Source organism: Cariama cristata, unplaced genomic scaffold (genome assembly GCF_000690535.1).
Source record: "Cariama cristata isolate BGI_N322 unplaced genomic scaffold, ASM69053v1 scaffold2922, whole genome shotgun sequence".
In the NCBI taxonomy this organism is placed as follows: domain Eukaryota; kingdom Metazoa; phylum Chordata; class Aves; order Cariamiformes; family Cariamidae; genus Cariama; species Cariama cristata.
In genome coordinates, this window is record NW_009603084.1 from 1 (window position 1) to 61,930 (window position 61,930).

The window sequence follows — 61,930 nt, forward strand, 5'->3', positions numbered from 1 at the left end:
ATGTAAATATAATATTATGTATTTATGTATTAGTATATAAATATTATCTATCTCAATATATATAATTTAGTTTATAATATCCTTTAAATCTTAAATACGTAATCCTAAAAGAAAAAAATACACTTCAGTTATTCCAAAGAGGGGTTTAAAAATTTCAGAACTCAGAAAACTCAAGGTAGGATGGACAACATCAGTTTAATTCTTTGATTTTGGGTGGTTTGTTAACCAAAGAATATGATTTTATGTTTTAAGCAGCAATGTTCAACAATTGCTTTAGTTGGATATGTTGTTAAGAATCTTTCCACTGCTTTAGGGAATATGCAACTTCATTTTCAAGGACATTCTAAACTCATTGTAATCTTAAATGTCCAAATCTGTTCATTTTCTAAGTTCTGAGTACGTTTTTGAATGCTTGGAAAATGTAATCATGGTCATTTAGGCTAATCTTGAGATTTGCTGAAAATTGGAAATGGAAAGCTGGAAGAAAAGAATTAAATCTTCATGACTTATTTTCTTTTTGAGATGCATTTAAACAACCCTTCCATCTTGAAAATGCTCTACCAGTTCAGAACAATGTTTCTGACCAGCTTCTGTAAGTACACACTGGCAATTTAGTCTAGATGGATGGCTACTTTTAACTACCCTCATGCTCAGCTCAACTCCTAGAAGAGAATATACGGTCTAAACACAGTAACTGTTGTGATTCCAACAGTGAAGGGCCTAAATTGTTCTTCCACTGTTTCTGTTATTGATAGCGCTCAGTTAGTGGGAAAAAAACCACTACAGAATGTGATAGTAGCCAGCTGACATGGCCCAGATACCAGTGTAGCCAGCATTGTGTTCCCCAAGGCTTCTTTAGCATTAAGTGTAAAAAAAGTATAAACTCAAAATGCTCCATGAAAGTCACACTTGGAGTTAAAACATATAAAAACAACTTTCATATTAATGATTTGAGGCTACATAGTTATTAGCATCTGCATTGAGTATTTTAAAGCTTCTGTAGGTATGCCTGTGCAAGATGTGGTGAACCATTGAGACATGGCTGTGGACACTCATGCAGTGTGGATCCTTCTATCAGTCTTTTATGATGCTAATAGTAGGAAGACAAGATAGAAGTGCAGGTGTGTTTACATTGTGCAAAGAAATAGGATGATGTGTAGGCAACCTTCGGTCACGTTATGAGTTTTTCTTTGGATACCCCTAAAAATCTCAACTTTCACTGACTTTTTAGGAGGTTTTGGCTTCTTATTGTATGAGACATAGCAGAAAAGCTCACCTGCTGTCTGGTGATTCCTAACTCTGTATTTCTGCTGTCATTTCAAATAGATGAAAGTTGTTGGTATTTCAATGTGAGCTGATTAGGAATCTCTTAATTCAGTTTCAAAGCAGTCCAGATACTGTCTTTAATTTCACGGAGCACATCTCAGCCATATTAGAAATCTGTACACAACAGCATCACATTTCTGTATAAAAACTAGAAAGTGGAACATGAAATGGCTCTTCATGTCCATAAAAATGTTATGCTCAGATTAAATGCATCATCAGCCATTCAACCATATGATTGCTTGTTAGATGTGCCATTTTATACAAGTCTTGATACTTAAGAGAAATGTCATCTTAGTCCATGGCCATCATTGTGCGTAACTGGTGTCTTTTAAGAAACTAACTACCTGATTGGCACTCTCATTTCAGTCGTTAGATGTCTAAATGCCATCATTGTTCCTATGGGAACTTTTTGGACCAAAAATGAATGCCATTTTTCAAATTTCTTGGCTGTGTGTTCTTACAGAGGTCTTATAATTTCAGATTTTACTCTAATAATTCTAATATGATTCTGCATGGCTTTTCATTAAAATTCAAGTATACAGAAATATACAAAGTATGTTTCTATAATATTTCTTTTGAAACTGTTTTTTTTTTTAACTAAAGGTAGCAACATGGTCATTTATACTGATAGCTCTAAAATCCAATTTAACACCTACATCTTCTGGTGACAGTCCCTTGCATTACAGATTCTAGTTCCCAGACAATAGACTCCATCATATTCTATGGCACTCTCTAACTCATAAAACAGAACTAGTTTCGTTAGTCTATTTTTCAGTTGTTGCATTTTACAACAGCAGTAGCTATTGCAGAACTACTATTAGAAGCTTTGTATGCAGTCTAATGCCAGGATACGAAGCCATTACCAGTCCTGATGCAATTCAGATAAGTGTATCATACATTTCCAATTGCAGCATGTTCTAAGATGAATCTGTACTATTTCAGTGTCGTTGATCAAAGCTCTGGTCCCACAGAACTTAACCAACTTGAAAGACCTTACTTCCATTTCAGTCTCATTGAAGATTACTTGTTAAGGTTTTCAGTCTTGCCCTAGATTATTAAAATCAGGCCTCAATACCAAGCTTTCATTTTCTTTCAGTATGAAATTAGCCATCCTTCTCTCTCTGTTTTAGTCGCTTTTACACGAGTGAGTAATGCTGTTTCATTCATGTGTCTGTGATATTATAGTCATGGCTATGCCACTTGTGGGACCCTTAGCAGGAATTTGGAATTATCTCTATCCCAAATGGCTCTAAAGGCACCTAAAGGTTTAAAGCGTTCAGCCTCAGGAGGAATGGCCAATTCAGTTCAGTGGCAAGAAGGGGAGCAGAGCTCTTTTGAAAAGGTGCTCCCAAGGGTTGTTGGGCAGAGCCCTTTATGTCTTGGTTTACACATTAATTCTGCTTTCAACTGCAAGGTTTTACAATACAAATTAAGAGAAGTTTTATTTCAGAATTAAAATATGCTGTGGAAATCTTTCATTTCAAAACCAAAGCTGTCTGGAGATGATGGGATTTTTGAATTATTTCAAAGGCATAATACTGACAAATTTATGAAAGTCATACATTCCCAATGGATATGTTGTGACCATTTTTCCTTGATTCACTTTTTGTTGTATTTTTTTATGACATGCGTGTTAACAAGCTTCAGTTTATGACCTTGACATTTGCTTTTTTTTCTTTTGGAGGTCTTCATAAATCACCAAAAGAATTGGTTTAAATCATTATAAATAAACCAACCAGAGAATAAGTCATTGAAATGGACAGAAGCAATTTCCTTTCTCTCTATTTGTGCGTAATAGTTGACTGGCCCATAAGCCATACAAAGAGAGTGAAACATTTGCATTGCAGAGAAAATGCAGCTGTATCTACGTTTGACGAAATAACAGTACATTCATAATGCTGTTGGCTTCTTAATTTCAAAAGGCAGATTTTAATACTACTGACTTCAGAGAAAGATAAGAAGGGCAGTGCATAAGACATTATCAGTCCAGTGTGGAAATAATGCATTCAAAATTAAAGACAGCAGTTTAATTAAGTGCATGAAAGGCTGGCTTTTATGATCGTATTTCAAATACTCGAATGTCTTTTCATCCATTGTGCCATATGACTTTACTTAATAATATATCAAGAACAAAAAAAATGTATTGCAGTCTTTCTGCAAATTCAATTACTCCAATAAAAAGTGAAAAATAATTTCTTTTTCATTAAAAAGAACTCAACCCTAACCCTTCTGTGACAAAGTGCAAGATGAGGCAGGGGGGAAGCTAAAGAACTATGAAAACTCTGCCTTTGTTATGCATTTATGTGTGCATGAAACAGATGAAGTGTCACCATTAGTAACATTTGTTATTGAAAGGACTAATTGCATTCTGCTACAGTCAGTAGTTTATCAGATCCAGACCACAGGGTATTTATTTCTCCCTTAGGATTCACTCACAGTGCAGCAATAATTCCATGGTTTATTGGGCTGCTATAGGCAGGGTGATTATGCTAAAGTGTACCTCTTTCAGTGCTAAAGTTAAAACTACCATGACACATCACACTAGTGCTTTACAGGTTAAGTGCAACCTCTTGAATCCTTTTTACCTGCTAAGGGTTTATAGCTAAGGGAAGTGCAGAGATCATAGATCTTGTGTACTAAACCAGAAAAACGAGTAACACAAGCAACCCAGAAGTGCAGCATTTCAAATGAGAAATTATTAAGCATGGTACACAATGAAGGAGGTAACATGCATTTAGAAAACTTTGAGATCAGTTAAAATGGGATGGCAAAGGGACCTGTAATAAGATACTGAGCTTTAGACTGAAAGCAGCAGTAGGTTACTGGCTCAACCATGGCACACGTCTGTAGTGATTGAAAGTTATTACCACTTGTCAGCTCCTCTCTGACCTCTGTGAAATGAGGTGCTGGTCTCAGTCCAGCTCCCGGTGGGCAGACGTCTCCGTTACAAACACTTCCAGCCACGGCTGGTTTGTCAGTCACAGCCTTGGCACAAAGGCTTGTAGCAGTACCATGGTGAATAAACAACATCCTCACCTCTGAAGCTGGTTCTTTCAGGTCAGGGCTGAGGCAGGCTGGCAAATAATTTGAGAAAGCTTGAAACTCCATTGCTAACACAGGGTGGCTCTGGGTAAATAAAAGATCTCATTTTCCAGTGTTGCATGTTGACAGGTTTCACTTCTGCTGATATAACTACATGTGGCCCTAAGGGTTGCTGGGGAATGATCTGGTCCTGTTCTGTTTATGGGCACCCACCATACAACTTGATTCCTCTCTGCTGTCATTTTTCCTCTTACTTGTCTTGTTCTTGTTTCTTTTAATACTCTGCTGTCTATCTAGGGGATGTTTCCTGCTATGTTTCTCTCGGTATGTGTTTATGGACAGATTCTTTTCCAGATACCTATTCATGTCCTAATCTCATTTTAACTTCAAAATATTCCTCTCCCAGAGGTTTCCTGGTTTCCTTAGAATTAACTGTTCATACTGTAGAGAATCAGACAGGCTGCATTCTGAAAATACAGCAAATTTACAATAGTGACTCATCAGGTTTTTTTAAGCAATAATTTTCATATAACAGAGGTAAGAACTATAAAAATTATTTCCCTTTGCAAGCACACAGGTACAAATAAGAGCAAGTGTTTATGGAAGTATGATTTAATAAACATATATATTTGTTTTTTCGTATAGGTAACCCTCCCGCTACAGGTACAGGAACTTTACACATCACCTTGGAGGATGTCAATGACAACGTCCCATCCCTTTATCCAACACTGGCAAAAGTTTGTGATGATGCAAAAGATCTCAGGGTAGTGGTACTAGGAGCATCAGACAAAGACCTTCATCCCAACACAGATCCATTCAAATTTGAACTGAGTAAGCAATCTGGCCCAGAAAAACTGTGGAGAATCAACAAGATTAACAGTAAGTCTATTGCTTTCTTTTCTTATGCATTTAGTCCTCTCACCTTTACATCTCAGTATACTCACCCTGAGGCTGCCCATTATGTGAATTCAGGAGCAGTTGTGCATGGAAGCCTTGCAGGATGGACCCACTGCTGCTGCTTTACACTGTGCTGGTTTTGCTTCAACCAGCTGCCTGGTGGGACATACTAATTGTCTGTCTGCATTTTCTCTGAAATCCAAACTTTTTCCTCTTACTACATGGAACAAACTTTTCTTTTAGCCTTGCATTACAGAAAGACTACTAATGACTTACAGTTTTGTAAAGATTACCATATTTCATGGCATGGAATTTGTTTGCATGAGATGCACAAGGCTTACTATAGGACAGCATGAAACTTTTGCATGGGCTTTAGCAAAAAACTTGAAAAACTTCCTGATTTTAAGTATTTGAACTCTTCACAAATAAAATACCCAAATGCACTGGGACTGTACGCTTTTGGTAAGAGGAACAAAGCACATGCTATGCAATTGCAGAAGGTTTGTATGGCAAATTGTGGGCACAAAATACTATATTTCTTTTTAATGTAGATTATTTCTATTTGTTTTCTAGCATATATTATTTATCTCTGTCACTATCAAATCTTATAGCAGTTCATTTCATATTCTTCTTAGAAAAAAAAAAACTATAGATGTGACATCTGTACCTACCTGCAGGACAAAGTAGAAGAGTCATTTTCGTTGCTGTTCTCCAAACATCAAAGCACCAGTCTGTTAAACCCCCTAAAAGAGTTAGCCCACTCACCTGGGTACCAGTAGCTGTTATGACCCACTGTTGCTCAGGTGGAGAAGATCTGCGGATTTGGAGGGGCATTACTTCCCTTCACTGCCTTCTCAGTCAAACTGGGGAAGCAGTTAAGCAGCTTTGCCTGTTCTTCCTTGAAAGAAGGGGGTTTTTCCTTTGGCAAGTAGATAAGTTCTTCCGTCTTGTGTTGCTTTGGGTATGATGTGCCTTAGAAAGTTAGTTTCCACAGGTGAATTCTGCGAATTATTTGCAGACCAAATAATATATTTAAACAAAAGGGGCTCTTAAAGTCTTTCTTTTAGTGGGGTTTGGAATAAGTTTGCAATTAGCTCTTAGCCCATGAAAGAATTTCTGTACTGCCTCTTCTTATCTCCAGTTCAATTATTTAATCTTTTCTTTAGAGTGTTCTCATTTTCTTCTTCATTTCCACGAGTAACTGTGGCATGTCTGATATTGTTTGCAGATTTCTCTTCCCTTCCAGACAACCGCTATTTGGCTAATTCTCACCTTATCCTTTGCAGATACTCATGCCCAGGTCATCCTGCTTCAAAACCTGAAAAAGGCCAATTACAACATCCCAATCTCAGTGACAGATTCTGGAAAACCACCTCTGACTAACAACACAGAACTGAAACTGCAAGTGTGCTCCTGCAAGAAGTCCAAAATGGACTGCAGTGCAACTGATGCCCTTCATATCAGCATGACCCTGATCCTTCTTTCACTCTTCAGTTTATTTTGTAAGTCTTTTCCTGAACTATAAGTAATGAAGTATTATTTAGCTGCTTATTTGTACGCTGCATAAGACAACCTACTAAGGCAGAAGTTAAATTCATACGTTGATATCATAATGCAGTAAGTTTGGGGTTATTTTTCCTGTGGAAGTAGCTATAAGAAAGAGGGAGGGGAGGGTTTTTTCATAGTCAAAAAATAGCAACGAATGCCTGGTTGTCAAATTGAGAAGTAGAAGCAATAATTTTAAGAAGAATCAAAGAGAATTAGAGCTAGCATATGATAAACTAAGAAGTACCAGCTGTAGTAGCAGATTTGTGAGACGCTTTCTTTCATCTCTCTCCACTTGAATTCAATTCAAAAGCAGAAACAGGAGATTAAAGGTGTTCTTGTAACAATAGTTGTTCTGGGTCACCATGAAAATGAGTACTGTCTGCTTCAATCTATTCCTCTGTATAAAGCATGCAAGCAACTGGAACATGAGGAACTTGTTCAAGATTCTGGGCTTAGAGCCACCCAGAATTGATAATCAAATTACAAGTCTGGCTTGGAGGGCAGAGAGAGCCAATAAGTAAAGGAAGCTTCTGCTGCTTCTGAGAAAGCTTTCTAAAAGAGACTTACAACACTCCTAATTTTAATTGGAAGAAGCAAAAAAAAAATCCCAGAATGACTGAATAGTAGGAATTCAAAGCCATGGAATCCCAACATCTAACCTAGATGTGTCCCTGACTTATCCTGTGACAGCTTCCAGCAATTTTTTTTGGTGCAGTATTACTTTGAACTCCTTATCTGTTGTCCTGGTTTCACCTGGGATAGAGTTAATTTTCTTCCTAGTAGCTGGTACAGTGCTGTGGTTTGGATTTAGTATGAGAATAATGTTGATAACACACCGATGTTTTAGTTGTTGCTAAGTAGTGTTTATAGGAAGTCAAAGACTTTTCAGCTCCTCATGCCCTGCCAGCGAGAAGGCTGAAGGGGCACAAGAGGTTGGAAGGGGACACAGCCGGGACAGCTGACCCCAACTGACCACAGGGGTATCCCATACCATATGACGTCATGCTCAGCATATAAACTGGGGGGAAAGCTGGCCGGGGGCCGCTGTTCGGGAACTGGCTGGGCATTGGTTGGTGAGTGGGGAGAAATTGCATTGTGCATCACTTGTTTTGTGTATTCTAATTCTTTTAGCGGTAGTATTATTGTTACCATTATTATTATTATTATTATTTTTCTTACTTTTCTGGCCTATTAATCTGTCTTTATGTCAGCTCACAAGTTTTGTCACTTTTACTCTTACGATTCCCTCCCCCATACCACAGAGGGGCGGGGAGTGAGCAAGTGGCTGTGTGGGGGTTAGTTGCCAGCTGGGGTTAAACCATGATATCTGTTAAAAAAGAAAAGCTGCATCCTGTAACTGTGATAGTAAATACATTATTCAAGGATTATTATCATCATCTTATGTTAATAAAATACATTGTATGGTGAACTAATACCTGAGCCATGGTGAAAGGCCTTATATTCTTGATGAGATAAAATCTGCCATGAGGCAGACACAGAGGTCAAGGCAGAGATAGTTTACACATCCGAGGCTTGGTGTATGCTTGATTATATATCTTGTCAGGTTTTTTCTTATATTAGATTAGTTTTATCCCAAAGGGTTAGCGTGAAGGTCATTGTGAGAGAATTAGCACTAGCTAATGTTTGTGATGCTCTCTGAAGATGGAAAGGACTATATAAACACTAAGTGCAAGTTCACGTTCTTTGTTCCAATCAGTTATGTCTGAAGTATCTCCATTGGCTTTGGTTCAGTTATTCTGGGTTTAGTCTGCTGGAACCAAAGGCAGACTTCAGCTGTTAGGAGTAATATCTTAAAAAGTATTTGACAGTACGTGACACTATCTCATCAGTGTTATAAATATGCAGCCCATTGATTCAAATATATTCTTGTTACCACTTCATAAATGTTGCTGGTGCTATACTGGGCGTGATTTTCACCACTGGAATTACTTTCTTATCTGACATGATTTGCACTTGAACTTTATTTACATTAAGGCATCTGCTCAGAAAACAATGAGGTAGAGAAAAACTTTTTGCTTTTGAAAGTAATCATGTTGCTTTTTTCTAGCCCCCAAAGAAGTCTGATCATTTTTCTTATGTTGAATTATAAAAAGCAGTTCTAGGTATTGGAAAGCTCTTTTTGAGTTGCTGTCCTTGACTACAGATCTTCTCCAGCTCAGCTGTGGGCAGAATATAGGCCCTGGCATCTGAATGGTGCATGGTGCTCTGAAGGAGAGAGGGATTCCCTCTCCTACCATAAAAGAATAAATAGCACTGAATAGTCTTTACACTACGAAACAATACAGACATGTCTAGACCCTTTCTGCAACCTTACATGCATTCAGACTACTGTAATAAGTATGGAGAGATCTCTAATTTTAAACAAAGAGTGGAGTAAGATTATGCGCATAATCTTCCAGCAGTATGGTGTTCCAGTCTGTTGTCTGAGCAATAAAACCAAAACAAAGGGAAACATTGGGTGAGTTGAAAGGAAGGGGAAGGAAAGATCTCCCTCTTGGGACAAAGGCTGTTTTATACACAGTTGTTGTGCATGAGAGCACGAATTCCACAAATAGACTTCAGCATAGAGAGACCTAATCTTCAATGCAAGACCATGGGTTTTTGCTAAAATTTGCTACTGTTCAGTTGTGTGGTTTGGGTTCGCCCAGTCATACAGAGCAAGGCTGGTGTTCCATGTCTGGTACAGTTACCTGTTCATGCTTCTGCAAAGCCAGCAAGCATAACAACTTTCACAACTGTTTTCCTCAGGTGTAAATGACTACATGGAGACATAAAAGAGTGAGGCTGGGAGCCAGTTAAAATAATGTGGTTCTGTGTTTGAACTTCTCTAAAATGTGCTGGTATCATTGCATTCCCAATTCATTTTCAGACATAGTTTTTTTATAACTGCGATTAGTTCCATTGCGATGTTTTGTATAGTCCAAATATTTATCAGAGTAATCAAAGATTACGATGCCATAAAAACAAAGAGAACTTTTAGTGCTTATTGAACAGATGAAATATCCCATTTCTAGTGGCAAGTTATGGGTTTAATTTTTGCAAAAGCCCTTACGTGGCTCACTTTGCTCCCAATGTTTACGTTTTATGAGCCTCTTGTTCCTAGGAGGTAAATCCTTCAGTCAAATGAACTTTGTTATTCATGCCAAAGTATTTCTTTTTGTATTTGACATCTGGTGTGAGGATAGATAGCCCTATGAAAGAGCTGTTCATGGTAAAAATGCCCTGCATGAATGTCCTCCCCATACAAAACATCTTGGTATTATCATTTAAATGGTGCATTACTATCTATACTTAGAATATGTGCCTCCTTTGTAAATCATGGAAGAATTCATATGTGGTAGATTTCTGAAGCATCTGAGCATAGAACTGAAGAGCCTGATTAAAACTGTAATGCATGCAAAAAGCAGCAGTTTCTTCTATTCTGTAGCTGCCCTACTGTGTTCAGTATATTGAGGGATAATGGGATACAGACTGCAGAGTTGCCCAGAAGCCCTTGGAAAGGTAGATATACTTGGAACAAGAAAAATTTATGAGTTCTTGTCAGCCAGAAATAGAAAATATAAGATGCCAAAGTATATGGGCAGATTGCTGGTTTTGCACAACAAAACAGTAAGGAGTTTGGTGGAATTAAAACACGGTGAATACAGAGTTGATTGAAAAAGAGAGCATCTTTGCATATTTTGTACTTAACCTAACTTATTACCACTGGGCATTGCTGAAGTCAAGCTGGAAAGATGCATAGCGGACAGGTAAAGGACTTCCCAAAGTTGTAACAGTTAATGCTAACAAGTATTGGAAAGCATATTAAGTCTTATCCGTCATTAATGCAGACACCGTGATTAAGATGAGACCTAGTGTAGTGGCATCTTGTCCTCTGGCATCTTTTCCTAGCCAGTACTGGAGACAAGAAAGGACCAAAATGTTCAGATAAAATTTAGACTTTAGTAATTCAGATTGAGGAAAAAGATCAAAAAGTAGATCTGGGTTCCTAGTCAGGGAGAAGGACTACAGAAATCATTTACTCGAGGAAGAGAAAAAGTGGGAGAAAGAGAAAGTGTGTTATGCAGCATGTCTGGTGCTGGGTCTGAGACAGTCCGTGTTGTCCTTTACTGCTGCGTTGTCTCCGTCATCTCATGTGTTCAACTGACACAGCCAAAATAACTCTGTTCAGACCGAATGTAACCTAAGGGTGTGCTCAGCAACACTAGAATTATAAACAAGTTCCCTCTGGAAGGATCCTGAACGTTTTTAGTAAGAGAGTATCTACAGTGGTCCATAAGGATGAGGGATGGAGAGACAGGGGAAAAATGTGCCCCTCATTGCAACCTACAAATTGGTAGCTGATATTTCGTTTAGGTATTGGTTGAACAATACCTAAAAGGGATAATAGATGTCCTTGAAAATTTTGCTTAAGTGTCATCAATTTCACAACAAATCATTGTAAATATATGTTCAACAAACATTTAATAGCAATCTCTTCTCAAGATATATTGAGGTCAGTAAAGCTATTCTTTTTGTCCACTGGCAATGACATGGCAGAGGAAGTTTCCATAAGGAACTTGGTCAGAACAAGCCATATCAAAGGCATACATCAAAGAACTTCTAGGAATTAAGTTACATACAGGTGACTGAGAAAACAAAACAAGCTAAAAAAATAAAAGATCAAAATAAAAACATATTTGTGTATATTGTCATAATGAAGTCAGCAAGAAAAACTGACCCAGGCCTTATGGGAAGTAGAAAGAACTACTCTAGCCGGTAGAACTAGGCTTTATATCAATTACAAATTATTTTTATTATTATTATTTAAAGGAGCATTTGAATTCTGGACTTTTGATTTGACAATAATTATTTCACTTATTTGCATAATCATAGAATGATAATTGCATTTCATATTTCCTTTTATATTCTACCAACAAAAAAGACCAAGTTATATTCAAATGTGTTGAATCAAGAAACTAAAAAAAGAACCAAAGGCACAATAGCTATGTTCTGAACAAGCAGAATTCAGAGCAATTCCATTAGTAGTTCAGTCACACTAGCAATAATATTTTACTTAAATTTCCTTGTTAGAAAAATACTGGACTTTAAACACTTGATGCTGAAAAAAAAACCCTGATATCTTACTTGACTGTCAAACATTGATAAGAAACTTTGTGGTCCACTGGCCAGGTTAACAAAAAAAAAGTTGTAAGTTGACTTGAGCTTAAATAAGTAAAGTAATCCATTATTATGAACAGAAAGTAAGGTGAGAGTCTGGGGGGAAAATACTGCTATGAAGAAACTAAATAAGCTGGAGGTCTCTACATTGAAATTAATTTGTTAAACTGAAGGTGAAAGACCTCAGGTGTGTTGAAAAACAGAGACTTGCACAGATGTCTGTACTGCGATTGCAAAGAAGCCTTAGAGCTACCCTTGAATTTAACTTCCTATTAATTTCCACTAACTTTTCCTGTTTTAATGCATGCTGTCCCCCACCATAATGTTTTTCTGATTTGAGGACTGCAGTTACAGGGTCAATAGACAAAATGTCTTTTTTTTTTCCCCTTGAAAATTATATATTTGGTATTAAACTATTACAAAAATTCAAATTATATCGAATTTGTGGATTTGCATTTACCTGAACATAAACAGCCAGAGTTAAAACTGCAGTGTTATCTTTCACCTAGTTCATTTTTCAAAACAACAGAAGCATCTGTGTCTCTTGTATGTCCTATATTATTTGTGCAGGAACATCAAATGTCTGAAGACTGAAGCAATGCGTTCTCGAATGGCATAAGACTAAGATGAATCATAGCAGGTTTCAAATGGAAGAGACCTTTAAGGTCATTGCTCTTTCCATTACAAGTGCAGATTTGTTAACTGCAGAGTCAGTTTTCAGCCTTTATTATGAGTTACTTGGCTTAGTTTTAGACAATTGGGTAGTATATTTTTTTTCCAGGGGTCAACTACTATTTAGTTTTTACAGTAGGATTTTTCTTTTTCCCAATAAAAAAAGGAAAGGTTCATCCCTCTTCCATATAGTTTCAAAGAGGAAGCTTCAGAGGAACCATTCCCAATTGGTGAATTTGCTAAAAACAATACTTTTTTTTTTTTTTTTTAATAACATTTTAGGTTCTCTTAGAATCTTTTAATCTTCTATAGCAATTTCCTACTTTTCAGAGAGGTGGCATTTAACTAAAAAAAAGATCAGTTTAATTAGCAAGACTAGGAAATTTTGCAGGATAAATTTTCCCATTTCTGAAAAATAAAATATCAGCTAGAATTTCAAAAGCTACCAAGATGGGGAAAGTTTTGCTCTGAAAAGTGGTTTGCTGGTTTGTGGGGGGTTTTTTTGCATTATTCTAATTTAAGTTACATTCTTACATTCGAGCACATACATGTGGGTACTTCAAGTAGCAGCTAAATGATGCTACCCAAGTAATTGGAAATTACTGACATTTAGTGAGTTCCAGTGATATAAATCTTGCTTCCTAAAACAAGTAATAACAGCAGCAATAGCCACTATTACTCTAATACTTGTTACCTTTGTTACAGATGCTTTTATCCATATTAACATTATTATTGTTACTGCTAAATTATCACTGAATATACATGCCTTCTCAAATGTGTGTATGAGAAAAATACCATTGCTACTTGTCTCCTTAAAGATTTTGGTTGATTCAACTTCAGTAAAGAAAGGATGGTTTGGGGATTAAGAGATTGCCTTTAAATTGAGGCAGTCTTGATTTGAATCTCACTTTTAACACAGACCTCTGTGTCCAGTTTTTTAATTTCTCTGCAGGTGTACTCAGTCGTGCAATTTGTTGTGCAGCTGGCTTTGGGAGCCCACCTAAAGTTAATGGGGCTTGAAATGGCGCAGAAGTCCATATGTATGTACATAATTGGAGACAGGATGTTTATATACCTAGTCATATAGACATGACAAATAGAAATACCCTCAAATTGTACATAAGCATATTTAAAATGTATTTAATGACATTACATTTTATTGAGTCAATTAGGTGGGAAATGGCACTTTATGCACGTTTTAAACCATCCGAACATGTTCCAGAAGCATAGACATGAAAAAATACGACAGTTTAGAAGATGCGTGTTTGGAATGCAAAAGAGAAAAATGTTACTAGCAAATACAGCTCCTTCCCTAAGCACTGTAATATTGTTCCTGACGGTCATTCTGTAAACATGAAGTGAACATTTAAAGAGATTGGTTTGATAGACTACTCAATGTTATGAATTCAAATGAACATTTTATGTTTTCATTTTCTCAACAGTTCTCAACAGTAACTGTTGATATATAATATTTTGTATTTCTTTTCTGAACAACCTCTTCAAGTCACATAAACATATGATTTCAGATAGTTATCATCTGAATTGTTCTGGAGTGGACTGTGACTAAAAACTAGGACTGAATAAATGACCAGTTGAAATATTTTTTCCATCTTTAATGGCTGCTATACACCATGGGATTTTTGTTTCTTTTAACTGTATCTGTCCGTGGATACTTCCCTGCTCTGTAACATCCAAACACCTCAAAATGTGCTCTCCATGCAGACAGCTTGCTTTTTCAGCTTTAGATGTGATATGTGATATTAAAGATGAATGGGGGAGATTTGCTGTGCCTAAAGGTTAGATGAAGTTGCTTTTGCTTCTCTGCTAGACAGCTGATACTTAGAGTTTTTTAAAATGCCATTGACGTTTTGGAGTATTTCAGACTTAAGCCTTACTTTACCCATACACTTTAATTTGTATATGTCACTGGTCAGTACTTAAGTAAGCTGTCATGCTTATGAGTTCCTCTTGAAAAATTTTGAAATAGTCGGGTTGATATCAACATAGCCAAACCTGGCAGTTTTCTAGTTTGATTTGTCCTTTTCCATGGCTTCTAAGCATAATACTTTCCTCTCATTTTTATTCTTGCTTAATAAGAGGTTTTTCAGATGGTTCTTTTAGAATATCAAGCTGGGACTAGTGTATACCTACAGCTTTGAATGTGTCTGGACTACTTACATTCCCATTCTACTTCTTAAAAACTGATAGTAAACTAAGCTGTACTGCTGTGGAAGATGAGATCTGACTGCTTAAGCAGTTATACATTGCTTTAAAAGGTTGGCTAGCCATTACATTTGATGCATTTCATTTTCAGCACAAATATGAAAAATTAGGAGACTTGTTCAATGCCACTATTTCAAAACTGTACTTATTTGTTTCACTTGCCGAATATTTTCAACTGTTCAGCTAAATTTATCAGATTAGAGCATGAGGAAAATACACTTTCAGACTGCAGGCAGCCACCTCTGCAATTGTTTTGTTTTGAAAGAACTGGAAAAGTAAGGAAGCATTTATAACCTATTGGTCACATGAAAGTGACAGTGCATTGGCAAAGTATCCGGCTAAAATGCATATCAATTAAAAAAAAAAAAATCTAGGACATTTTAGCTGCTTTACCCTAGAAACTACCCCCACCCCCAGTAAGATATGTCATATCCCCAGTGAACAGGAATTTTATTAGAAGAGGTTTTATTAGAGAAATGAAGCACTGCACTGGACTATGTAGTACATGTTTCTGAATTTCTAAGCAAGGATAGCCAGTCTTTTAGTTGATCTGAGGAACTTTTCTCTCGGATGGTGCTTCTTATATGCACGTACGTTTTGCCCTTCATAAGAACAGGCCGTTACATAGTGAGTGTAGGTGGGTACCTGGCAAGGAAGAGGTGAAGCAGAAACAAGGATTCAACAGTGAGCAAGGCTCTTGCCAGAAGTCAGAAGAGTAAGAGCACTTTGGTGTAAATCAGCACTGTTTCAGATCTGCCAGTATAGTCTTATAATAAATAAGTTAGCAGTGTGAGAGACACTCTTGGAAATGTCATTGGCTGGTGTCAAACAGATACCCTTTGAAAATGACTTCAGCCCAAGCAACTGATTCCCCTGTGCAAGCTGATTAGTTTAGACTGGCATCTTTCTCCACTGCCTTGCCAATTTTGGCCAATTGCATAGCACATGCTGGCATTTTAGCTCCTGAAGTTAAATATTAACATTGGTATGTGACAGCGTACTGCAGCTTTGAGTAGAATTACAAGACACTCATTTCACAAACACAGTACTAATGCATACTGTGTTTTTCCTATCATTAAGAACATTGAAATAATTTCTTCACATAAATGGGAAACATATTATGTATGATGTTACAAGCTGCACATTTTCAGTATAAACTCATTTACTTCTCTCTTTCTTATAAACTTTTCCACAATGTATTAATGTTCAGTGAGGTCACTAATTTGCTCTAGTCACAAGCATAACTACTGCTATTCCTGGTACTAAACCTAAATTTCTTAACTGCAGGAATAAAGACACACAGTGTGTGTCTGGGGAGCACTGTCTCAGTCTTTCAAATTCAATGAGAATTGGGGTGAAAAGATGCCTTTCTTTTTTTGAGAAGACAATACCAGCGTAGTCAAAAACCAGTGAGCACTAGATTTTGGCACTTGTAGCAAAGCCTGGATGGTGCTTTGGGCCACTGGAGAGGTCACAGAAGACCATAGCTATTAAAAGGTTATTTTACACAAAAGTGCAAAAATTATAGGCACATGGTGCAAATACCATGACGTTTTTGGTGTTGAAAACTATCCATGAGAACTCAACCAGTGACATACACGAAAACCATTTATGTTTTTCTAAGTTCTATGTGAAGGCTAAAATAATAACTGTGTATCTAATTAATGTCCTTTTATAAATGGCAAATCCAGGAAACTATCTGGATGTTGATTAGCTGCCTAATCAGAAACATGGTTCTGATCTCTTCTACCTTTTTCGCATTACCTCTTTAACATTACAGAGGTTTCGATAAAGTCCATGATGTAATGTAGACTTTTAATTATGCAAAGATTAATGTAATATTTCTGATGAGAGGGTAATTGAGAGAAATGTGAAAGAAATGGAGCATGCGTGAGTTGAACTCCAAACTCCAGCAGTGTTAACTCTCTTCTCTATGTTAAATGGGAATTAGAAGATGAATGCATCTTGGGTAAAGTTCATTCCTGTTCAGAGGGTCAGTATGAAACTTAAATGTCTTTAATTTTTATGAGGTTTTTAGCTGCAATGCAGGCAGCATTGTCTGTGTAATGGGGGGTTAGTTTGGTCTCATAAGGAACACACCTTTCAAAGGCTTTAAACTACTCAATTTAGACACGTTTCTTTAAACTAAGCAGGGAATTGAGTCACTAATGTGTAAGTATGTTCAGAGAAGGCAAAGGCTGCAACAGAAAGCTAGAGTGCCTGGGAAATACCAAAGCATTTTCTGAGATCAGAAGAAGTTGTTTTGTAAACAACTGATTAGAAGGGTTCTGTTGGAATAGGAGCTCTTGGAAACCTGAACCGTAGTGAATGAGCTTACATGCTACCGATTGTCTTTTTTCTAGGATGGGGCATTACGAAGTCTCTGTTGTAAAGAGTTATGTGCAATTTTTTCTCCGTTTTCTACTATCACATGAATCAGCATGAGGAATAAACCTTAAATTAGCCCACTGTGAAACAGGTAGCGATAGTCATTGAGTAAGTCAATATTATAGGCACTTAGTCAGTATTAGGTGCCCTGCTCCTTTTCTGAACCAATTCAGCATCCAAAACCCCATGATTAGATGACAACTCAGATCTGTCCTGTGCAGTTTGCCATCATCAACAACTCTTGACCCAAAGCCAGTCAATATCTATAGACTTTAATGGGAACAGAAAGAGGGTTTTGTTCCATTTAAGTTTCTACATCGTGAATGTCCTTACCCTAAACTGCATACTTAGACCTATATTCCTATAACATTATTACTGTATTCCTATAGCATTATTACACTCCATACTATTAGTAACATTAGGTCCAGATAAACGTGTACAATATTTGTCTGTTTTCTTGACCTGCAGAAACGAACATCATTTTCCCGTGCCAAAGTACTAATGCCAACAGACACCATCTGTTTATGATAACGAGCTGTGCTTTCTTATCTGAGACCCATTAACCATAATAGTAATAATTCAGACAGCAAGCACATAAAAATAACCCTGCCTATTTCACTGTTATCTCACTATTTGACTGTTATCTTAAAAGGAATGTGGCTGAATGTATCTCTCAAGTGTCGAAGAGGTAGAGCAGAGGAGAGCTGTGAGATAAAAATGGTGAAGATCACATTAGAGACTTCAGTGAGGGTGATCTCTGGAGAAAGAAGTTATATATAGCTATGCTAGCTGTACGTTGCTTGTGCATTCCCTGGATACCTTAAGGGAAAGGTGGGGGGCGACCACATAAGAACAGTGATGCACACACCGCCTTTGTGGCTTTCATGCCTGCAGCTGTATGCGGCAAATTACTTGTTGTAGGCAGACAGAAATCACGTTTAAAAAAACACACGGTGTGTAATAATTCTTGAGTGCTGAGACCAGCTATAGAGACAGCCAATACAAATAAAATAAAATAATTACTAGGCATAATGATCATTAGTGTACAGACCTAAACCTGCCAGGCACAGGCTTACCAGGGCATTAAGTTCCTAAAAGAGATAGCATTGATCAGCAAATGTGCTCCCTGCACACATTATTTGCACATTTTATGCTCACAGTATTCCTTAAATACTAATATCTTTTATGTGCTCTTGCCAGCTGCAAACTTTAAATCATGCGTGATATAAAATACCTAAGAATGGGTCCAAACGCAACCCCATTGAAGTCAGTGGATAAACACTAGAAGCCAGTACTCTTTAGTCAGTAGCTGTTTAGAGATGGGACTCAAACAAGAAGTAGATGCTAATAATTTGGCAGTGTGTGCATATTTCTGGAACTTTCATTTGGTTCTCCTTTATGGGGAGAATAAAGAAAAAAAACAAAACACAAACGAGGAAAACTACACTTCCTGTACCAAAACCAATAATGAACACTGGATATCCAGCTGGGAGAACTGAGAGATTTTAAATATGGACCAGATGCTTATCAGATCCCAGAAGAATTTAATAGAGCAGTTCTGTTGATTTCAGCAGACCTGCATACATTCATCATTGAGTTTTCTGCACAATACTTTGGTTGTTCTTGCTTTCTGTAGATTTTGTATTAAAGGAGTCACTGGCCAGAATGCTTGTCCAATAACACCTTATATGACTATACCAGAATATTTTTAGAAAGTAAATTTGTAACTGATAAACTTTAATATTAACAACAGAGACTAAAAGTTAGCCTAACTATTGGACATAACCAATTTTGTATCAACTTTGTGTGTAATAGAGAGAACGAAGACAGATTTGATCTCGAATATTCTTACTGGAACTATCAAAGATGATTTTACAGCACATAATTTTGAATGTTGAATCTGATTTTAAAAGCAAAAAGCTACTCCTTTAGCAATCCACCCTTACAAAAAGCTCAGGTCATCATTAATGAGCAGAGGGGTATATATACTGTCCCTCCAAACAATGTTTGGAATGAGGTAATTCTTTTAACACAGCCTCTGTTAAGGCTGGTGAAAGGGCTGAGCTGAATTCATAGTAGTCTTGGCACCCTTTGCCAATGCCCAGATTTTTGTAGACGCGTCAGCAAAAGCAGATGTTAAAGAGACAGCATTTTACGGATGCTTGCAAGGAGCTCCTCCTATTACATGGGAAAGCCTGGGAAAAGGCCCAAACAGGTTTCTTTGAAAACATACCAGTGAAAGCTGCCATCATGGGCTATGAAGGAAAGTTAAAAACAGGTCATGTAGGGATAATCCAGGAAAATATATGCAGTGGGGAAGAGGCCATGAAGGAGTCAGAGTAACAGAGATTTTTGTCAGTGGCAGACTAGGAAAATGCTTGGTACAGCAAAAGATTGGCAGAATATGAGCACAGTAGCTTGAATTTGTCAAGGGCTGTGAAAAGATGTTGCAAAACTGCTAACTGAGGAGAGCCTGGGTAGGCGATTTAGCTGTTTGAATGGCTAGAAAAGCTCTTTGGGATCATGTGTGAAGAATGAATCTTCTAGATTAAGACATAACCTAAATACACAGACCTAGAAAGGAGATTCCATGACAAAAACCTTCTCCAGTTTTTTTCTGTTTTTAGGCTTGAATAAGAGGCAGGATAATAGTGTTGTCCTGAGCAATCAAAGGAAGAACTAGAAGGGAGCGCTTTAGGGGAAAGATTTAAGAGCTCAGTTTTAGCTGTGCAGCGCTGGCAGCTAAACATTGGAAAGGTATCGGAGCTAGAGGTTGACGTTTCAGTCTAAATGGAAAAGCAGGTAAAGAGAGTAAGATCTCTGAACTGTCAGTGCTGATGTGATTGCTGAACGTGTATGAATGGTGTCAAAGAGAAAGGGAAGAAAATAAAGTGGGGGAAAAAAGAGTTTCCCCAGAAACCTGGGATGGAGGGAATGAGACAGAAGGACATGCTGGAAAAGTGATTAGAGAATTCGTAGTAAAATGACAGGAGGAGATAGTCACTGGAGCCAAGGGAACATCAGATTTCCAGGCATGTGATTAAATGCATCAAAGGCAGCTAATAGGTCAGAAAGGATGAAGTTGAGAAGTAATTTCAGCAGAAAGAAAGTCTAGGCAGGGATTGTAGGGCTTTGAGAAGAAAGGGAGAAGAGCTGGGTGGTGCTTGAAGAGGCAGGTGGGGTAACAGGAGAATTAAAACCATACTTATATTATGTGAGAGAGAAGCTAGCCCTCAACACATACAACAAACTAGCCTAGGAAAAAGCATATTCATAATTAAAGCTGAACTAACTACTTTTAATATATATAGTTTACTCAGGAAACGTAAGGTGTATGATAAGGTAGCAACATTCATTATATCTGTCAATATGGTGTAAAATACACAAGCTTTTCTTCAAGTCTCCACATGAATCAACATATATTGCCCTTTATTTACAAGCTGTTGGTGAAGCAGTCACTAGCTGCTTGAATTTGTGTGGTATTTATAAGTTTTGTGCTGACAGATTCCTCAGGTGAAGTTTCAGCCTATGGATTGTACAGAAATTCAGTGCTACAGCTGCTGTTTATTCATCATATACAAGTGCCTGTCCTTAACAGGAAGACCTCCAGGGATCTCCTAAAGATTCAGAGTAGCATTGCCAATTCCAAAGCTAGTGTTATTTCCTTTGAGTCAGGATTGAACAAATGCCCTTCAATGATACAAAGCTTCATTGCAATCTGGAAATGCTATTTTTCAGATGGTCTGTGAGATCAGAGTCCTGAACTCTTGTTTTTCACTACCCTAGGAGATCAAGTTGTTCATGACAAGTTAGTCCTAGCAGGAATCCCTAATCCAAATATATCCAAACTTTGGCAGTCATGATCATAAATTTCCTATATGTAAGTCTGGATCCTAATTTTGTGGCCAGACCTTTTCTTTAAACAGCGTGCTAAAAATCCGCGTGCCAAGCAATTCCAGATTTTATCTTATTTGGAAATCTCAGTGATACTTCTCACTTCAGTGACCTCCCATCCATCAGTCCCTCTATGGATTCGTACACTTGCTTAATTTGCTTTACTTACCTTTGTTTAACAGAACTGAGGTTGTGCTGCAGGGGAAAGGACAGGCAGTTGTGTGCTATCCAGGTGCCTGCCTTGCTGCATAGCCCATCTGGATAGGCCTCCAGCTGGAAGAATTTAATATTGAAGTAAATTCAAATAATACCAAGATAATAACAAGAAAGAAAAAGACAAAGTAAAATAACCTTATCAATAATTATATTAAACTTGATTTGCTCAAAAAGAAAAGCAGATAATTAAAAATGAGTAAAGAGCACAAGCCAGCACCTAATAATGACCGTTAGGTTACTGTTTATGCTGCATGTATCTGTGGTGGTGACAAAGCTATCGATATTGCATCATTTATGTGGACAAATGCAATATATATTAGACAAACATTTCCTGAGCATCTGTGAGTTTTGGTGTGGATGTTTGACTTGCGTTTTTGTGTTTTGATACAGCAGTTGTCTCCTCCCAGGGTCAAGAGCGTGAATCCTTCAATGCATTGTTGTAGCTTAACCCCAGTAGGCAGCTGAGCACTACACAGCTGCTCACTCTCCCAGCGGGATGGGGAGGAGAATCAGAAGGGAAAAAGTGAAAAAAACAGTGGGTTGAGATAAAGACAGTTTAATAGGCAAAGCAAAAGCTGCACGCACAGGAAAAGTGAAATAAAGAATTTATTCGCTGCTTCCCGTGGGCAGGCAGGTGTTCAGCCATCTCCAGGAAAGCAGGGCTCCCTCAGGCCTAACGGTTACTTGGGAAGACAAACGCCTTCGCTCCAAATTTCCTCCCGCTTCCTCCTCCTTTCCCCCAGCTCTGTAAGCTGAGCATGATGTCATACGGTATGGGACATCCCTTGGGTCACTGGAGTCAGCTGTCCTGGCTGTGTCCTCTCCCAGCTCCTCGTGCCCCCCCAGCCTCCTCACGGGTGGGGTGGGGTGAGATGCAGAAAAGGCCTTGACTCTGTGTAAGCCCTGCTCAACAGTAATGAAAACATTCCTGGGTTATCCACACCGTTTTGGTGACAAACCCAAAACATAGCACCATATCAGCTGCTATGAAGAAAATTAACTCCATCCCAGCCAAAACCAGTACAACCAGTAAACCGGCACTGTAAGGTGAGAAGTTGTATTTGTTTGAGAAGACCCAGATCAAATTTAGCTATGTGTTTTGCTAATGTTATTCTTCTGTGTTTTTACTGCAAAGCCAAATATTTGCAATTTACTAGTGTCCAAGCAAAACAGGAGGAAAGTGACCCATTAACTACAACTAATGTCACCTTTGCTCCTAATCTCCGTTTTGCTGATTTTCTTTACTACCTTTGTATTATCAGAGTACGCATCTAAAATATGTAGTATCATTCAAGTTCTGCCACCTTCAGTTTATATAAAAAAGAAAAGTTAGACAGTCCACATAAGATTGATATTTCTGTAGCAACATTAATATGATATGCCAGCTCTTTTATTCCTGTGTATATTCACAAACTATAAGGCACTAGAAACACGTTATTTTTTTAAAAAATATTGCTTGTTTGCTCTTTGCTTGTCAGCATGTGTGCACACAAGGGAGCGACTCACTGGCATTTTGCTTGCACTTTTGCACTAACATAAATGATCAAGGTGTCAAATGGGGAGAATCATGTCCGGGCTTGAGATTTATGCTCAGACCTCCTCACTACATCTTCCTGAATCACACTACAAAGGTCTCTGAATGCCCCGGGTGACATTTTGGGGTTTCCTCTTGGAGATTTCTGTCTTCACAAATAATTGCTTCTGAACCTGGGTAATTTATATTTAATTGCTGACAAATGTGCATGCACTCAATCAGTAATTTGATTGGGGAAAAAAACCAAGAAGTTAAAAGATACTGTGATCTGCATAGTAATAATCACACATGTTTCCCATCATTTAGGTCTGTAAGAACTCCTGACATTTGAAGCTGTCCTACCGAGTTGCCATGGCAACGAGAAAAAAGAAAACGTCAGATCTGAAGATTGCAGTTTACAGTTACTGTTCTTCACTACTAGGCCTCAGTTGCTCCAGAGTCAGTTTAATTTGCAACCTCACTTAATCTGTCTGACTATACATTGGTGTTTGACAGCCTCTGCCCTAACTTCTGTTTATTAATGGATTCCTCTTGCAAGACGCAAGGTTTCTGCGAATTTTCTCTGAATGTTAAAAGACCATGACATCTAAACTGGACGTTGGGGGAGCAGAAAACAGATTGACTCCATTTTTTTCTATCTGTTGACTTGTTGCTATTCAACTGTTCAGAAAATATTTTGTCTGTGGGTTAGTATTTGTATATGTATGAGTGTATGTATATATATATATTTATATAGAGAGAAGAGTTATACGACAGGTTTAGCTTTTATAAAATATTCATCTGGAGTGTGCAAGGGACAAAGCAGAATAATACAGCCACAGATGAATTGTAGCTATTCTACCATGGCTAAACCTACTGTATTTGCTGTTTCTAGTATGGCCAGAAGGAGAGAGCCTATTGCAATCATACCGCTACAACAGCCTCTTTGTTGACACCAAATCAAGCAGGCCCGGGGCTCTGCAGTGTCACTTCTTGTACCTCAGGTTCAGCAAACAAGAAATGCAAGTCCCCCTGGCTTGTTTCTGATCCGAACCGCTATCCTTCTGTCCCAAACGGAATTTACGATCCAGCAGGAACGCAACGCTTCGCTCCCCATTCCAGTGGGAGCAGCACTGGGAGGGTCTGCGAGGCTCTGATTTGTGAGAAAGCGGGGGTCACGCTTTACAGCAAGGGGAGTGTTGGGCTGGAGTTTAAAGGGGCTGAAGTCAGCTTCCTTTTTGCTCCTGCAGTTAATTATTTGCCGGGGCAGTTTGCAAAAGTTAAGTCTTTCGTCAGCTCTGCAGACACAGTTAAGTAGGTAGATGTCTGCGTGTGAGAAGCTGATTAGAACAGCAAAAGCAAAAAGTATTTCTCAGAAGCACTGGTCTCTCTCAGCTGTCATTACATACGTAAGTGCGAAGAGGAAAACAGATGCCCTGCTCTATAAATATATTCACACACACATATATATAGTTTTGGAGATATATATATATATACACATACATACACATGTACACACAGTTTCCAGTTAAAGAGTTACAAGAGCTTTTCTTTGTGTGTGTAAAGTTACCACACTTGTTTGCAGACATGGAAAAAAAGGGTGTTCGATATATATGAATATGAATCCTTTTTTATTCTGTGAGCATGTAAGGTTAAAAAAAAAAACCTTCTAACTGTATCAAGATGATCATCTTGTTAATAAATTGTAAATGATCCATCAAAGCTCACACCAAATTTTTATAAGATTAACACAAAAATTATACTAGTGACAGACTGTGGCTTTTATTAGAGCTTGCCAGTAACTAGGGTAAGGTAAGTGTCTTAGAATATTTTAATAAACTTGCTTATTTAAAGTTTAAACAAGAAAGCTTCCTTATGCAATAGAACTTTGCAGCTGCATTCTTTAGTTAGCATTTTTACAGTACTTATGAGTCATACTGTATGTTGTCTTTACTACAGTGAGATTATGAGCATATCTTCCACACCACATATATGTTTCAATAGTAAAGATTTTTGGAAGCATTAAAAAGTCCAAACATACACTTAGTTTTCCATAATGCTACACTAGATATTAAATGTGTGTTGGTGGTTAAAAATTGCTGTACAATAGCTTTTCTCCGACTTCCTGTATTGTACCAAATATGAAACAGGTCTCTTTTTTTTTTGTCTTTTTTTTTTTTTTTAAAAATCAAAAGGAGTAACAACAGCGACAGAGGAAGAATTAGTTTGTGTCATGAGCGTTCCTAACGTTATAGATTTCTTGATAAGATACAAGCTGCCTTCAGCCAGGAACCTGTTTTTCTCTTCCAGCTTAACTCCTGCAGTCCTGACCAAGTAAAGTCTCCCACTGACCTTGTTTCTCTTGCAGCACGCTCCAGGTGTTTCAGTTACCAAAGTGGTACTTTGAGGTTAGTGGGAGTTTCTGTTGAGCATTTTAGCGGGAAAGTGCCTGATCTCAAACATTAACATGGGCATGCTTCTAGCTCTCTTTCTCTGCCCATGCCTTGTAATAATCATATGCTGCTGCTTTATCATCAACAATCATGCCTTTTAAAAAAATATTTTTTTCAGGCAAGTTTTTCAAAAGGAAAAAAAAAAATTCAACAAATGCGTACCACCACCAAAGATAAACTGCACGCTATGCTTTGATCTCTGTCTTGAATAAAAGAAATTATAATATCCTCCCCCACAACTACTCTTTTTCTACTTGCTTTCTTCCTCTTTCTATCCAGCAAAACCCACCTCTGGAAAGACACCCGTTGACACTAATGTCATTTCTATCAAGTACCAGATAAAGCTACCCTTTTCTCATTTAAACCAAAGCTCACGTAGTATTTGGTGGATCATTCCAAGAGCATCCAAAATGAGGAACAAAGAAAAACCCCTTCTGCCTGGAACTACACTAACAATGGGAAGACTCTCTCTACCACTTTGTGCCCGAGGACAAGAGATCTTTCTTCTTGGATAATACTGCAGCCTTTTGACATGTAGAAAGGTCAGTATCACAGCTGAAACTCTGAATCAAGATGCATCAAAGCCTTCATTCGCCATTATCACTTTATTTCTGCACCTAGATTAAAGCCTCCTAGCCTTTACTGTATCTGTAGGCTTCAGACAGAGCTAATCACTGGAGTACCTAAGCATGCAAAGAGAAGATGAAGCTGCCATGTTAATGTTTCTCTCTGTACCTGAGAACAAACCCCATTTAACAGATTGTGGCACATTCTGTAGCATTTATACAAGTGAGGAACCATGTTAGAAACTGAGTTTTCCTACCTGAATAAGATTGTCAGCTCTGGCTCAAAAAATGATGCCCATTTCCTGAAACAAAGCAGCAACAATAATTTATTAGTTTTACTACAATATCATGAAAAAGTAGAGAATTTACAAAATCAGTTGTCATTTTTTGAATAGTTAATTATGTTTAACATTTGTTCAGCCAAGCTTGCTGTTTTTATAACGTACCACTTATTTCTACCTAGCTATTTTGGTCACTACAATGTTTATTTCAGTCTATGTTTGTAGACATGTGATGCTGTCTAAAGTCAGAAAGGCAGTGAACTTGTTGATTTTTCTTTTTGTAACATGCACAAAACTTCTTGTGCAAAAAAATCATTTCACTTGAAAGAGTATCTGCTGTTAAAACACAAATTGGGTATGACAATCCGCGAGAGGAGTTTATTAGCAAGACAAAGGTCTCATTTGTGGTATACTTGCTAATCGAACCTTTGCCTGTACACCTCATGTGTTTGCTTTTACAATATGCCTATGTGCATTTACTAATGTACATTTTGTTCAGTAACTGTAGGTCTGAAGATTAAAACAAAGGAAAATAAGCTGAATTTCCTACTGGGTATTGAGAAAAAATAGCTAAGAGTGGAACACTGGCTAATACACTTTCTGAGCCCTGTTCTCATCACATTTACAGTGGTGTAAATTAAAGAGCAACTCCATTACTAGAATTGTTTGAGATTCAGTTAATCATATTTAGATGGAATTTTTCATCTAAACCTCCCCACATATTGCTTTTACTGGTCTGCTATAAAGCAGCAATATTTGTCACAGGATTGTTGAGTGCTTATATATTATCGAAAGTCTGCCTTCTGTGACATACAGAGAAACCTACAGCTTAGATGCCTCCCACAGACGACTCTCTAAGGCACCCAGCGTAATTTGTTTAACCTTTATTTAACATGGCTGTGGCCTGTAGTCAACTAATTCATCCTGGTCTCTTGCATAGTCATTTAAGTTAGGGATTGCTAAAATACAAACCTCATTTATTAAATTATGGACTTACAATCAGTTTGTAGGGCCCTAGCTTAAAAGTTTTATCACATAAAGACAGATGTATGTTATATTAACAACTTTTACGTCATTGGTCTTTCTTTCCTTTGCAAAGACCTCCCATCTGAAATATTGAGAAAGCTGCCACTTTTCTTCTTAATTGCTACTACTACACTCAGCCACTTGAAACATAGCAGAATTTTGTACACAAATAGTTTTACATCACTGTTTGTCTAAAGGCTAAGTTTCTTTCTGAATGGGTTTAATAATGTCTTAATTAAAAAAAAAAAAAAGATAAATCATATTAAATTCACATCAGCTTGAGAACACCAAGTCTGAGGCAAAACTCTGATCCTATCTTCCCTTGATTGCATCGCTAGAAACTCTGTTGTCTAAGACATACACTGTCTAATGCTAACAAAAAGATAAATAACTAAAATAGCAATTATTTTCTTTCAATTAACTCTGTGATCTTTAATCTTTAGAATTAACATGCAAAGTACATTAGTAATTATCATTATAACTATTTAAAGCAGGTACAGCTATTTTACTGTGTAAAACACATAACCCATTGACTACAGTGTTCTCTTGCCTCACATCAAGGTATGCTAATTGATTTATATTTGTCCAGATGAAATGGAAACACTCATACACTCTCAGCGGAAAGTTACTAGGTGCACAGTTGCTATGTGTGTGTATAGATGTAGATATATAGAGATATACACACACACATATATAAATATATATATATAAAATATATGCAGATGGAGGGAGACTAATACAACATGGGGACTTGGAATAATCAGTTTAATTCCATGATTTATGGGTGAATACATGAGTTAAAGGACAGCATGGGTTACGTATGCCAAACCAGTCTGATTTAAAGAAAAGAAAAAAGGCAAAAACCGACACGCTAAAACCCAGGCTTATCCCAACTCTCATGTTCTATTTATGTTACCTTTAGTTGTCCCCTCTTACCACAATTATATCATTTGAAGGTATACATAATTGTTTATTGACTCATTTTTAGTTGTCTAGGTATCAGCAGGTCACCAGTAGTGGAAAGGGAAGGGTTTATAGCCAGAATTCTGCATTACTGTGTGTTGAGTGGGACAGCTCTTTGGGAAAGTTTCAGCCACCCTTTGAACATTACACTCCTCCTCCGCATCAGCAAATGACTGTATTCAATGACTTGGGGTTAAAATAATGTAGTCTAAAGACAGACTATGTGTATGTACATGCAAACACGCACTGCCTGGGACTGTAGAATAAGAGCGTGTCTGGTGGGCTGCGATGGTGACTTCAGTACAAACAGGCTGTGTTACTGCCATTTCAGTCAGAAACCTCCTGTAAAAATCATAGTTGCCCCATAACAAACTCTGTCTCTTTCAGTTACCACCAAGATATTTTTTAATGATTTTCTTTCTTTTTTTTTTGAAAGTTCAAGCAAGGAGGAAAATAATTTGTTTGATTTTAAAGATACTTAATTCAGCTACTTTTCCAGTTAACCGTTCCTTTGGGCCCTAGTTGCTGAATTGCTTGCTGTTTCTGAGGTGTAAATAAACGTTTTGATTTATGATGTGGTTGCAAAGAAACTTGTAATTTATTTGTGAAATGCTCCAATAAAGGATGTATGGGCTTTTACCTTTTGTCTGGGCATAGACCTTCCTGATGCAAAAAAAAAGAATGGAGGACTACAAAATGACCTTGAGACTGCCAAAGGGCTGGAGTAGCCTGCGCTAAATACCAGAAACTCCCACATTGCTCTAAGTAAAAAAAGAGATAAATTGCAGCCTTCATCGCCATGCCGTGGTTATAGAATGAGAATCTGGACATTGGAGAGGTAAATAAGGTTTGACCACACAAGCAAGCAGTAGCAGATTAGTCAGCATCCATTCAGGTCGCAGCAAGAATTTGCCATCTAAAACCCCACTTTCATTACAAAGAGTTGCACCGGACCAAATCTGGGCTTTAATGGACGTTTTGTTGTGCTTCCTTTCTGCTTCACCTGGCCACCTTCCCCACCTACCTCCATCGGTTCAGTTTCTATAGAACAGCCAGCCACAAAAAGTGACCATTGTAAGCAATGCACAAACTGGCTGGCCAAACGTCAATCAGCAAGGACCACCGTGGGATGCTACAGGACTGCATTTCTGTCACTGCTGTCATGGCTGATTACAAGCTGGCTTTTAACAGCTAGCACTGCCATAGTCTGTAGTCATGGCTCATGTGCTCCCTCAACTCCTCCTTAAGATGTGTACACAGGTGTGGTCTACTTGTTGCCCTGATTCAGAAAATCTTATGCCAAAATTTAGAGCCATTCTTACTGCTTTCAAAGCCCAAACGGCTCTGGGCCAGGTTGCCCCAAAAAGCTTACACTGCTTTAATGCTGTTCTGTAGCAGGAACTGCAGACTTCACTGGCAAGGCTTATCGCTTCAGCATGCAGCGTTCCCAGCAGCAGGACGTCTTAAGGTTTGTACGATACTATTATTTTTTCACTGAGCTCTCGTAATCTGAGATTACGAAGGGCAAGGGAATGGGGTGTGCTTTCCTCTGCTGTCAGCAGCTCCCAGACATTGCAGAAGGGCCCAGTAGGTGAAATAAATAATAATAACTCTGGACCAGGGCTGAAGAAAGAATAGAAGGCTAGGTAGAATGAAATCCTGCAGGAAATTTGCACCATAGCACTATCACATTATTGCTTCTTTACCAGGGAACTCTTTTTCCCTCAAAAAGCTAGAGCCTGTTGGCTTTCTGAAATTCCTGTGAGTTGTTTTTTAGATCTTCTAGGAAGTTATCTAAAATGACAGAGACACATAAAGGTAGAATATCCCTGAAAATAGCCTTTTATAACATCTGAGAATATAGGAAGCTGGGGGAGGGTGGGCAGCACTTGAAGGAAAGATTGAGTACAAGCCGCAGCAGTTTGCTTTCACTGCGACCCACCTCCAGCTTTTGCCTATTGCTGATGCTTTATCAGACTTTGAATCTAAAGGTGGCTTTTTAATGTGGTCCATAATAAGTAGAGGATGAAAGAGCAAACGTGAAACTTGTGGTGTAATTGAGCAAAAGGTCATTCCCTGAAAGCCACAGCAAAAAATTGGCACTGCTTTTTGTCTCAGTTGAGATCGTTGTCCTAAACTAATGCTGTGCCTTTTACCTTAAAAGAGGTGTTTGAAACAGTACAAAGTTAAATCATAAGCAAGGAAATGTTAACAGAGGTAGAAAATGCTGAATGGTTTTTAGCCAGGTAGAAGTTTTCCCTTGCCCTTTTAACCTCCTTCTGTCTCATCTAACAAACACCACACATACTGGATTGCAGTCTCCTGTTACTCGGTGACTTTGACGGTTCAATCCAGTTACATTTTTTTTCTCTAGCAATTGTAAATCAGAACAGTCCCTTCTGGCTTCAGCACAACTTTCTTACCTGCAGAAACAAAGCAAGGGTCATTGCTCCTGCTGTAAAACTATTAGGATGCTCTTCCTCAGCTGCCACGCCTCTGGCCGGACTCTACTCATCCACCTCCCAGTGCCTGATGACCTTTGCTGCTCCTGTGGGTACAGTAGCAAGTAAGTTACTCTACTCCAGTACACTTCAACATTATATGACAGTATATTTTATTATGTATTACACATTTTGCAAGTTACTGTTTCCACATGCAAGTGTGAGATACTCACCATCATTGCTGTGGCTGGATGCACTTTTTATGACTAACAGTCCAAATCAAGAAAAGCAAAAGTGTTTACACTACATGTTTACTGCAAGTCATGCTGAAAATTCGGAATGTACAATATAGCTGGACACTTATAATTAATGAATTGCTTGCCAACAGTGTTCTGCAATACAGTTACAGTACTGGAATAATTGATTTGGGAAGGGGGATGTTCATAAATAGCTTTTTGTGGTACATCATCATTTAAAAAAAAACAAAACCCAATACAAAACTCTCATAGTGTTGTCTTTTCAAACTGACCACATATCTTTTTAACAGAAGGATAACGAAACATAGGTAGACAGTGGTTATGGACTGGATTAAATCTTCATGTCACTAACAGGTCTTTAAAATTTTAGCTTTTATAAATGTGTCCATTGTTGTTTACACCTGTTATCTTCCTTCATGCCAGCAGCCACTTGGGAACAAATTTTATGCTGGGCTAATTTTGCCTTTCCAGTTATCTTGCCAACTTCACCCTTCCTGTAACTGATCTGCTGGGGACAGTGGTAAGATAACGAGTCTAGCCTGCACTTGGTAATGACAGCAAATCAAATAATGCCTCTTTGTACACAAATAAATAACGAACCACATCAGCTGTGGCTCATTCTTTGTGCTATTTGATCAGCTGCAGTAAAGCAACAATGCTGGAAGACACCTTCCAAGTAGCCATAAAACAGGGATTACAACGTGCCTTGGGGTTACAGCATATGTTATTGACTCAGCTAGTACCAAGGGAGTTAGCCTTTGGTGGGATTTGAACACCTAGGTCCCACTGGCATCACTAAAAAGCCAGAAGCCTAAGAGCTGAAACTTTTTTTTTCCCCAACTCATAAAATAATTATATAACCATAAGCTATTTCTGTTTTTTAAAGTCATCATGAGCTAATATACACTGAAATGTTTCTTGTATCTCCAAGGTAACTTAATTGTCATCATCTTTCATATACAGCAAAACCTCTAGAGAGCAGGTGCCCCAATTAACAGTCAGCCCTTCATATACTGGATTGCTGAAAAGAAAAAGACCAAGATTGGGGATATTTAATTCATATGGGGATCATAGAGAACATGACAGAGTCCACAGATAAAGCAAAGCAGAAACGAGAAGTTGTAGTAATTAGAATAATTCTCACTATGAGACAGTAAGTCTGCAGGAAATATTTTGACTTTTTGGTGTGATAAAATTCACGTGTGCAAGCTGTGCCTATTAGCTACATCACACGTAAGAACTAGACCAGTGCTGGAAAGCCCCATGATGGTGCCTGGCAAGTTTTGCCATTGTTACTAACGGCAAAAACTGCATTAATCCGTATGAAAATGGCTTGCTCTTGGATCCTGCACAGAGGAGTCGAAACAGTAATGACTCGAGAGAAATTCTTTGAGCTGGGCAAAAAACCCTATGTTCTCAGCCCTGCCAAGGGCTTAGTGCAGCTGCTCGCCATCAGGCTGCCAGAGTTGACTGCAGGATTTTGACGTACAGGTACCCGTCAAGCTGCGTTCTCGTGTGTCTTTAGTCCCATCAGACCGCACAGCACCCACTTCTCACTCTGTTTTGGTGCTAAGGACAGAACTGCAAAATATAAAGATAGAAACACAGAAACAGTCCGAGGGACAGCTGAAAACCCTCCTGGCAGCAGACCCAGCTGGAGACTTACCCTCCGGGCAACCACGATGACCAAAGGCTCAGGGTGCAGAGGTACCTCAGAGCAGTACCTCGGGCAGGCACCAGCCTGAGAGCTGAACCCTTCCCCGAGGAGGGACTACGGCCTTGGCCACCCAGACCCAGACCCGGGGCTGGGGAGTGCAGGTAGCCCCCTGATCACGTGGCAGCTGAGCAGTTGTCAGAGCCTGCTCCAGACTCCTGGCAGCCGTTGTACCTTTTATCAGTCCTGACGGACACGTCAGGCCCCACATACTGGTGGGTCGCCAAGCAGCATTGGTACAAGAGCAGCCGACCCACACCCAGCAAAGGAAAGAACAGTGTTGCGTGGAAGAGGTGGGAGGGAGTTGTTTGGTTGCTTTCCTGCCCCCTCTTTCTCACTCCATTAAGACAGTTGTCATCATCTGGTTTCTGTGCCATTGACATCCAGTCATCATTCTTGTGCTGATGCTCTAGCTTGGCACCTTATTAACGAGCCATCAGGGCTTCCTCTTTTATCAGTTCCGTGAGACACCTACATTTAATTGTAGTTGTCTGTCGTCATTTACACAACTTGTGGGCTGCAGTACTTTCTCACACTCTTAATTTCTGTTCCTTGGCACCGTGTACTTTGTTCTTTAGCAAATGAGCACTGCTTACCTGAAGCTAGTGAAAATGTGTGCCGTACACCACTCTGTCTTCTGGGGTTGAGTAGAAGCAATCCAAGGCTTGCTTTCTTCAGTTCATTCTTTCTTCAATTTTAGACAAAAGTCCTTTTGCTACTGTAGCTCTTCTTCGTCTCTTGTCCTGCTTAGGCTAAATAAGAGAGGGAGGCAGTATGTGCATTCAAATGCCACTATGTAGTGAAGGTATAACTCATAACAAAGACAGATACATGGAGGTAATAGATCTATTGTTCAAATCAGAGTACCAAAATATGTGTGTATAGATATAAATATAAGCAGCTAAGATGAGGAGTTTCCTTATCACAAGCACACACAAAATAATAGGCTATTTTTTTAATTGGTTATTAAACAGTGAACACTCATTAAAAGCTCAGTTCATTGGGAAAAAACAGTATGATGCAATTGAACTGTACTACAGACTAATTAATATGGGAATTGGGTCAATTCAAATACCTTTAAAGAGACAGAAGTCAGGACAGTAGGCAGCACGGACTTGTACCAGTCCTCTTCATTAACCTGGCAGAAGGATCTTCTGCTACTTTAGGGTTTTGCTGAGGGTTCTATTTTTTGCTTTTAGTTTCAAGGAAAATCTGAGGGGAAAAAATGGTTTCTAATGTGGGTCTTCACAGAGTCTGGAAAAACAGTCTTAAAAAAAAAAAAAGAGAATAGATTCATATATTACTTACCCCTACAACACAGTCAGCTCTCACATTGTTTCTGTAGAGACCTGCTTTTGACACTTTGCATCTTTCCTTTACACAAATAAATTTGAATTACCCTAAGATTCATAATATAAAATTCTCAGCCTGCTTAGCTTTTCAGTCGTGTAGCATCTTTTCCCTACAAAAACAGGAGATCCCTGTTTGTTCTCACCAAAGGCCGCTGTGTCAAGAAGCGTTCTCATAGGCTGTCCAATTTCTCATGAGTCAGAAGACATTTACCAGTTACAACCAGACCTTCATTAAAAGTATTTTGCTGCCCTTCTCATAATTGAGATGAAAGAAGGATGCCAAATCTTTAAAGAAACACCATTGAAGGAGCCTGCTAGCCTTTTTTTTTTTTTTTTCAAACCACTCAATCCAAAAATTAACCTGTTTAGAAGTAGGACGTCACATGAGTCAAGACTGTGAAAAGTTGCCACTCACTTTTGACAGTACTAGCATCACACAGACGGTTAAATAGCAGAGGGCTCTGTTGCAGAGATTTACTGAAAACAGTTGCTGACACCCAAAGCCAGGATGGGCTTCAGACTAAAAGCCAAACTAAAGTTTGATAATGCTGGTGGTGCTTATGAGCTGTTTCCCTAGATGTCTGGGTCTTGTTATACATCTTGGTGGGAACTTCACAAGCCAGCCTACTCTGATTTCTGCCCTTTGGGAGTCAGTCTTTCATTACCTAACACGACTTCACTGTTTGCTATGCCAACAAGAAGTAAAGCATAGATCTAAGACATTCTTAGCATCTGATGTTTGACTGACCTAAGATTTGGAAAGTCCAATTGGCTGACTCTCTATTCCTTTATACCTTATATGCATTTATACAACTGGTGCATTTACACCAAAGCATAAGACTATAAATCAGACCAGCTTTGAGCCACTAGCATTTTCCTCCCACTTTGTAGAATTGTAAATTACTCTGCAGGATGGCAAACACTGATCTGACTGTTAGATCATTGTGTTATATAGCTGTGTTATGAAGCAAAATCCATTCACAGATACTCATTCATTTAAGAGAGATGTCACTGGCCTAACATAATAGGCTTCTTTCAAGCTCTCCCTTGTATTTCACTCTGTTATTTCTCTGTTAATAAATAAATAAAATCCCCATTGGTTTATGGCTGTAAGAGAGGAAAGAACTCTTTTTCATGTCAGCATTGTGTAGTGCTGATGGAGTCTGGCAACAATCGAATCCTGGCTCAAACTTCTGTTCTGTTTTTCCTTATTAGCATTTTGCTTGGCTGTCCCTGCCAAAGTCTCCTAGACACTTCTGAACTCTCTGAATTGTTGCAAATATTGCAACGTTCAAGTGTAAAATGAACTGCATGGAAATTCCTGGGAACCTGTTAATAGTGTATTAACAATAACCTCCAAGTTCACAGGAAACAACAGGCACCTGTTCAATGGGGAGCATGTTCTTAAATTGACACTCAATTATCACTGCATATTTTAGCGTCATTTTTGCACCATGTCTAAGGCCTACCATGAGCCTTAAAAGCTTATTTATTAGTTTAAAACCAGTCTTCACAAACCAGGACAAAAATGAGAATATGAAGAATTAGAGTATACAAATAACTTTGCATTTTAAAAGGGTTCTAGGAAAACCTCTGTTATTTGTTGCAGTTCTGGTTTACCTGAATGTGAATTGAGATGACAATTTATATAAGCCAGGTGCTTAATCTTAATAATTATCTCTAAGGTATTATAATCATGTAAGAAATATTTGGTTTTTATTAAAAAAAAAAAATTACACTGTACAAAGAAAACGGTAAATGGTAATCCAGAAAACCATTCTTGTCAGAGTGGAATACCTTAAACATTTAATAATTATAGTCAACATTTTTAGACTAGGAAGCTAAAAATTAACGTCTAAAAGTATTTTTAAAATGTTACATCTTTTAAATCATTGCCTGCATTATAAATAAATTTTTATTATCAATAGCCTACCATAACATTAAAAGACATTATTTATTTAATGGCCCAGGAATGACGTGCAGCCCTGAAAAAAAAAAAACCAAAAAACAGTTCTTACTCATGTACACAATATGGGAGCTCTGAAGGAACACATTTTCTGGATTACATTAATGCAGAACAACTCTTTTTCCCCACTCTGGAGAAGTTTCATGCAGCCATCAGGAGCTGACGCAGTCTATGATTTGACCACTTTTTGGTATGCCTTCACAACACCTGTGCAGCCCCCCTGCAATCTCCTGGAAGGCAGTGTATTCTCCCTGTAAGAAGCCATTCAAGAAGGCGTTCCTGAACAGAAGAAACTACACTGAACTACAGTGGCCTCTCCAACCTGCTGCCACAGGGACAGACCAAAGTCCATCCATGAATGACTCCCAGGAGACCAGTGGTGTACCGCGACTGTGGACAAGTCTAGATAGGGAACTGTTCGTTAACATCGGAGTAAATCAATCAGCCAGGGAGCTGTTCATTCATTATAGTCCACGAGTCTGTCAGTTCTGCAAGTCCTATCTGGCTAAAGCTAAGTTTTTTCTTCCTGTCCACTTGATAGCTTTGTCACCCAAATTCAGCTGGCTTTTTAAGACCTCATTTATACTTTTTATAATGTCTCCAGCCTGATTCAAACTGTTGCTGAGTAATGGTTAATGATTAATGTCCTATTAACCATGGTCTTACTCCTGAATATTTAACTACTTCGACAGTAGGATGGTGTATTTCCATTTTATAATCATACCAGACAAATTTAACTTCTGAATTGGAATCTAGAAGCTTCAAGATTGACATGTCTTACTAGTCACAAACAGCTGTACCTAGTCTTAAATCCTATCCTTCAAGATTGGGACACAAAATTATTTCAAGTAATGAGCATTTCTAAGGATGGGAAGGTGAGAGAGATAATTTGCCACCACACGACTGAGCGAATAATATTGAATACTCGATAGCTGAATTATTGTCTCTTGTATGCTACACAGAATCATCTGTCTCTGCAAATATTTTCCAATTATAGAGATTGCTCAAATAACAATTGAGAGGTATGCACACACACTATAGATAAATGTATATACACCATATATGTATGGTTTGTTTCTTCGGAGCTTAATTTGAAATAAGCAGAAATGCCAGATAATGGATCCAGGTAATTTGCCTCAAACAGGCAGGTTAAATATAAGTTATGCTATATCATGCCCCAAAATAGTACTGAAAATAACATCTGAACTATTACTCAGGATGTTTTCTCCTATTCCAGCAAAAAACTGTACCACCGTACTAACAATGCAAGAAATGCTGAAACTGCACTTAAGTCAAGTCTTTCTTCCATCACAGCTAGGATTAGTTTTTAGCAGGGAGCTGTTATGTCTGGCAAACATTAGGATAATCTAGAAGAGTTCTCCTCTGCTGATGTTAGGCCTTAGGGTACGGCAGTTGCATGTAGAGGCATACATGTTTGTGTGTGTGAGAGAAGAAATCTTTTTTCCTGTGCTTCTGAGAGGGAGATTTTTTAATAAAATACTACTTCATCTCTGTCAGCTTACACTTACTGACATGTAAGAGAGTGAATGTTTGCAGATATCACATTCCATATAACATTATAAGACATTCTGGCTGACATATATAATAAACCAGGAATAGTTTTAAGGACATGATTTACATCTTGTAAGATATGTAAGGGACTGTATTTGAGAGTGCAATTAGTCCCACAACAAAGACATTTTTCCTTCAGTAATGACTACCAATGTGTAATTTAGAACCTACAGGCTAAAAATATATAGCTTGATCTCTAGAGTTATGTTCATAAGGGACTTTCATTCTGCTGGGCACAGGAAAGATCTAGAAACACATATACCAGTAGACTGCATATTTTTCCCAATACATTCCTGATTTTTCTTCCCTTAATCTTCTTGAACTTTCCCCTCTCCCCCCACAAGTCATGCTCTGATCATTCTTTCCTGCTTTCTTGTTAGCATTTCACAGCCGTGTTCTCTCCTAAATCTGCATTCAGACAGGTCACACTGACACCAACACCAGATTTATGAGGGGGAAATGTGTTCAGTTTGCTGCTAATTATCATTAGTTGCCATTGTTTCCCCTGTTAACTTGTATTATTATCCCTGCCTTACTGCATGCTTGATCTCTTACCTCCATTACTCATCCACTGTTAACTTCTATCTCCACTTCATTTCTGGGTTATGTCTTTGACGGACGAAGTGATTATTTTTCAGCCAATGATCCAATTTACGCATAAAATAAAATCTCCCCAAAATCATTCACAATTGCCTTCATTTCAAATAGCTTAATCTGTCACTTCCGGATGGTGTTTTCTAATGGAGCATCTCATTTTCTTTTCTTCTCACTTCTTTGCAGCCACACCAGTTGTAATCTAACAACGAATGAGACGGATAGATAGATTGATGAAATGCTTGAGTTATACATGAAACAGTCCCAACTGGAAAAACATTTAATGGTGGTTAAATATTATACCATTGTATATACTACCTGAAAAATGAGCATGACTACCGCAGCATTCAGAGCCCTTTAAAAATGCCTTTCTGGGCAGAATTGGGTAGACTTACTGACATCTATTTTGTGATGCCAGCTCTAATTAAGCCTGTCTAATTACTTCTCTTACAAGGGTTTCAGGTTGAGCATATAAATTTTTGAGGACATTATCTACCGTAGGTGTATAAATGTCCTGTAGAATAGTAGGGAAGAAAGGTCTGTAAGTTAATACTTTGTATTAGACTGTATGACATAATTGGGACAACCGACAAGCTTTTGGATGCATAGGACCTTTGCTAAGTACCAATGAGGAACGATTTTACTGTACGTCGAAAAGAATGTCCATTTTTTTCTTACTCACCTGCCTCAGCTGGTCTGACAAAAGTATTATAAACCTTTCCTGTCTCATATCCTTCCATCTTTGAAACCATTGCTACATCTAAAGCATATCCAATGAAGAAAAGTAGCTATCTGATGAACAGGTTTCCCTTTGGTTGGGTCTATTTGCTGCAAACTAAAAAGGAACTAAAGGACATTAAACAGCTTCTACTCCCATATCATCTTGCCCTGGGAAATCTTTGAATTTTTTTTCTGCAGAATAGAAGAGCTCTGGCAAGCAACGTCGCCTGCAAAATTGCCATAAATTGGTGATGAGGGCACACTGCTGTGAAACGTTAAACATTGGGTGCTAGATGCTTATATACTCCCAGGGAAAGAAAGAAATGCAGTATTTATTTTCTCACTTCGAAGGACCCTCTTCTTCATCCACTGGGTATCTTTTATACTGTTTGATCTATAGGTAGGCTCTGAGGACACCTGCAATTCAGCTCTTGCTCAGCCTTGCCAAGAATGAATGCCTTCTGGGCGTGTCTTTTAAAAAACCAAAACAAACCAAAAAACTCTCAGTGCCTGAAGAATTTTAACCTAGAAAGAGGTGGCAGCTATAGACTGCAGCAGTTGAGAAGTATCTGTCTTTACTGCAAGTTTGGACTCAGATATATAATTGCCGTCAAAATATGACATCACTTTCCATGGATCTACACAAGATTATGGAGAATTATCTTCTATGGAGCTCTGCTTTTAAGTGCAAGTGGTAATGAGTTTGAGGTACAAATTATCAAGAATAAGCTTATTATCTTTCACTTGCTATTGTTTACAGTAGTACTGCCACCATGCTTCCCTGTGTATCTCACCAAGTCTAGAATTTTGATTTGCATTTATTTGATCAGTTGAAATGGTCAAACCAGGGTTAAAAGTACAGTATTTAATGTAAGAAACATGGGGAGGAGGAACCAGGGTCCAAAATAAATTCCACTTTGCAAATTTACATGCTAATTTAAATTGGGGAAAAAGACCATAACCCTATTCTCAGTGGTTCAATTGGGAACAAGACTGGGCTGCAGGTAGAATTTAATTACTACATGGGTTTAAATGGTTATTGCTTGAAAGGCTAATGTCAGAATCACAGCTAGGTTCCTACTTTATAATATAAAAAAAACCCACCACAAACCCACAAACAAAAAACAAAACAAAAAAACCAACCAAACAAAAAAACACCCCAAACAAAGGAAAAAAAAATTAAAATACCCAGAACACAAAAAAAACCCACCGGAACCCACACACAAAGGACTACAGTAATGTCTGTAAAGTGCATATATTTATTAGCAAAAGGCTTTTGTTGTACACAGTTACTATAATTTAGTCTGTGTTGTTACTTGAATGTACCCATCATAGCTGTTTTGCTGTGGCCTTGGCTTTTCTAATTTAAATACCTTTCTTGGAACTTTAATTCGTTGGGGGAAAATAGAATATTTGCAAAATACACAGTATTCTGATCAAACTGATAACAAAGCCAAAGCTTTCCAAGTTCTAATCATATTCAGTATTTGTGTTCTTTTAAGTGTAGAAACATAAAGAAATAATTCCATAACATAAAGCTTGATGAAAGTGGCAATTAAAAGGAATCAAATCTGATACATCCTGATCTTCACATTAGCATGCTCTGTAAAATGTAAATCTCTACCTCCATCACTAAAGTTTTTGTTTCCCATCTTGATTAGGCAAATACTGAAAACAATAATCATTTTTCACTAAAGTGAGCCTTTACTATGGAGTAGAAAGAGTGCACTATGGATATTATATTTTCCACAGAAGACTGGCTTTCACAGTAGTGTTTGCTATTAGCGTATTTCATGTCACTCCATCATACTGTCTTTCACTCAAATCCTACATTTGTTGGAGCAGATGGAGAGTTAGTTTAAATTAATTGAAAGCATGCTGTGCACAGCTTGTGGCACCAAGAACATACAAAGAAGAAGGGAAGATACATCAATTTCCTTTCTAACATACCTATAACTGTGAGAAGAGATCTCTTAAGAAACCATCACGATATTATGCTGCTTTTTTTTTTTTTTTTTTTTTTTAGAAAGCTGTAGTGCTTTGATTTTAACAAGAGGAGGAGGAGGTAGCAAGAGTGGCTAGCTACACACCATTTGAAAAATAAATTCTGCCTGGGATGGATCATAATAAAATGACATAGAGAACATAGAGAAAACTAGTACTCATTGTTTTGTTTCTGTAGTCTTATCTACAGTTCTTAAAAATTTTGACAAGTTTGAAGGCTAATTACCTCCTCACTTATTTTCGTCAATACTACTTCCTGTATCTGGATCCTCAGCTTTTCTTCTGTCATCACTTAAAATCCAGTTGTCTTCTCTGTTCTCTGAACCAACAGCCACATATGCTATTAATGCCTGCATCATTTGTTTACCTGAAAGTGAGATGGGCAAACTCATCTGCTTCTTTAGAGTGATCAGTACATGGCCATTCTTCAGTACCTTTACAGTTAAAACCAGCTTCAAAATTATCACAGTATAAATCATTTAATGATCAGTGGCTTTTTGAACAAGCAATAATGGAAAGTTTTATTAATTTATTAATTTGTTCCTTTTTTTAAAAAAAAAAAAAAAAACAAAACACACAAGATATTCCAAGTATTTGTTTCACAGTGGTGATCAAACCACCAAGAGGGACCAGGTATTAGGAGGGGAAATGTTTCTAAGATGGATGGCATCTGTTTGGTTTGTCTGGTATGTCCTGCTAAAAAAGCTGCAGTGGGGCAGATAGGAGGGAGATTTTGTATTTACATCTGGCCCAGGCCAACATGAGACCCTCTGGAATGAACAGGAGTTGTTATTTCTTGTAAAGCAACTGAAAGTGCAGAAATCAATGAGGAAAAGCAGATTCTGGAGTACAAGGTGGAAAAACCAGACAGAAAACAAGAAACCTGCAACACAGGTCTGTTGGTCTTGATAGGGAGCAGATGCAAAGTCAAGCTTTAGAAGTGATGGAAAGAAGAAAGTGCCATGTCCCAGAGGGACTTAAAGCAGAACTTGCTGCAAACAAGAAATGCACTGAGATTTGTTGCACTGAGAAAGACCTCAAGGGTCCTGCACAAGAATAGCAGAAAGGTGAGAGATCTGTCATTTTAATCTGTCTTGCTGAGTTTTCTCTGTTTCAAATGCTTCTCTGTTCTGGTTTGCATTCAGATAAAACCTGGCTTTTGAGTTTTAGATCCCTTTCACTAACCTTGGTGATTTCTTCTTACACATCTCATTTCTTTGGTGTCTCAACTCTGGCCACAGTTCCCTTTTCCTCTCCAAAAAGTCAAAACGGAAGAAGAGGGGGGAAAACATTTGTTATGTTTGCTTTTTCAGTCTCAAAGAACTCTGAGGTTGAAGTGGAAAAAAATTAAAACAATACATTCTAGTTTTAGAAAAATAAAAACTTTCTCTGGAAAAATTCAAAGAAACCAAATACATCCCACATTTTTTCCCAAATTAGTAAGGTTAGTTTACATTTACCTTTGGAGGAAAGGTTATTTTATATTGAGGCATTTCTCCTCTCCCCATTCTGACTGTAAATATTGAACCTGAGCTGTTGGGGGCTTTATTTCTGCTAGTCACTGAACACATTTGACCATTTCTACTCCTTGCGGATCAAGTGCAACTATGGCAACTACAAATAAAAAAGATAAAGTAATGCAAAATTTTCCCAATCCTACCTGTCTAGCTTCCTCTTCCTTATTTCCAAAGAGCCTTCAGACATTGCAGCTGAGCCTATCTTCCTTTTTTTGTGATCTGATGACATCACTTATCCTCCACAAATGTTTACTTCTTATATTAGATATCCCTGCAATTCAATTGTACACTTGCAAGACTTTACAATTTTTTCACCTCATTTACTTAATTTCTTCCACAACTACCTCTATACCTCCTTGCTCTTCTGGAGACTTTTATTTAAATTCTTTCTTTATTATTTTTGTCCACTTTCAGTTTTGTCCTTTAAACCATGGTGCCTGCAGAATTTTCTTTTCACTTTTTTCTACATTGTACAGATTCTTTATGACCATCCGAGCCAGCATTTCTTCCTCTGTTCTTAAAAGGCCTTATCCCAACCTGTATCACAAGTCTCCTTGTCCTATTTAATTCACAGCAAAATTATGCTTCTTCCTGCATGCCAAACTCCTTGATTGATAAGCAAGTTGCATAAGCATAATACAAGGGAACATTTGGCTCTAAGATTATGACTTCTCTTGAGCACATGACAGGTATCTTAGTTCATATTAACAAAGCTCTTTAGAAATTCAGAGGATGGTACAGGTAATCATTATTTGATTAATAATTTACAATACCAACAGGACAGAAATGAAAATTGGAGAATGACAATCTCAAAGCAGCTGTATGCCTGTCAAATATGTAAATTTTGTACCCTTCTTCCTCTGTTGGGGCACTGCTTAACTCCGTGCTGAGTTGTCTTTCTAGAACATAACCCCTACAATGTTCATGAATAATTAGATAGTCATAAAGAAACAAGGAATGACTGAGAATTAACTTCCCACCTCCTAGTGTCACTTGAAGATTAATTTGCCTAAAAACTAATTAGCTGACATACCACAAGCACAGAACTCCAAATGAAATGAAAAAAAAAAGGAAAAAAAAATCCAAAACTTAAACCAGAATTTTCCATCTCAGAATCTATATACAAGCAAGCTTAGTGCTTCCAGAAAAAGCTACTAGATTAAATCCCCAAAGTGTATTTTTTCTAAAGAGTAAATGAAACCATGATGCAGCTAGAATTAAATTCTTCAGCCCTTTCACTGGCATCTGCAAGAAAAGTAAACGTCATTACATGAACCTTCTTTCTGAACATAAAAGTATAATCTAGTTTTAAGATTACAGGGGTTTAGATAGCTGCGGGCATGTGAAGCCATTTCACTGAGTTTGCCACTTAATGCCAGCCAGAGCTTAATAGCAGCCAAGTCATTAGTTAGTGCTAGTTATTAAGAAGAGTAAGTGAAGTCAGCAGCTGTATCACAGAGCCAATGACATAATTAGTACCTTAGTTTGGTGGTGATTCTTTCCCCATCAGCGTGAGAAAATTAGGCAATAGGGAAGTTCCCTGCGTAGAAGGATTTATTCCTAAGGCTATGAACCAGTGCTGGGCACAAATGCGAAATTTGCTGAAAGTTGAAAGGAAAAGAGGAGGAGTAGAATTCAAAACACTAATTAGGAGAGTACGAGTTTTATGGCTGGCTAAGTTTTTAATAGGTATTGGAGGGTAAGCCAAGACTAACAACCTGAGATAGACTCTAGTTAAGTGGTGGTGAATGATTCTGACATTTCTTAAATCTCACCCAGGATACTCAGAGGTTAGCTGAAGTTTAAGAAACTGCTTCCCAATACAGGAGCCACTTCAAGGAAGCAAAGAGAACACAGGCCCTTTTCAAGCTCAGGGATATACAAAAAACTTCAACATTTCTATTTTTTTTTCAGTGAACTCTTCCATTTCAGCCTCATAAATTAATTAAAAACACTCTAAAGTAGGGGAATCAACTGTATAAAAATATTACAGTGATGTTGAGTATTATCTGGGAATTTATTATTTTTTTTTTTTTAAACAGAGGAAGAGTGAAGTACATTTTCATACTAAAGTTTTGAATATAAATTCATCTTGTCAGATCTTTTTATAAGAAAACTCCTGTAATAGCACTCCTGTGTTGACTCAAATAATTAATGTCAACTATCCACAAAAAAGGAAATCCAGTCTTTTCTTGAATAGTCCAAAAAGGCAGGGAATCTAGAGCTTCCCTATGCACAGTGTTTGTCTTATGGTTAAAAAAAATTTATTTTACTCCTAATTTCTCTGTGTTTAACTAGCAGTTAGTTCCTGTTATCTCTTGTCTTAGCAAAAGCACTTTTTTGTACCTGCTGTGCTTTTCCCCCACTAAATTATTTCTACTCAGTAAATGAATTTGTTGTCAGTCATCTTCACATACTACTTACTACCTTTATTTCTCTCCAGTCCTCAAAAATCTATTTAGGGCCTCTTTTTTCTGCTGTCTCTAAACTCACCATAAACTTAAAGAAACAATAAAGACACCAGAACTAAAACGGGTTCTTTGGTATTAATCTCAGCAGTGCTGAATTCCAGAGGTAATCCAGCTCCATCCAAGGCAGTATTCCCCACTTTCAATTTTACAACAAAAATACGCAGCTATGCAAAGGTGATTTTATTGTGGTCAAGTGCAGCCAAGACTTCAAATTCAACAAAACTGAGAGTATGTGACCACAACAAAAGAGAGGATGGGGACAAGAGAACCTACAATAGAACAAGCTTGGTATTAGCAGTTTAGATATTTGTCGTTGATTTTATTTTTCTCTGGAGCCATTAGGAGAATATATAATGTGTTTAGCTGCCTTTTGGTGAAATATTAACAGCTGGAAACACAGGGAGTGAACCACCATCTTGCAGCCAGTTGGCACTTGACAGTTCACCAGCGGTCCATGGAGTGAAATTTTGGAACCTCTATTCTGTACAATTGCTGTTATATATTAGCTCTATAGTCATATGAGGTCTTGTCAGCAGGGAAGAGGCTGACACAATTCAACATCACAACTATAGCAAGGTGAATGAGGAAAATTTACAAATGCTGCTGCCTTTTCCAAAGGGATCAGAGGTTTCAAGTCCTGTCAAATTTTGCAGTTGCCAGGGTAACAGGTTTGCATCTCTAATTGCCCCTGAGAGCCTGGGAGATTGTAGAACATGCAATCACCTTCCACTACCTCCCTAAACTATCTAGTTCTAGATACATGCAAATGGTTTCATCTGTGAAATCAGTGGGACTTCCTGCCAAACAAGGTAAGAATTTTCATGTCAAATGTCCCTGAGTAAAGTTAAGAACAAATGTTCAATTAAATTGTGCATTAAGTCCTTCTCTTTTGATATCAGCCCTGCACAAATGATTTGCCTTTCTGTTTATTAAAAAAATGCCAGAAGTTTTGGCATGCCTCCCCTGTGTGTGTGGGGCTCAGACATTATAAGCTTTGTCTGCTTATTATGTTAATAGAATCTCTCTCACCTTTATGAATTATACCATACACATCCAAGGACAGGTTCAATTAGCAATTTTAAATTTGCTTTTTTAAAAAACGAAAAAAAAGAAAACACGAAGGAGGTAAGATTGCTGTGATACTGCCACTAATGAAACAAAGGTGAGACTACTAGAATGGGAAGATATCATGAAAATATATTTACCTACTTCTTTGAAGGCAGTTACCTTCTTGTTTTTCCTCAAGAAAATCAGAGCAACTTGCTATCAATGAGGTTGTTACATCCAAACAAGCTTGATAAATTCACGAGCAGAGATAAACTTCTCCCTTTTCACAGATATTCTTTTCTCTCTCTGTTTTTTTCTCTTTCTCTCACTCTTTTTAATTTTTTAATTTTTTTTTCTTCAAAAAGAAATTCAAAGAATATAAAACATTTCCAGAGAACTGAACTCTGGAAAGGGAACATGTTGCCTTGCAGGTTCACTGCCACCCAGATCAGCCTGTACCTAAGCATGAAAGAGATCTGGCTGAACAGTCAAGTCCACAGCTGCCACTCTCCTGGACACCAAAGCCTCAGGTGACCACATCGTCATTGGTGGTAAAATGGTGCAATGAAAAGATACAGAAAAGACTTATCATAAAAACAGGAATGCTACAGACTAGTCCTACATATCATTGAATTTCTGAATTCTAGAGGACTTTCATAAATATTCTCCACAGACATTTGCTCTCTTTGAACCTCTTATATTTATCTTCCTGTAAACAGGTAGCTGAGTGTTACAAAGATCATCATAAACAAAGGGTCTTATTCTGAAAAAAATTCGCCTCTTGACCAGTTTGTGTTTTGTGTCTGTCAGCTTTAAAAAGCACAAATAATAAAAAGGCAATGGCTATCAGAGCAATGGGCACTTTAGCTTGTTGGTACACACTAAACTTCATCATCAAGATGAAAAGTAAAGGGTACAAAAGATGAGATCCTATGAATCACCCTTAGGCATTTGGGGAAGAAAAATAACAACAGGTGATTGAGTATCCAGTCAAAATACCTCGAAATTCATCTGCCAAATGCCTATAACAGCTCACTCATAAATGACCTGCAAATCAAAACTTACCAGCAAAGAATAGTAGCTAATAGTTTGAGTATTTAAGGTATCTAACCAGACTAAAGTCGGTCTCTGGATCTGCAGCCTGTAATTAACTTATGTATTCAACATTATTCTAGTTTCATTATTAAATAGTTCCTTTTTTCAAACAATTCATGCATGGGGGCAGGGGGGGTAAAATTGCTTACTACATTATTCATTAGAAATTACTCTAACAGCTTTATATTCAGCCTAGTAGTATCTTTGCTCCAGGCAGAGATAACCTTCACCAAGTCTTTCCAAATTAGGTGTGATATAATACCTTCTCTGATATTGTCGATACAGTCCTGTACAGTACATGCAAATTAAAATGGTGCAGTGCTACACAAGGTACTACATAAAAATCCAACGTAAGGAAACAAGGCTAGAACACTTATCTTCCAGGAACAGAGACTAATCTTTGGGGGAATTAGCTCAGGCCATTGCTGTCAGGGTGCTCTGCTGCTGAGTTACATCAGTAACAATAATTCATTTTTTAATGGCTGGAGACCTACAGTGTAATTCCGCACTAAAGTCTATCCTGAAATTTATTAAGGAAGTTTCAGTGTGTTGGAGCTATATATCTAGATGAGATCTAATCTTCATTAACTCTCAGGAGGTATAGCTGCAGGAAAGCATTGAAGCTAAACCCTCAAAGCACTGAGTAGACTCACTACACATGTTCACTTACCTTGCCCAGCGGCCTGATCCTGCCACATATGCTGGTATCTAACTTCAGACAACTGAGGAGGGACCTCGGATGCTCAGTGGACATACTCAGGCCTTTCAGGGACAAGCTCTATCCCATTCCTATCAGAAGAGAGCTCATGGTTACAAACGAACATTAAAAAAAAAATTATATATACATCTATAAAAAAACTCCCTTTACTAAGGTGCTCAGAAAAGCCTCATAAACCCTAACTACTTCTAGGTGAGATTGTGCAAGCTTATTAAAAAGAGATGGTACACATTTGCAGTAGCAGGAGACATTAAAGGGCAGGAAGCCCCTTCTACTTGTTGTATTCAAAAAATTCCTATGGGCAAAAAGGAAAACCACCTCATATAAGGATAGAATGGAAGAATTTATTGCTACTCCAATTAAAATCAAGCAAAAAACATTACTAGCCCAGTTAAAATGTCACCTACTCAACAACACAAGTTGTTCGATTAAAGGAGAAAGAATTAATAATGCAATTAAAACGGTAATGTATAACATATGCTACCTAATATGTGTCCCTGTTATGTGAGGTTTCTCCTCTCTCGGGGTACCACCCGTGGTTTCCTGGTGCTGCTGCCCATGCATGCCTCGGGGAAGAATTTGGGGTTGAGGTGTGGTGTTAGCACCCCATGGTCCTGCCAGGAGATCAGTGTCGATGGTGCTGTTTTAGGGTTGGCAAATGGTAATTTTGATTTTGTTGCCTGTCAACATTTTTCTCTCCTGATGATCAGCAATTTCATGTTATACTACAATTATTTGCTCACTGGAGGCTCTTTACTAGCTTTTAGCATGTATGTATCACTCAGCATTACCAGACATGCTGTAGGCATTAGATCACAAAATTCAATGAAACAAGTCCAAATAACTGCAAGGATGAAGGTTAGCAAACAAGATCCATCATTCAGTTATAACCGTGTAACCTTTTATTTTTGCTACTAGGCTTTAGCTACCCAACTGCTCTGCACCTAAGGCAAGCAAGAGGAGTCAAGAAAATTCCTTGGGCTAAAATGAAGCAATGTGGCATATGATCTGTCACTATCGATAATAACACCACATATAACAGGTGACAAGGATACACAGTATGGTGCTACCAGCCTCTTTGGTTCATTTTGTCTGTCTAGATCTCAGAGTACAAGGCCTAGCGTCACCCTCCTTGGCAGTCCTGTACACGGATCTGGCCTCAGCAACAGGTCTGCAAAAGACTGAAAGTCAGGGGCATCTGTCACTACAGTCTCTGACTAACAAAACCAAACTGCAGATTGCAAGCAACCTAACCCATCTAATTTTACGCACAGTCTCTTATTCTAGGCACACTAATGACAAAAGTCTTTCCAATTTTAATAATGCCATTTTGACGTTCTTACCTGACTCGGACCGGGGAAGCCTGAGGATAACTTTATCACAAAGTAGCAGATGGCAGTTAATGATGGGGAACAGACTGTGGGCTCAGGGTGAATAAAATGTAGTAATTCCTAAGCAGTGATTAATGAGGTAAAATGCATCTAATTTGGAGATGCTGCAAATAAGAGCGGCTAAAATTCTAGCCTCGCAGAGGGTAAGCATGACTGCAAGCAGTCTGATCTCTCCCTCTAAAATTCGGTAAGGCCTTGAAAAAGGACGAACCATTGTGTCTGAAGGGATCAAGCAGACTATTTACTTATTTTCACATTTGGCCACGTAACTTGCTATGCATGCTATCATCCCCTACAGTTACACATTTTACATATGTTGATGCATGCATTAGTCTGTTTTGATTTATTGAAAGATATGTAATTGCAGGCAGAAATGGTATTTTCAGAATTTACCTGTCAGCACTTAACACTTAAGCCACAGTATCTCACAAGCTGCTCAACACGTTTGCACTGTTTTCCAGTGAGTGCAGATACTCAATGGAGAGCTGTTGTCAGGAGCTTTCCTATGCCTCTGTTTCCTTTCAGAAAAGTATTTGAGAGGCATTCAGCCCAGCTTAACTTCAGACAACTAAAAACCAAGAATTGAATCTAGCTAATTATCTAGCCTTCCTTTGCAGCCAGCATGAGTCACTTCATCTAATTTATTTTAGGATAGGACAAACTGCCCTTTGGAGTGGCCAGTTTTTTACTGTTGACTATATTAGACTAGCTGCCTGGCTTATTGATGGCTATAGCAAAAATATTTCCAGAAGAAATACATCCTGCCACTACAAAATGCTAGATCATTGCTCTCTGCATCCATTACCACCTGCTGCGACAAGGGAAATCTCTTCGCTGTTGTCTATATACTTTGCGGAGAGACTTCAATGTACTATCTAACCTCCTGCATTAATGTTGGCAACCAAATACCATACCCTTAATGACACTAATTGGAATATTATCTACCTAGCTAGGAATCACAAGTGAATCAGATCCCAATTCTGCTACTGTAAATAATGGCTGCCCCATTGCTCAGCCAGTGGGAAGACAAAAGGGCAGGAAAACTTAAGCATTATCACAGCCAAAGGAGACACGATTACGTACCAGGTACCAAAATGCTCATAGCTAAGCTACAACTCAAGGGATGAAAAAAAACCAACATCAATGCTATAAAACTAGATTTTAAAACATCTGAAGTATTTGCAGATCTCGAATTCCTTGAATATCTTGAGAGGTCTCAGGCCAGTTACCTCACTTAATCTCATCTGTCCAATGATATGCTTGTCATCATACCTCCTCACTGTTCTGCCTCCTTCATTAAAAAAACAAAACACACACACACACAAAAAAAAAACACCACAAAATTTTACTGCCCTTTTGTGTAAGAGTAGCCCAATGTCACGTGTTTGGGCAAGACTATGAGACAGATAATGCTTTTCAAAGGACTTTGGTTTTGCAGAAGGGTACTCTGGGGTAAAGGAAAACTCCGGTGCCTCTCAAAAGCAGCAAAGGGTTACCCTCGTGCTTCCACAGGGCTGACCCCAGGGTTTATCACAGCCCCCTAAATAACCTCATTGGGTCCTGCACTAACAGCAATTGAGATAACCCACATCAATAGCTCACATATAGAAATCTCTGCCCCCCTCCACGTTTCTTTTTATTACATCACTATGCACAGTTTTAATGGGTAAACATCCTCATTCCGTTATTAAGCACTTCTGCATATTTACAGACATATGTTTTTAAAAGTTAACGGCTATGGTCTGTGTTTATTTTCTAGAAAACTTCAAGACAAAATTCTTTGTTCCTTTGAAACTGGACGTGCCCAGCTAAAACCCCATCTGCTTCAAAGCACTGCTTGGCGTCTCAATACCAATGCCTACAGCTGGTGATGGTATGTAGCTAACATGCTCCAGCTTCTTCAGAACTTGCAATTGTTTTGCTATTAGAGGGTTCCAAAGCTGGAGAACTGATGTCTTCATTTTATTGACCTATTTTTGCAAGATGGATACTGCTTTTGCTCCTCTTCATGTAATATGATGCAACTGTTAAGTACATTTGAAAACCTAGCAATGTTTCTTTGAATCCTCTTGCAGCAGCAGTATTTTCTGTATGTTTATTCCGATTTCTTTATAGGATACTTGTTACGCATGACTGATTAGTAGGCCCCAAACTATACTCAACCTGCTACCCACAGTAAATCGTTCTTTCTGTTGTCTGTGTCATTTTCTTTAAAATATCAAGCTGTTTTATAATTAAGGAGTTCCTTGAAGGTTTGTTTCAATAAACAATAATTTCTTCCACTGTGTGAAGTTCTTGTGCTAATAAACAATTTAACACCATATATTATTTTTCTTGTCTCCAGAACTAACCTTTTATGGAAGGCCCACTAAGGCAAAACCTGAAATGTGATGCTGACTATATGTACAGATTCAAAACTTCGGTATGTGTTGTGTAGCTCAGTAGTAGATCTGTTCTTAATCTGCATATTGTGTGAGTTATAGAAGATTAATTGCTCACAGTAGTGTTTAGACGCTTTCATATGTCACCCAGAAGATGGCTGAAGAGTCACTTATCTCCAGCAGCTTTATCCTTAATTACCTTTTTCTCTGATAATTCCAAATTTGGGATTCAATGCACAGTGAAAAGCTCTTGTATTAATTAGAGATTGTAACTTTGTTATACAATGTGTTTTGTATGATAAATGTCTTTTCCTTGAATACTGAATGTTTTGTGAAAATGGCAACATCTTTGATACTTTTGCAATGCTGCCAGAAACTTTTTCCAAATTTTTAACCTTGCAGAATATAGTATAGTGACACTGGGGCTTATGCATGAGTATATGTGCATTTTTTCAGTCACTGATAACATTGATTATAATTTCATTTTTCTGGAAAAAAAATGGGTAATTAAGGAGGTTTTCTCATTTTTAATGCAATTTAATAAGTGTTTGCTTAAAGTGATAAAAGATATCAAAAATTTGTGCAAAATTAGGAAATCAGATCATTTTCAAATCCTACCACAGTATCTATGATCACTGTTGTTATCAATCACTGTTTTAATGAGCTATACTTCGGCAGCAAGTTTAAATTTCTAAATATTTTATCATAACAGTTCTTTGATGGAGGTACATTTGAATACCAGGATGTCTTATTTTTCTTTTCAGATGCCATTTTCAGTGCAATTTTAGACAGATTCTTTAGCTGATATAGGATGTCACTGTTCTTCCGAAACTTTGGAGGTATAGCAATTTAAGTTAGATAGGAATTTGCCCCAAAGACATCAGTTTTTTCACATTTAACAGCTTTCTCTAAGAAAAAATATAATAGATATTACAATCCTCACATCAGTATTTTCTCAAATTACTTTGGATACTTACCTGCCTTCACCTATAAATGTCAGACACTTCCAATTTTCTACTAGTAACTATACCCTTTGTTGATGTAATTCTCTGTTATAAAATTCTCCCCTTGTTACATTTTCACTTTCTTCTATTACATTAAATAACCTACAAATCTGTGGCTTACTTCAATATAAATATACATGTGACAAATTGTTGAGTTCCATGTGTATGCTTTCCAGACGCATCAAAGAGATAACACAGAACTATGTTTATACTACTCAGTGTTAAAAAATATCCTTCAAGGACCACACATGAATGCTCCATCACCTGCAAAATTATTTCATTCGTTTCATTCTCCTCTGCCTTCAGAACTCCGATTTTTACAGTGACATGTTGGCTTTTCATTTGTCCAGCATCCTTCAGTTTGGTATAGGTAGATAAACAGGTGGGGTTTTTTAAACTGCTGATTCCACTTCAGAGTTGCCTTTTAGTTGTGGAGCATCCTTATTCCTCATATCAAGATTCACTACTTTAGAGAATCCTGCCACCCCTGTTTCAAGTTCCTAATAAAGTAAAAATGATCTCACAAATAGCCTGAAGGCTTTCTGCAATGTCTTTGAGATGAGAATTAAGAAGGTGATGAGAATTAACTTGCCCAAAACCCCATGATAAAGTTGCCTAGTGACACAGGTACTGTGCAGAGGATAACTACGTAAAAGGGCAGACCATGTCTTGACGCTGGCAAATCCTCCCCCTGCTCCAGATTTCAGTTACTTTATTTTACTCTCCCCTCATTCCAAACTCATTACACAGATATGCCGATAAATTTGCACCTGATTTCCTTAAAAGCTTATCCACTCAGTTCTCTGGTCTTTTTTATTATAGCTTCTTTTTGTTGATAATAGAGCAGTCTTTTCATAAATTCCCTAGTCTATAACCAGCATCTGAAAGCATATGCAATACTATAATACACTCATCTCTGATCATCTGCTATATATTTTAGCAGCTGTTGAACATATCCAATAGGATAATGGGGTTTTGTTCTTTCCTTCCCAGGAGTTACATAATGATATTCCTTTTCTCCGTACCTTCAATGACACTCAGTTTTCACTGTAGTTCTGTGTAATGTGCAACTTTTTTTTTTTTGTGAACCAGATCACATGAGAATTTTTATCCATTTTCTGTCTCCACCCAGGAGACACTATAGCACTTCCCCCCAAGGGTACGAGTTGCTTCAGCTACATGAAAATCCTTGGCACTACCCCATTATTCAATAACCAGACCTCATTCCTTCAGGTATTTTTGTCTTTATGGCCATAATCTCATAATTCATACCTGTGCCCATAGTGTGACATTCTGTCATCAATCCTTTATCTTCCCCTTTTTGCTTTGCAGGTTGGTTCCCTGCCTTGTTTTTCACCAGAGGGATTTAGCAGAACTAGGCGTGTACAAAGAAGGGCAGCTCGTACAGAGGCATGGGTCGTCTTCTGTACCAATGGTTAAATAAGGCAGGGCTCTTCAGTTTAGTAATAAAGGATGTGTGACAGGAGTATGCAGAAATGCAGATGGTTCAGGAAAGTTGACTCGAAAACAATTGCTCTTTCTGGAATGCCAAGAAGCAGAGGGAACCCAAGCAAACACGCTGCTCAGGCCACAGACGTCGCCCTGCCCTGGACAGCAAGCCCCCACCACTGGGGAAGGGTCACTGACTGCACGGCAGCGCAGGCAGATCGTAGCTTGGACTAGACATCATTCTCCTCCAATTCAGCCCAGTGGCACCTCCAGCCTCTCCCTTTTGTCTGGCCAGATGACACGCTTCCACCTTTGCATTTTTTACTTTACAGTCCCGCTCTATCTAGAAAGGAGCAGCCCTTCTTGCAGACTCTAGCACAAATCCCCAGTGGGAGGCTGCTGTTTGAGACCTCATTTCTGTGACTTGTGCCCTGCTCCATCCATCAGATAACTTATTCCTAAACACATAGACTTTGGGCATGACATGTTTCCCTCCTGTGCTCACCTTACATTAGCCACCTTTCCTTTCCAACTCACCATAACCACTCCTGATCTTCCAGTGGGGTTCATCCCTGCCAACCATCAAAGGGCATGTTGTCAGCATAATAAAAATGTCCCTGCAAATAAGCCAGAAGCATCATGCAAATGCAAGAGTAGAGTTCAGGCAATGCAGGTCTCCAAAGCTGTTTGAGCATCTCTTGTTAGAAGATGTATGATGCACATTCCAAAAGTAAATCTGGGAGGATGCTCTCAAATGGTTCTCTACACTGCTTACAGTAAAAACATATATGATGTTATTAAGTAGAAGAACAGAAACACTCGGCATAACTAAATTAACCCCTTCTGCATTCAAACAAACAAAAAAAATCAATAGAGACCATAGATAAGAGAATAAATGAATAATTTATATACATTACTCTCCTCTTCCAAAATCCTTTTGAAGGTTACCTCTTTTTTTAATGGGGATTTTTGAAGATACTCAGCATATTCCCTCTAAACCATAGTGAACAAGTGGCCTTCAACTGATAAATGCAGTGTACTGTAAGTGAAAAAGAGAATAGCAAAGGTCTTAGAATTCTTAACTATTAAAAAACCCAAACACCACACACAAAACCAGCTATACTTTAGGAGAATGAATCTGTCTACTGCACCTACATGAAACAGGTTGGAAAATAGAAAGCAGCTATTTACTTCATCTTCTCTAGAAAATGGGTCATTAAACAAAAAATCAAAATCAAAACAAAACCTATCCAAATCAGCAGTTTAGTGTTCTTAACGTAAGAACAAAGCAGAATGTCAGTGGTGAATTCACTAGAATGTGCTTGGGTTACAAATACACCAGTTACAGAATAATTTTCTTCCTCTGAAGAGAGTCAAATCACAGAGAGTCAAATCACTTATCACAGAGTGTTATACTGTATGAGAGATGAGGATTTAAAAACCTAGCTTTCTCTAGTCTCTGGTCTGATGCCAAGTATGTTGGCAGCCATCTTCCAACCAGAATATTAGAGGAGATTTGTAACAACATACTGCCAAAGAAGGGTTGTACCAGCTGTCCAGTGCTAAACTGTAATGAATTTTTCTTTCAGCAACCAAACTACAATTCAGGAACACTGGGACTACATGTGCAGTCACTGCCATGAGCTACAGCCAGTATTCCAAATAAAATCTATTTCTACATAGACTGGAGGCTTAGTGCTATCATAAGCAACTACCAATTTTTGACTATGTGTATATATATATTTATTTATTTATAAAACACGCATGTATGCAGGCATATGCAACATACATTTGATGTCCTGGCAGAAGGAAATCCTGATGTTAGTATTTTTTAGCAACTTCATGCAGTAAAACTTCCTTTTTCTGTTTAAGACAAAAAAGGGGAAGAGACAGTAAGACTTTAAGCTAAAAATGACCTAAAAACACATCAGTGATTTAAATCAAGAGATCCACTTCTTATTGCTCTTTGACACTTTAGGTCTTTTTTTCTTTCTCACCCTTCCCTTTTATTTCTCACCTTTGTTCTCAGTTTCTTTGTTCTCTTTTAATAATAATCCTGCTAAGCCTGGACATCTTCCTCTATCCTGCTCCAGTCACTCCTTGAATACTAAGTAGGAAAAGAGAGCAAGCTGTTTCTTCTGTATGTTCTCAAATGCTAATATTGGAGAAGTGCTGAATCAAATGCCAGTCATGCCACAGCAGTAACTCTAAGCCAAAACCGGGATGATTAACTCAGTTCCCATAAACAAGGTTTGCTTTCAAAGAAGGGAGGCCACAGAAGAATAAGAAGGGCAAATATCACACCTAACTTCACAAAGAGGTGAAAAGGAAGATACAGACAACTGGAGACGAGCTAGCTTAACTTCAATGCCCAAAAAAATACTAGAACAAATTATTAGAGAATGAATTTGTCAATGCCTGGGGAATAAATAAGTGACAATAAATGGCTGACATTTTTCAAGAATCTATCATGTCAAACTTGTCTGGTTTCCATCTCAAGCAACGTAACTTGCCTAATGGATAGACCAGTATATGTCATACATCTTAAATTTAGTAAGGCTTCTGATCAATAATTCCTAAACAGCAGCATAGATTATTGAAGCTATTGTTGAAGGGTTTGTGCTGCAGAAGCTGCTTAATGTGCACCTGGACATGCCAGTGTCTGCACCCAGATGCCACCTTCACCAGGCTAATCTTCACCTGGTCCCTGCAAGTTGAGCTCCCCAGGGAAGAGTGCTTTAGGGGAACACACAGAGCGCCCAACTCTTCTGGTGGGCGGTGGACAGCCCATGTGCATTTTCCCATCCAGCATTCAGTTACTGTAAGGAGGGAGGACATTAGCTGAATAAACCCGCTCCAAGAGCAGTCAATATGTTAAGTGGGCCATAGAGGGCTTGTCTGGGCACAAACTGTAAAAGTGATGCAAAGATAGACAGGTAACTAATAAGCACTTTGGAAAAAAAGGGTTATCAGTAAGTTAATAAACTAAAGAAATATTCCAAAGTTTATAATTTGTTAAAACGACAAATGCAAATGGCTTCATTTTGGAAGAAAAATTCAAACACACAAATACAACATGAGGAAAAGTTGAGTAGGCAGGAGAAATTCAGGAAAGAATGACAGAGCAGACCACAAACATAACAAGTTCATATTGTGCTGTAATTTTCACTTCTCAGGTCAATGCTCTGACAGGATCTGGAACCATGCTCTTTTCCTATATACCCCTAGTCCTCCAACCCAGGATCACAACTTTTACTTATGGATCATTTACAGATGAAAACATAATTGCTGGCTGCCAGAATGTGATCACAGATGAAGAGTAATTTTGAGAATCTGGAATTTTGGACTTCCTTGCCTGTGGGAACAGCAATGGGGAATTTGGCATCTTAGCCCTCAGTTGTTCCTATTTATTGACACACTTCTCCTGTAATCCCAGGAAAAAAGAGGTTTCCTTTCTGCAGTAATTGGAACATCTATTTTAGAAGCTTTGGGGGAATGAAATAAAAATTAATAAATAGATTAATTAGTTTGCTTAGTTAGGTATACCATGTTGAACGTTATGCCGTAAGCACCACCTCAGTACTCTATCATAAGGTTTCCTACTGTTGTTTTATAGTAGAATATAAAATACTTGAGGCAGGGCCCAACTCATGATCTTATGTTGCTATGTCTATCACAGTGGAACACTGTCCATGACTAGCACATTAAGTTGTTACTCCAATACAAACAATAAAATAACTACAACAATTTGTCTACCAAAATGCTCTCAGCCGTTAGAGAGAAGAGCTGATACAACACAACACTGATGAAACTAAATGTGGTATTTTTGTAATCACCTTGCTTCTATAACTCTTACAGATTAAGCTCAGTACTGCCGTATTTAATTCCCAACACTGAAACGAAAAACTAAAATCCCAAATATTGCTGTCATTGTAACAAAACAGATCACTCAATCTTATTAAAGTTCTTCAAACTGTTCCCAAAGTTAGACCGAGTAGGGTTGTTGTGCTGAGAGAGGAATTTGACCCACAGCATGGTACGATGTCAGCATATTTATACATTCATTTCCAGAGTGTAGCAGGCTTTTATGATTTGTAAGCTTTTTACTCCTCATAAAGATGTAACTTAATGTGCCTCTGTAATGCTTTTCACTTAACGTATACTGACATAGCTCAGAGTGTATCTAAAATGTTACATAATCATTTCCAAACTCTTATTCTATTCCCCCTTTTTGGCGTTTAGCAAATAGCAGTTTTGTTCATGTAAGTCACATTCCTCCCAACTACAGAGTCCTTTCACAAAAATCAAATTAATCTTATACGAAAATCAGATTCTTGGTATGAATATGTCCAATTTCATTTAATTTTTTTATCGCTTTATGCTCATAAGGCAAGCCAGTGAAATATAACTGAAATGTCAAATGAAATGTATGGCAAAGCGATTAGGAAGAAACTTAGCATTTGTTACAGATTAATATGTTAATTACAGCACGTATTGTGGAAGAAGATTAAGTATCACCAAAGTAAATTTATTTTTAACCAGCTTTATTCCTCATACTTCATAAATTAACCAGCGGAATACGTAATGGAGAATAATTCATACACTGAGATTGCTAGAAATTATGCAAAACTCCAAAGCATACAAGGTTGCAATACAGATAACGTATTTGCCTAAAAATAAGCACTTCAAAGAGAATTATGCTTCCTCTGAAATACCTATTTTCATAGACTACTTGCAAATATCTTTAAAACACTTTACCACAATGACAATGCCAAAACTGGTCGATATTTTAAACTCTTTTTTAGTCATGTAACATATTAAGAAAGACTAAATGTTCATTTTAAGCATAACAATGCAAACACCCATCTGATGCTAAAAAGTTGTTGAAATAGCTGCACTTGTAAAAATAACAAAAGACTACAGTGTAATGCAACAGCGAAGCTTTAAACAGAACAGCACATGCTGTGAGATGTTGATGGCTGCATGAACTTCTCACTCATTCTTGAATTTGTATCTATATGCCAGCTGAAAAAACCTTCAGAAACGGAGTCTAAAACAATAGCCATAATGAAGACTTTGGGAGTTTTGCCATGGATTTCAGAAAAAGTAGGGGTTTGAGCTATTTTCATAAAGTTATATGGATTCAATGGTCACTAAAGTCAGCAGTTTTCCCTTTCATTCCAGTGAGTTTGGAGATATACTCATGCAGAACATGGAACAGGAACCATTTGCAGCCCAAAGTCTGATCCTCTTCAAAAGCACAGCTTTTGCATAGCTCTGTATAGTTTGTCTACTGCATCATCAAAACACAATCTTCATGCTGACATGCTCCTTGGGATAACCCAGTAGAGATATGGGAAATACAACCATTGTGTAATTTATAGAGCAACTAATGTAATTTATCTTAAAATTAATGTTGTATGGTGTTTGGTTAACTCATGTTCTGGGCAACCTTCCAAATATTTTGACATATTGAGTTTTACAAATAGTTTCCTCCTGGTATAAAGCATTATTTTTATAACAAGAAAAAGAAAATGATATGCTAAATTACAGGTCCAGCTGTAAAGAATAATCCTATGTTGATTGACATGTATAAGCATTCAGGCTAACAAAATAACAGCAAATTCCAAACTCACTAATCCCATGATTGGTAATTACCCTAGTAAAGAATGATGGCCCTATCATTTTGAGGGTTTAGAAGACTATTTGTAACCTTTTTTTGTGGAAAGTTCTTCATTAGATTCCCTGTAAAAGATTAATTCTGTTTTACTTTGGGGACAAGCCTGTAACCGAAACTTACAGGTTTGATCTGGAGGCATACCAAGATGACAAAACCAGACAGGAATATTGTTTTGCTACTCTTTGGGGATCTGTTCCCTAGCAAGACACCAGAGCAACCAAAATCAGTAATCTGAGTTCTAAGATACTAGTAGGCTATCCCTCTCTCTCAGTAAGGCCTTCCATATGTAAAGGAGATATATTGTCACTAATTTTGTTAATTCTGTTTACTGTTTGTTAGCTCCCTGGGCTGAATCAGGATCCCTTTTCTCTCTGTGCTGTTTTAGCAGATATAACAACACGTTACAAATTTTAACAAAACAGAAGAATTTTTCCCCATTTTACAAAATAAGGAGAACAGAAAGCCCAAGAAAAATTGTGCCTCACCTTGGGTATTCTTGTGAAAGATGTAGAAAAAGATAGACATTGGTGATAAGTTAATGTTATTGTAATCGCAATTCAAGAGGTGCAATTATAATTCATTAAAGCATTGTTAGATCACCATGAAAGAGAGAGGACATCTGGTTTAATATCCATTAAATTAACAGGAAAGAATCTCAAAAGCTTCTAAAAACTTTGGTTCAGGCTCACAGAAGTCCTGCTGATGGCACTCCCTTTGGTATATCTTACCTCTATCGCTTTGCTTCTCTCCAAATAGCCCATTTGTAACACACTACTCCCACAAACGATCCATATCCTCATTGGACCTCTGCAAGGCTGACAATCAAATCAGTTCTTGGCTACTTCAGCTGCAGCCTCTGGAGTTTCAAGTTGCTGAATAACTCTCAACATATCTGGAAAGCCGTTAAAGATCAATCCCCTTAGCTTATTGCAAGCATATCAGGAGTTATTCATTCTTAAAGTCTATAAACCTAATGGTTTTCTCAGACACATAGCTAGTCTCTACTGCACCTGTAGGAATTGAGACGTATGTTGGTCATTCTCTACAGTGGGCCCTTTCATAAAGTGTTATGAGAAAATCCAAGGCCCCCTATGTGGAACATAAGTGAGGCCAGGCAGGTTCTTAAGAAGTAGGACTGCCAAATGCAGTTGGAAGAGAAACTGTTGTATCTTCATTAAAACATATTTTCAGCTTTCATTTCCAACTCAGTCATGTGTTTAAGGAGCCTTTGACTGATTCTCCCTTCCATTGAAAGCAGGCAAAACTAACAAACAACTTTCATATCCTCATAGATTCTTAATTGAAAAGCAACTCCCACAGCACCTCATTAGTTCATTGAATGTTGTATTAGTTTAATTTACTGAAGGGTTTTTTTGCACCTGCCTCACACATTTACCCTATTAAGCATGTGCCGATTATCAGATAACTGCTCAATTAAACTAAACTATTGTTCAAATTGAATATTTCATTATATTAACAAGGTAAAAAGCTACTTGGCATGTATTAGCAAACATGGCTTGCTTCACTGAAACATACTTTCAGTGAAGAATTAAACTGTGACATTCAGACTTCAGCCTGCTAACGTCAACGGAAAAACTCCAATCAACCCCAATGGCCTTTGGATAAACTTTTAAATTAGGTGATGTTTCTTTAAAATTACTTCTCTAAGGGAAGCTTATTAAAGAATGGAATCATATTAATCTGGTAGCCTTTGTCTTTGCTTGGTTTCCTATACCCAAAGCTCTATAGATCCACCCAAAATTCAAAGTGGAACTCATCAAAACGGAAGAGTTTTGCCCTGTTTCATCCCTTGGGTTTTGTCTGAAACTCAGCACCACTTTGCAGACTTTAATGAACGTTTTGATTCAAAGGCAAACTCAGGTTGACTCATACGTTACGTATTTCAGCTGGGATATCTCAGAGCATGCTATTCTTGACAACAAGAAAGTTCATTTTCCTGCAGAAAACTGGGAAAGTGTTATGGAATACAATTTAAATTGTGGTAGATCTTTTTTATTCTCTGATGGTTAAATTCTGTCATTCTCCTTCACACCGAACAGTGGCTTAATTTGAACTTAGCCGAGTGATTCAACAGGGAAACATTCACAAGTAAAATATTATTCTATACAATTACTGTATTGCAGCAAGGTCAGGAAGCCTAACCATAAACAGTTTCCCAGCACACTAATTCCAGTCCTAGAGAGTTTTAAAAAGACAACAGCTGAACAAGGAGATTAGAGGTACGCATATAGTCATTGCACAACACGCAGCCTCACTCTGCTCCTCTTCCATGCCAAACTAAGCTCAACAATTCAATCAGACATCACGTAGTTATCGTACAGCGGAGTCAGAGCAAAAGCAGACAGTG

At 37.9% G+C, this 61,930-nt stretch overlaps 1 protein-coding gene across 1 annotated transcript; it reads left to right on the forward strand.

Annotated features, from left to right (window-relative positions):
* Positions 1-5,013: 5,013 nt before the first annotated feature.
* Positions 5,014-23,535, forward strand: LOC104157616 (cadherin-13-like; the record flags this gene model as incomplete). The annotated part of the gene is made up of 3 exons (XM_009695022.1): positions 5,014-5,247; positions 6,552-6,767; positions 23,228-23,535. Coding segments are annotated over 3 exons (458 nt in total), but the record flags the coding sequence as incomplete, so codon positions are not given.
* Between the last annotated feature and the right edge of the window lie 38,395 nt (positions 23,536-61,930).